This window comes from Silene latifolia, chromosome X, assembly GCF_048544455.1.
Source record: "Silene latifolia isolate original U9 population chromosome X, ASM4854445v1, whole genome shotgun sequence".
Lineage (NCBI taxonomy): Eukaryota > Viridiplantae > Streptophyta > Magnoliopsida > Caryophyllales > Caryophyllaceae > Silene > Silene latifolia.
In genome coordinates, this window is record NC_133537.1 from 101,690,523 (window position 1) to 101,762,611 (window position 72,089).

A 72,089-nucleotide genomic window follows, 5' to 3' on the forward strand; every position below is an offset into this window, starting at 1 on the left:
TCACCTTGGAATAAACGGTAGCCAAGGAGTTATCACACCACAAGGTACTCTTGACTAGGCCTTAATACATGGGTCAAAGGATACTAGCATGACACATCCTAGTGTGTTTTACAAGTATTCTGACAAACAAAGTCTTAAGAAGAAAAAGCATCTACTAAGGCCTATATACACTTGTCAAGTTTCCCAAGTAGACGGTTTCGCAAAATTTTCTAACATGCAACTACATGCCATGATGCAACTAACATATAAACATCCTAATGCAAATGATTCTACCAACTAATATGCCATATAATCTAAATGCAAGTCCTAAATTCACATTGTTATACCGTATCAATCAAAATAAAGCCATATAGTCATTAACATAGAGAGAAAAAAGGAGATTGGAAAGATCATACCATGGGTCTTCAATATCCTCATGTCTCGGATGTGGCGTAGTCGATCAATGTGAACAAGGATAAAACAAACACAATATATACAATAATATATACAAGTCTACACTACAAAGGAAATGAACTTGTTTTTGGATTTTCAAATTTTTTAATTTTTTTGATTTTTCGAAACTTTTTGATTTTTTTTGGGTTTTTGAATAAACGTTAAGTTAGAATTTCCCATCCCCACACTAATATGGGCATTTTCCTCAATGGCCAAAATGATAGGAAATTATGCAAGCATGATGCATGAATTCTATACTAAATGCAGGCTATACTAATCTACACTACATGATGCATGGGTTTTTGTTTATGACGGAGAGCGTAATTTAGATTACCTCCTCTTCTTCTTCATCATCTACATCTTCATCAACACCCTCATCATCATCGACATTCCCATCTTCACCCGGTCTTTCACCCCTAGATGTGCTTGGAAAGAAGACTTCCCTATCCGCCCAACTAGGCAAAGGACATGAAGGATCAAGTAGTCCTTGCCTAGCTAAATGAAAGAGGGGTGGATATTGGGCCAAGTATGCATCTACTCGATCATTGTAAGCTTGTTTATGCATCTCTTGCATAAGTAGAGTCATGTAGTCATTGCCCACTTCAACACCTTCGGATTTGAATTCTTGATATTTAAAAGGATAGGGTGGTGTGACAATGGAGGAGGAGGAGGGCTCTTCAATCTCGCCCCTTTGTTGACGGATGATGTACTCGGCGCCTTTTGAGAGTGAAAGTAGGTAGTTTGTTCTATGAGCACTCAAGCAGCATATCTTGGAAGGCAAAGTGAAAGATCTAGCATCATTGATGAGCCACCCATAGTTGGTGTCAAGAGAGTTGTACTTGACCCACTTGTACTTTTTAATCATGGCATCCATGTCAATGAGATGACCCCCTTTGATCGCCACATAGGTGTTATCCTTGTTGAAATTTGGATCAAAGTACTTGGCCAAGAGAGTAACTAGACCTCCATTTACGATAAAAGCGGTGCCTTCCTTACCACAATCAACATTGAGCCATCTTTCCACCAAAAGCCTTAGAGCATTGTAAGGCTTAGTGAATTCCCTTCCAACATTTAAGGCCGATTTAAGTAGAACAAAATCGAGCTTTGTAAAGTGATTAGTGTCTTTTCTTACAATTATAGTATTCCCGATGACCTTGTGCCACACTCTAATGCCCGGATGGTGGACTAATAGAGCGCGACAAGCATGAAAGCTCACAAATTTCTTCCCGAAAATCGCCCCCCAAAGAGGAGCGGAGTCATATTTTTCGGACATCTTATGATAGTATGGTGTATCACTAAGACCTAATGCTTTATTCAAAACATCAATGGTGATGCGCCTATTCACACTGGCAAGGCGAAACTCGATGTATGTTCTAGTCTCTACCTTAGTCACTTTCAATGAACTCAAGAATTCCAAGGTAAGGGAGAGGTATGTCAATTCTCTTGAAGTAAACAATTTTCCCAACCCCATGGCTTCAAAGAAGGCTTTTGTTTGTTCAAGGACACCCAATTTGTTCAAGGCATCTTCACATATGAATTTGGTGGGTAGAATGGCCTTCTTAGCATACTTGGCAAATGTATCCTTATGGGAGTTAGAAATGAAAATTACCTCCGGATAGTTTGATAATTTAGCAATTTCCGGAGTTGTTGTTGTTGTTGCTTCCACGGGAGGATCTTGTTGTTGTTGAACTTCCAAGTTTAAATTAGCAACCACCATAGCCATTGAAGCTTTCTTTGCTTGAAGGCATTGTTGCCTTTTTTAGAGTGCATTTGCCTTGAGTGCCTTTGTTGACCCTTTTGTTCTTGCCATTGATGATTATACCAAGAAAAGATTGAAGATCTTCAATTTCCAATTATACCCAAATCGATTTTAAGATGAAAGGATTTGCCTTTGTATTTCAAAAATCGACTCAAAGGTTGAAGATTTTGGTGCTTGGATTGATTATTGTTGGAAAAGGAGTGATTAATTGTTGTTGTAAGGAAGTTTGGATTTGATTTTGTTGAATTTGGTTGAGGAAATCTTGTTTTTGGTGATGGAGAGGATAAGGGTTTTGGGGTTTATGGGTAGTGTTTTGAATGTATGAATGAATGAATGATTGTGGGAAGGGGTATTTAAAAACACCCGAAATCTTCAAACTGTAGGGGGAAGACGAGCGGATTCCCTTCGGGATGCTCGAATTCTGCTCAATCTGGGCTCAGGAAATCTCGCCTAAAGACGAGCGTCTTTCAGTGAAGACGGGCGGATTTCTGCAATTCAGGACGAGCGGATTCCCTTAAACACGAGCGGATCCTGTTACAGGAACTTTTCTTATTCTGCACTGGCAAAAAGACGGGCGTCTTTTTGCAAAGACGAGCGGATTCTTTCAGACGAGCGTCTTCTCAGCTGGGACGCTCGGATTCTCTAACAGACCAAAATTTTCAATTTTGTAGCTCATTTGGACGGATGGATTATCCCATAGACGCTCGGATTCCCATAAGACGAGCGGATTCCCCTTAAGGACGCTCGGATTCCTCATAGTCTACCCGGATTTAGTTCCATCCGTGCACTTGCATATCCCGTGTCATTTTCATTCTTTAAATCCCGTGTTCTTCATTGTAGGAGCACTACTAAGGCATGAATAGCCTAGGCAATTGCTATCCCCACACTAAGCTAAAGCACTACACATGAATAAAATCATAAGTCCCTCCCTCACTTCTCTCAAAACTGATAAATATCTTGATCAAGGCATAAAAATCCAAAAATGACAAAAATGCAATGTAAGAATTAAAATGCAAGTTAGGGAGTTAGAAATATTTACAAATGGTGGTTTGGAGAGGACTCCACCAAACTCTCATCCTTAGTGAGATGTCATGGGGGCATGTCCAAGGTGTTGTTGATGTTACTCAACACCTTGAAGAATTAGTCAAAAGCTTGTTCATTATCATGATAAAGATCTTCAATAGATCTTTGCTCTTGTTGTCCTTCATGTTAGTCTTTATCGATAGCATTACCAATGTAGGGATTGAAAATCCCTTCAAACTCATCGTCCCAAAGACCACAAACTTCATCTACTTGGTCACTAAATATCTCTTGAGTTGATAGAGACAACTCTCCCACTTTCTTGTCTTGGCCAATGAGGCCATCTTCTTCATTGCTTGACTTTGGTGAGCTTTTCAAGCTCTCTTTGTTACAATTTCCTTGCTCTTTGAATGGAGCATCATCGACTTTATTTTTTCATTGGAATTCCGACTTCTTCCTATCATTCTTCCGGCTACAATGATCAACCATAAAACATGGTTCATGCAAACGGGGAGCTCTCATGGTCTTGTCAAGATTGAAAGTTATGCTTTCATCTCCCACTTCTAGAGTGAGTTCTCCATGTTTTACATCTATCACCGCAACCGCGATGTGTAAGAAAGGTCTACCTAGAATGATTGGAATGTTGGAGTCTTCTTCCATGTCAACAATGACAAAGTCCACCGGGATGAAAAATTTTCCAACTCTTACGGGAACATCTTCCCATATCCCCAATGGTGTCTTCGTTGATCTATCGGCCATTTGGAGTGTGATATTGGTGCATTTAAGCTCTCCCATCCCTAACCTTTTACTCACCGAGTACGGCATAACACTCACACTAGCCCCTAGATCACATAAGGCTTTGTTGATCGTGGTGTCACCAATGGTACACGGTATTGAGAAGCTTCCCGGATCTTTATGTTTTGGAGGTGAACTCCCTTGAAGTATTGCACTACTCACCTTAGTGAAGGCGATAGTCTCAAGCTTCCGGATCGACTTCTTCTTCGTAAGGATGTCTTTCATGTACTTTGCATAGGCCGGCACGTGATTAATTAATTCCGTAAAAGGAATCGAGACTTCCAAATTCTTCACAATCTCCATAAATTTTCCAAGTTGGTCATCAAATTTGAGCTTGGCTTGACGACTCAAAAAAGGAAGTCTAATCACAATGGGCTCCTTCTCCTTGGCCTTGTCTTCATTTTTCTTTGAAATTTCTTCTTTTGATGGTTCTCCATCCTTGGAGTTTTGCACAACTTCTTCTTTGTCACTAGCTTCCACAACTTTATCCTCAACTTGCTTCTCCGGTGCTTCATACCTCGTACCACTTCTCAAGTGAATGGCACTAACCGTTTCATGTCTCGGGGGATTACTTTGAGGTGGTAATTGCCCCTTTTGTCTTTGTGAGTTTGAAGATGCTAGTTGAGTTAATTGGGTTTCCAACATTTTGGTGTGGGCTAGGATGTTGTTGATGGTGATTTCCTTTGCTTGACTATCCTTTTGCATTTGAGTGAAAAACTCTTGTTGATTCTTTTGCATTTGGAGGACCGCTTTTTGAATATCAAAACCTTGGTCATTTTGTTGATTGTATGGAGTTTGATTTTGGTAACCTTGGTTTTGGTTGTAAAAGGGTCTTTGATTTTGGTTTCTCATGGGAGGTGGGGTGTATGTTGGTTGAGGGTTTTGAACATTTTGGCTTTTGTATGAGAGATTTGGGTGGAATTTGGTGTTTTCATTGTAATAGTTTGAATAAGGGGTACCACTCTTGTATGCTTGAAAAGCATTCACTTGTTCATTTGTTCCCCTACATTCACTTTGGTCATGTCCCAAAGTTCCACAATTCTCACATATCCCACTTGGGATTGATGAAGATGCCATCATGGCATTAACATGTTGCTTTGGTGATTTTGAGGCTTCTTCAAGTCTAGCCATAACTTTTTCGAACTTCAAATTGATGGTATCAATGTGAGCACTAAGTTGAGCACCCAATTGAGTAATAGAGTCCACTTCATGCTTTTCTCCTCTAGTAGCCTTGCGAGGTCTACTATATTGTGAATTATGGACCGTCATTTCCTCAATCTTGTTCCAAGTTTGATTGTCATCAACTTCGGTGAACATTCCATTTGATCCCATGTTGAGAATGTTTCTTGAGTCTACATAAAGACCGTTCCAAAATTGTTGTACCAAGAACCACTCGCTAAGTCCATGATGAGGACATGAGCGACAAATTCCCTTGAATCGCTCCCAAGCTTCATACAAATATTCTTCATCTCTTTGCTTAAAGCTCGTAATTTGAGCTCTTAGCATGTTAGTCTTTTCCGGTGGATAGAACTTTTTGTAGAAAGCTAGAGCTAATTTCTTCCAAGAATCAATTCCGAGAGTAGCCTTATCAAGGCCTTTCAACCATTGTTTTGCGGTGCCAATTAGAGAAAAAGGAAATAAGACCCATAGAATTTGGTTTTGAGTTACACCGGTTTGAGAAATCGCATCACAATAGTCGCAAAAAGTCTCCATGTGAGAGTGAGGATCTTCACTAGGCATCCCCCCAAATTGGCTTCTTTCGACTAATTGGATAAAAGCGGATTTGGCAATGAAATTTCCGGTTAAATGTTGTGGTGTGGGAGTACCATTGGGTAGGTTCTCCTCGGTTGGTACGAAATGTGATGAAAATTTAGGCATTGTGGGTTGATTTTGTGTTGGATTTTGTGTTGGGTTCTCCTCACCTTCTCTTGCAAAAGGGTTGATGAACTCAATAGTGTTTGGTTGAATATCTACAACCTCACCAATACCTCTCAAAGTTCTCCTAGCAAGTCTTCTATTGTTTGTCAAAGTCCTTTCAATTTCGTGATCAAAGGGTAACAAGTTACCTTGTGATCTTCTAGACATGCAAAATATCAAACAACTTGAAAATAATTAGAACAAGCCTTGAGGAGTTTTACTTCCCCAAGGCAAAGAAAGACACAACTAATAACAATATAAGAAAATCTAAATCAAGTTAACACCGTCCCCGGCAACGGCGCCATTTTTGGTCGTGTTCCCTTGTGAGGTTTAGTTTTCGGTACTTGTCGTTAGGAGCACCTAGACCAAAACACAATTTATAACTTCACAAACAACTCTACAATAAGTAAAGAGGCAAGTAAAGGTCGGATCCCAAGGGACGGGAATTGAGATGAGATTTTCAATTGCAACTAGTGGTGTCTAAGGGTGTCACAATTTGGGGTTTGAAGTAGAAGATCACTAAACTAAATAGCAATAAAAGTAAATAAGCAAGATGATTAAAAAGGGGTGTAAACAATTGATAAAAGGTACTAGGGTGTCATGGGGTCATAGGGGATTCATGGGAATTGATCATACAAACATATTCTCAAATTGTAAGCAAGCAATTATTGTTGTGATGGATCGAAAAGGTTTATATCTTACAATCCTAGGAAAGTTTGGGTCCCGGAGCCGAATCGATTAGATTGTACAACACCTACAAGTCAACTTAATCTTCCCTACTCAACTATATGCATGGTCTAATGAGACTCGAGTTGGTTTATGTCTTACAAGTCTCATTGAAAAGATAGGTGATGGATAAAAAATGCAAGGATTCATAGGCTCGCATTTCATCAAACATAACATGTGCATAAGTTGAGATCACAACAAGCAAGCAAATAAACTATGAAAACATATTAATTTAAGCCTGAATCATCCCCCATGTTGGTTTCCCCTAATTACCCATTAACCCTAGCTAAGAAAACTACTCACTCATTATCATGTTGAACATGCTAGCAAGGTTGTCAATCATACCAACAAAGTGAAACATGATGAATAAATGAAGATAATTAACAACAATAATTAAAAAGGGATTAAGAGAATTATACCTACTAATGATTCCAATAATAAAGCAAAGAATAATAGAAGTACTTGATAATTGATTGGAAGGTTGTCAATCTCCCAATAATAACCCAAATAATCTTCAATTACCCAAAATGAAAGATGAACCAAAGAGAGATTATGGAAATGAAATTTGTATTAAAACTTGATTAAATGTTGATTACAAGATTAAAGAGAGATTTGATTGATATAAACTATACTAGAGATTGCTAAGAAGAACATGATCTTCTAATTAGCTTAATGGGGTATTTATAGTGGTGATTAGTTACATAAATTAGGGTTTACTAAGGGCTTAAATGACGATTAAGTCCTTGAGGAATCGCCGGTCGCAAGGGAGACTCCGGTCTCCTTTTTGCCGGTTTTAGAAAAATATGCGCATCCTTCCTTGAAACTTGTAGAAGACGAAATGGCTGACACACAATCCGAGCGTCCAGGGCACGGGACGGGCGGATTGTGGGCTTGTTGGACGAGCGGATTCAAGGGAAGACGGGCAGATTGTGGTGGTTCTGGACGGGCGTCCAGCTGGGGAAGACGCTCGAATTGCACCTCTTGGACGGGCGGATTGTGGACAATCCGCTCGGATTGTGGACAATCCGCTCGGATTGTCTTACAGCTACTTTCTTTCTTCTTTTCTTCCTTTTTCTTCATAAAATCCTTGAGGATTTTCTCGGGGATGCAAGGATCTTTTCTCATCATTGCCCATCTACTATAGTATGTACAAAAGCCTTCTAATCTTGTCTTCTCTTTGATGCTTGGTCATTGAATTCAATCAATTTAGCTCTATTTTGCCATGAAAATGCAAGGTTTCCACTCCTTTCCTACCAAGGAAACAAAACCTCAAAGAATATGCAAAACAAAGAATTAAAGATAATAAATGACCCAAATATGCACTAAAAATCATGGGAACAAGGCTAATTCGGGGACTAAATATGCTCTAATTATGGTCACATCAGTATCCACTGATACTGATTCCTAACAATTCATTCTTATACGACACCCAATGCAGGCTTTTCAATGACAACATCTCAGTCAACTGTCATCATCCACTCGCCTGTTGGAGACAAGGCTGTAGCACTAGCAACCTGGTACTATTCGAATTAGGCTATTTGGATTATCAATTAAGTTTGCTTCTCTAACTGGTTCTGTGAGTGTTTGATGTTTCCGATTTACTAATTGTTTCATCTTGAAGTAACGTTTCATCGTGCCAGCCATTTTCTAATTACTTACCTTCTTTTGTTATTGTTTGATAGCTTAAATTGTATATATTACAGGGAATAATTTAAGTAGTCAGCTTCATCTGACTGGTACTTAGATTTCAAGTCTGTCTTTTTTTGTTAATTAACATTATTAGATGCTTGTATGCCAACCAAAACTTTGAAGGGTCAGTGATTGTAAATTTATAACACTATCAGCATTACAACTGTTTACTTGTGTAGGATGGCTAGCCATCAAATGGCTCTTACAAAACTGCAAAACATGGTCTTTTGTGTCAAGATGCCTCTGCCAGGCCAGAAAGCGGTCAACATTTCCTCACTCCGATCTAAGAAGGTGTGCAACATTTACATTAATTCCTCGGTAAATTAACCAGTACTCACGCACAAGAAACTAATACACCCTAATCAAACATGTTCTTAACCCTACTCTTCATGCAGGCAAAAACGACCTTACAAGAAGAAAAGCACTGGTTAGACGTAACCATTCCAAACGTTGAACTCTATAAAGTCAATGCATACATGGGTTGTTCACATTGTGGAAAGCGTTCCAAAATTCCACCAGAGCAAACATACACATGCACCTCAAGCTCTCAAGCCAACTATACCTCTGCACCAAAGTAAGACAGTCAACTTATATTACTCAGTTGCTCAAGTCAAAATCTTGTATGCAAGCACCATGTGACACATAAACACAACCTCTTACAGGATCACATTCAACTGCGACATATCAGACGGGACTGAAACATTACCAATGACTGCATTACATCCCACTGAGAAGTTATTCAAGATGTCAGCAGCCGATGTATTCCACATGAAGCACTCCGTAAGTTTATCTCAACATCAAACATTAAACTTAAACCCATTAATTTCCAGTTTAACATGTGTAGTATTAATTTGCAGGGGGATGATCAAGCTTTTTTAGCTGTGAAAGTGATGCTCTTTCTTACGCCTTTCAAAGTTCAGGTTTCCCTTGCAACGTCACTCTCAGCAAGCAACATTCTCCAGTGGGCAGTGAAACAAGTGATTATGGATGATACAAGTGACAATGCTTCAGGTAGTGTATCAGCTACACAAGAAAATACTCCAGGGTCACATATTGAAGGTAGCTCCCTAGGAAGCCACGTGCAGTCAAACAAGTCATGTGCACCCTCTCCAAACATCATAAACACTACTCCTATGAACAGTGTATCAGCAGCCACATCCAAGGCTCAAACTGATGCAACAAACAGTGTATCAGAATCAGCTCCTTATGCTCAACCAGAAGCAGCAAAATCTGCAGTGAATAATCCACTAGAGACCACTAATGCGATCTTAATGCAGCAGCAGCCTCTCAAAAAGGACCTTAGGGGAAAAAAGGTGTTTGCAGCATCTGCAGCTCTTCCATCAAAGTAGGAAAAAACAAGGTCAAAACAAGGACATGCATACGAAACGTGACTAATAGTAGTGGCATGTACGCTTAATATTTTGTCGTACTAAGACTAGACCTGAAGTTATTTTGGCTATTATTACCTTCTGAACTACTTAGCTATGTAAGTACTATAACTCTTGGTTTACCAGTTGATCCGCATGTTATCATTTAGACTGGTTATATTGCTACGAATTGTGTATCCCATTGAAGCAGTTCCTACGTGGTGCATATAGAGTTCGGAGCATCCATAAAAATAACAAATGTACAAAAAACAATTACTCGTGCTCAAATATTGTATGCAATTAATGGCGCGCAGAATAGTTTTACGAGAATTTAAATTTCAGCATTAAATCTCCGCGCTCAACGCGCGTGCGGAGGGGCATCTAGTGAAAGCAAAAGATACGAAATAGTCCGTAGTATACAATGAAATCAAATCAATTTTTTTTTTTTTTGATCATAAGTATCCCTTAACGACAGTTGGGACAATCTCATTAGGGATACTAAGGCAATTTAATGGGTAAATTTTGAACCGATCGGACCCAGAGTAAATCTGAACCATTGAAAAGTAATGGACCTCCATTTCTCAAAGAAATGGAGAGGATACTTACTCCTTTTAAAAGAAAAGGATCATCTCCAAAACTTTTTAGTCCATTTTCCCTCACAAGAATTATTTTATTATATATTCCACTCTCACTCATTTACCTTTTCCTTCTCAACTGAATTTACAACCATCCGATCGAGTCTAGTGTAAATCCAAACCATTGAGAAATAATGGTCCTCCATTTCTTTTTGAGAAATGAAGAGAATCCTTACTCATTTTAAAAGTGAAGGTAATAACTTTTTTATTTTCTCTTAGACATGATATCATTTAAATGACAAATGTTGAACGATATGATTAGGCAACTTATACAAATTTTATTGATAAATAAATAATTGGAATCAGATTTAGAATCTGAGTTAAAGTTGTTGTATTAAGATCCATAGTTATCCACAAAGCCTTAGACAATAGTGTTGTATCACGTAGTATAATATAACACAATTATTATCTCATCTGGATCGTGTGTAATCACGTTGAAAATGAAACCAACATATACAACGCGATTCCTTTTTCATACACGAACTACTCAAAAGTTATCATATCCACGCGGATTATGTTTCACACTCACATACACTTATCATCATCATTTATATTGCTGTCAAAAAAAAAATCATTTATATTACACCGGCTAATTTATATTTCACTTGATGTCCCTCAAACGACCACATCAGCCATAAGTATAAAAAGAGTTAAATATTACTCTATCTAAATTAGATGGGATAAACTCACAAAAGTTTGTCACTCGTTACACATTCTGATTTTTACCTCATCCTATATAACTCGCTTCTTGATTAAAATTGATGAGTCCATCTTAAACAAGAATTTGTGTTATATTTATGTTCCAACTTCTTACTTTGGTCGAAGCAGATAGGTGCCTCAAATGTCTGATTTGTATTTTACTTTCAAGTCTTTATTAAGCCAAATAACACAATCATGCACAACCAAAATCTCTCTAAAATATCTGTTCATTTTTTTTGGTGCATTCTAAATTATATGTTTATCAGGTGTAACCCTGAAGCATTGATGCATGTGATAGACCGTGATGTACCGATGTTATGTCGAACCAAGAGGGACTAGATTGTACTGGTTGCTCCATGTCCAGCAGAAAACTAGATATATTGTTAAAGATCAGTCCATTTCTTCTATCGCAAATTTCTCCTTATGAGTGTGTTTGGATAGTAAAAGTGGAGAGAAAGGGAGGGGAGGGGGAAGGAGGGATGAGAAAGGGAGGGAAGGGGAGGGGAGGGGAAATGGGGTGTGGGTGTTTGGATACAATTTCCCTCCAAATCTTGCCTAGTGTGGAGAGATTTTGATTTGCCTTGAAGGAGAGAAAATGGATCCCTCCAAATCCCTCCCCCTCCATTTCTCTCAACCCTTATTTGCTATCCAAACAAGGAATTTTAAATCCCATACTTTCCTTCCCTTTCCTTTCTATCCAAATCTCTCAATCCAAACACATCTTATGAGTTAGACTGAGTCCAATTAAAATATAAGAATCGATACATATACAACAAGAGGGCATGACGGAATAAAAAAACCGACACTTAAACTGAACCACAAAAAGAAGAATGTTATATCGAACCAAGAACCGATATATATACATCATAGACTCTGTTGGAACATATTTGTTGATGATGACATGCCTATTTTAATTGTATTTCAATGTGTTCCATTTCAGGATTAAGTCCACTTCCCCAATTAAGAATTAATCAATGTTCAAGGTCAAGAAGTGTTGATGAAGCTACCCAACAATTGTGTTGTAATAGAGTCACTTTTATAAGGGTAAGAGAGTATGGTAGTGAGACAACAGTAAACAAGACTGTTGTTCAACAACGGTCTGCTTATTGAGGCAACAGTAAGAAAGACTGTTGTTCAACGACGGTCTGCTTATTGAGGCAATAGTAAGCAAGACTGTTGCTTTAGCTCGTGTCACTTAAAGAAAGTCTTTGGTTTCAAAAATAGTCAAACCTTCAATTACAAACTTCTATTTTTGAAATGTTCATTTCTGATAAATGAATTTTATGAAAGGTTTTTTTATTAAAAAAAGAATATTCCAATGGTATCTTTCAAAAGGTTTTTTCTCAATTTAGTAATTCTTTTTATCATAGCTTTTGGAAAGAAGAATTTGTTTCTTTCCAAAATTGTTCTTCTAAAAATGTCTTCACTTGGTTGTCATCCTTGCTTTGACTGATTTACAAAAACCTTTTAAGATAATAACAAAGCTTCTTTTATTCTTTTACCTTTGGAAGAATGCTCCCTTGTATGCAAACTTGGAAACGTCAAAAATATTTGTTTTCTATCAAATGTCTTGACCTCAAAACCCTAGTTTGTTTCTCTATAAAAGGAGCACTCCTCTCCTACATTTCTCAAGACTTTTTCTGAGAATTTCAAAGTATTTTGCAAAATTGTTTTTTTAAAGAACTCAAGGCATTTCTTTCATTTGCAAAATCTTTCTAAGTCTTCAAGTGACAACAGCCTTCACTACCGTTGCCTTAAGTATCATATTCTCTTACCTAGAATCGTTTGATCAATAAGTTATTCTTATCAATTCTTCATGAATTAGTTTGAGAAAACTTGATCGTGTAAACATTCTAAGGTAGAGTGTCGAGTTGTTAGACGGAGTAGTCGTTGAACTCTTGTCGCAACCGGAGTAGGTTGTTGGTCCTTTTTATTGTAAGAGTTTTAAGTAGTCGGAGTAGATCACTTAACTAATCAATAAAAGGAAGATTGGACGTAGGTCCTTAGAGCGTTGGCCGAACCAATTCAAAAACAGTGTGTTGATCTCTCGTTACTTTTAATTCCGCTGCATTTATTTCACTCGTATTTCATTTGCGTTTTCCTTTAACAACGGTCCTGAATAATGTTGCTTTTGGTCTGTAGCCTTAACCTCTTTTGCTAAGACAAACAAGCAACAGTCAGAACAACTGTTGCCTTACATTTCAGCAATCTTCTTCAACAACGCGATTGATAACAGGGTTTGTCGCACTCCCCCAATCAAACAATTAACTCAACTAATGTAGTAGGGTAGTCGAGGTGTCAAACCACAAGGAGCATGGGTGAGTACTAATTGTTTTTATTCTTATGTTTAGCTAAGTCAAGCAATAAGTGAGTTTGAGATTTTAGACTAAACAACTAAACTAATTAAAGTAAAATGTAAATAAACTAAAAAAATGCAAATAGAACAAGTGAAAATAAGAAGTTATAATTCAAGATAAGAAAAGTCTGGGACCCGATTCTCCCACCAACAATTCGGGTTTACTATCATGATTCCATTTGAGTAGCCATTGGGGTGATACAAAGGGGGAGATGCCTCTAATTCGCCTTGTAATACCCCTCATATTTTATGGTTATATGACCCTTTGTGTGTGTCTAAAGTATAAGGTAGACTATGAAAGGTTAATAGGAAGCTTGCACAAATGTGCCAATTACAGAAATATGATCACTTGTTTTAGAGGTAATTTGAAACGGGAATATCTATAGTTTTACAGCTTCTATGAGGGTGATTCAAATTTTAGGTGAAAGCTTATTGTCTTAGCTTTCTAACGCATGGTCACAAGCTTGATTCCGATGAGTAACGAAAAAATGACAGCTGTTTGAAAATCAGTGCGCAAAGCTGAACTCGCTGAGTGATGTTACGCGCTAATTAGTTTCATAATTTCGCACCTTATTATAATATTCCTAATAATATAATATTATATCCCATTATTATTATGATTATGATTATGATTATTATTTTATTTATTTATTAATTTTACCTGCCATAAATATTTTATTATAATATTATTATATCTTACAACTTATAACTTTCCTAAAACGATACTACCTTATTACTATATATACAATAGCAAACCACAAATTTTATTCACTTTCACAAAACACAAAATATATATATAGAGAGAAGGAGACTAGAGAGATAAGGAGCTTGTTCATCTTTTCTTCATCTTAAGATTAAGTAGTTTGAATGCCCGTGCGTTGCAACGGGGTAATTAACTTATTTATAATGCCAAAAAAAACGTTATAATGGTTTTTTGTTTACATTCTATGTCTAATGATTTGTTTACATATTATTAAAATAACTCTTTAAAAAAAAATAAAAGATTTCATATAATCACCCCACCTTATACTAATCTTTCGATGTGGGACAATTCTACTATTTATAAGTAATATATTCACCAAACTTGGATTTTTTTCTGATGTGGGACAATTCTACTATTTATACGTAGTATATATTCATCAAACCTGCATTGTTTTTCATTGTGGACAAATAACATACTCAGAATTACACCATCTTTTTTGCACTTAGTTCGACATCCAACCAGATCCCGAATACCGAATACAGACAATTGTTACTCATTATATCTAATAGTTATATTTAAATTTAATAATATGATCAAGTACTCTCCATTAATATTTGTACGTTGTTTTTCTTCAAAAAAAATTTAACATAATTGAGATACGGAAATTTCCTGTGGTACCCCTTAATTTTGTCAGATTTTCCATGTTACCCCTAGTTTTAAGAATCTGCCTATGGTACCCTTGAGGTTCTATTTTTTTGCCCATGGTACCCCCCTAATGTAAATGCTGTTAAATGGACGTTAAGTTTGATAGCGTGGCAATAAAATAACAATTAAAAAATAATACCCCCTTTATTGGTTTATTGGTACGGGTATCTCTCTCTTTTAAATGAAAATTTAATTAACTATATCATTATAATATTGGAAATTTCTCATGGTAACCTTGAACTTTGATAGATTACACATGCTACCATGGACTTTTGTTTTCTTTTTTTTTTTATCATAAGTAAAATATGTGGAAATGATAGGAACTTATATTCTAATGATAGAATATTTTTTAACACGATTCTAATTATATTATTTAAACGTAGTATATTTACCACACCTACATTATTTTTCAATATGGGACATATAAAATCTATAGGTAGAAAATATAATGATATAAACTTTTAAGAGCTCTCCAAGACAATACTTAAGAGACTCAAAAGATTTTGGGTTGATGCCTAAGTTTCAAGGATGCCTCATATTTATAATCATAGAATCACCCACCTTATGCTATATTTCGATGTGGGAAAATTCTATTTTTTATATGTAGTATATTTATCACATCTATATTATTTTTCAATGTGGGACATATAACATACTATGAAATACACCATCTTTAATATGTGCAAATTATATGAAATCTATATATACTCTAATGATAGCATTTCTTACCATGAATCTAATAATATTATTTTCATAATTTTTTTACCGACATTATTTTGCCAAATAAAATGTAAAAGTTTTTATATAAAAATTAGAAACATCACTTGAATATAAAATAAGAAATACAGAGTATATATTATAATAACTAAAAGATTTTCCAAAGATTAACTTAGGTTAGAAATCATTATTGTAGAGACAGTAATACAAACTCTTTTAAGAGCTCTCTCTGACAATACTTAAGAGAATCAAAAGATTTTGGGTTATGACTTCTATTTATAATCATAAGATCACCCTGCCTTATGGTAATCTTCCGATGTGGGACAATTCTAATATTTATACATAGTATATTCACCACAGTTACATTATTTTTCAATGTAGGACAAATAACATACTAAGTACACCAATTTTTTTTCACCTACTTTGACATCAACCCGATTTAATAATGAGAAAATACAATACAATACAATCTACACTCTAATGATAACATTTTTTTTGTGACAATCTAATTATATAATTTTCATACGATACTTTTTTGTGAAATGAAATATAAAGTTTTTATATCAAAATTATAAACAACACTTTAATATAATATAGAAAATGTATATATATGGGACAGTTCTATTATTTATACATAATATATTCACCACAACTACATTATTTTTCAATGTGGGACATATAACATACTAAAAAGTACATATCTTTTATATCAAAAAATTTTGAGTTAATACCTAAGTTTCAAGGATGCCTCCTATTTATATTTATAGAATCACCCTACCGTATACTATTATTTCAATGTGAGATACATAATTTAATTATTTAGACGTAGTATGTTCATCATGTCTACATTATTTTTCAATTTGAAAGATATAACATACCAAGAAATACATGTCTCTTCTTAAAAAAAAACCACAATTGTATACATATTATTTTTCTTTGAAGGTAAAACCACTTAGTCTCGATCATTAGATAGGGATCTCTACACTGTATATATAACGACTCATTAACGCTCTATTACTGCATTCAGAAGACAACCATTAGTAAAATCTTTAGTTTTGTACTGTGTCAGGAGACTACCATTAGTAAAACCTTTAGTTTTGTATTTTTTGATTTTCTTGTTCATGTTCTTAACTCTTTCCCGGGTAGTTCCCAATGATTTCCACTTTATTTTTTATATCATATCGTAGATAATGATAGAAAATCTTAAGAGCTCTTTAAAACAATATTTATAAGACTCAAAAAATTTTGGGTGGATACATAAGTTCCAAATATGCCTCCTATTTATAATCATAGGATCACATCAACTAAAAATTTTGGGTGGATACATAAGTTCCAAATATGCCTCCTATTTATAATCATAGGATCACATCAACTTATACTAATCTTTCGATGTGGAACAATTCTACTATTTATATGTAGTATATTCACCACACCTACTTATTTTCCAATGTGGGACAAAACATACTAAAAAAGTACACAATTTTACGTATTAAGAAGTACATCATCTTTAATATGTGCAAATAATATGAAATCTATACTCTAATAATAGCATTTTTTTACCACAAAGCTAATTATATTATTTTCATAATTTTTTTTAACGATATTTTGTTGCCAAATGAAATGTAAATGTTTGATATAAAAATTGGAAATATCACTTGAATATAATTTAGGAAATATACATATTATAATAATTAAAAGATTTTCCACTTTATTTTTTACATCAAAAATTATACTTTCCTAAATTGATTTTTGATGATGTGGACGCTCTAGAATCGCTCGAAAAAACTCTCTTTTATATATATACTAGATTGGTGACGCTTTTCTGAGAGGGTTTTGTTGCTTGGATTTGTGTGCTTTGCTATTTGGATTTTGTTGAGTCGCTTTGCTATACAGGTAGGATAGCTACTCAATCACTTTAATGTTTACTTGAATGGTATTATCTAATTTTATTGGTTGAATTATTTGGAATTGTGATGGATGATATATGATTGTTGGTTGGTTGCATTGAGATATATTGTTTAATGACTACCATAGCTCGTGACTGAGATGATTTGATTATTGACTACCTCAGCTCATGTCTGAGATGCTTATATTGATTTGGTTTCCCCAGTCTCGTATTTGGGATGGTAAATATATTGTTTGTATATCATATCATGGGCACTTGCATTGATTTCCCCAGGCTGGTTCTGCAGGACTTGTCTCTAGGATGTTATTGAGATTACCCCGGCTAGGGATTGGCGGGATGAACGGGAGTGTCGGAGGATTGATCATGAGCATGCATTGCATTTGCATTTGATATTGTCTTGTATTCATTTATTGTTGTTGTTTAGGTATTCCTACTCAACCTCGTGGTTGTGTGTATTCGTGAACACTGTGGTGAACCATAATGGGGAGCGATTTGTGGTACTAAAGATTAGCTGACTTGGGAGCTATGGGATGCGTGAGGACTTGGCAAATCTACGTAGAAGTCTAGACCACGTAGATTATGAGATCACTTTATTTATTTCCGCTGCGAGTTGTAATTATTTTACATTAAGTTTTAGTTGATTAATTTGTAATACATATGTATTCATTAAAGTTTTAATTTAAAGTACTTTGGTGAGTTAGACTTTGTTATTCACTATCTCGGGAAACCGAGATGGTAACAGTCTTATTTATTTGGGAATGTCTAGCTAAAGGCTCCTGAATAAATGGGGGTGTTACAAAGTGGTATCAGAGCGAACGATCCTAAGGTCTAAACCAATGAATTTAATGAACTTAGGATGAGTCTAATAAAATGAACCCGGGGGTAGAAACTGTTTAGGAGCCCTCTTCTAGGTTAGGGAGACGTCCTTGACCTGTCCCTTTTCAGTTTTGAGCCGGTCACCTCGAGGAAGGTTAAGGAGAGAGAAGGGTAGTTAGCGTAGATGTTTAAACTTAAGGGTCTAATTGTGCCCTGAAGATGTGAGAAGTACTAATTTTATCGCAATTTGAGAACAAAAAGGTATGAAATTTTGAGACGAATAAAAAGGGAAGGCGTGTGGTCTATGAGACGGCGGTCACATTGAATTGAATTTGTTTTAATTCGTTGCATAATTGCGCATGAAAATTTTCTTGGCATATCATGAGTGACATAAATTGGAGAAACATGAACCATGAATTATTGCATCTTTATATGTATTGGTTGTATATATGTGAATTTCATACTTAGAAATTTCATATCTAGAGATGTACGGAATGTGCTACTCTAAACCGATTTGTGATAGTTATGCTATAGAATTGTTATAAAGTTTAAATTTAATTGTCAAAGATTAAGTATTATGATAGATGTTTAAAAGAAAGGCAGGTAGGCATGAATGGAAAGACACGGAAAAAAAAAACCGAAAATTGTGGCAAATTACAGTAAAATTGTGGTAAGTTATAAGGAAATTGTGACAAATTATAAAGAAATCGTGGCAAACTATAAAGAAATTGTGGCAAAATAATTTGTACGCATTTATTTATTTCTAGTAAGCATGCTCGTACCTTAGAATTGAAATGATTTTGATGTGATAAAATTTGATGTAGAAATATCTTCAGGGGAGTCATTAACTTTTGGGAAGATACATCAGAGTGTGAATATTTTAATCGGAAAAATTCTTTTTCTATGGATTTAATTGAACTTCTTTGAGAGATTTAGAGATCATCTTAGGGATGAATTGATTGGGTAAAAAATAGAGGATTTATTGACTGCTATCAAAATGAAGTGTCTTTGAGGGAACTTAAGGGAATAAATATGTCTTATAAGGGAATTGTAGTGAAATCTAAGGTGAGACTTACGACAACAATTACCTAGAATTTTTTTGTTAGGAGGGTTATCAGATGTGAATGATATCTTTAATATTTTTATGGATCATATAAGAAAGATATATAGTCTGAGATTATTGGGAAACATAGGTGTATAAGAGAAGTGAGATTGATGATTGATGCGATAACAAGGTAAGTAATGTGATTTAAAGGGTGATATTGACAATAAATTTAGTGAAGTATTAGTGTGGTTTTCTGGTTAATTGTGACATGAATAAGGTGTAGGTAAGGATAAGAAATTAAAAAAAAAAGGTTAAATGTTCATGAGAAGGATATATTATAATAGGATAGAAGTGAATTTTATTTAATGAGCTTAAATTGTTTTATGTTAGTGTATGAAATTTTAGATGACTGGGGTGCTTAGAAATTTGGATTACTAAGAGTTAACTTTATGGTGTATGTTAGTTATGAGTTACCAGGATTATGTTAAATTTTAGATTTTGGAAATTATTAATGATGAGTATGATAACTAAAGATGAAATGTCGACGGGTGAATGAATTTAATGGTGGCAATTGAGAATTAGAGTGCGTGAATTTAAATAATGTGTTTGATAAGGGAGCAAATAATTGAAACATGTTTCGGAGAAAAACTATTGTTATGAATTGTTGGATTTAGTTAAAAAGTAAAGATAAAATAGCCGAGCCTTGAGGATTAAATAGTAAGAGTAATGATTTGGGTTGTTAAGTAATTTTAAGATGAGTAAGATGATGAATAAGGATTGATGCGAAGTTAAGGATTGTTGACAATGAGTATGATTTATGCATATGGTGTATTGAGATTGATAAGATAATAATGTTATAACTTGAAAGATTGATATTTATTACACAAGAAATTGTTATGGACTCTTGTTGGCAGAACGATGAGCAGAATGTTAGGACGAATATTTTGTAAATATAAATAAGTTGATAGTCATGGAAAGAAGTCTGGAGGATCTTGGTGAGTGTTGTGTAGTCTTTGAGGTTACGCGGACGTAACCTTAATTTTAAGTAGGGTAAGATGTCATATTTCGTTAGTATCACTTCTTTTTATTTGTTATTTGGTTGTCTTAAGAAATGTTGGTAAGGGTGATGAGATCTGTTGTAGCATTAGAGTGGACTTAAGGATTTAGTTGTTGTAAATGTTGGTGGTGCACCACGTAGCGTGTGAGTATCTGGGGGAGAGAATTGGATAAGATCACGTAGCCTGTTAATATTTGGGATTATAGTGGTGTTAAGATAGAGGTGGAACTTCGGGACGAAGTTATTTTTAAGTGAGGTAGAATGTAATACTACTGAAGTTAATGGTATATATGTTGGGTAATATGTGAAAGTGGCGTCATAATGTGAGTTAGCAGTGATAACATTTTGATTAGCATGCAGGGTCTAGGTGGAATAGGTTTTGAGTGGTTGTTAGAATGCGCGAACTTCGAGGACGAAGTTCATTTTAAGGAAGGAAGACTGTAATACCCCTCATATTTTATGGTTATATGACCCTTTGTGTGTGTCTAAAGTACAAGGTAGACTATGAAAGGTTAATAGGACGCTTGCACAAATGTGCCAATTACAGAAATATGATCACTTGTTTTAGGGGTAATTTGAAACGGGAATATCTAGAGTTTTACAGCTTCTATGAGGGTGATTCAAATTTTAGGTGAAAGCTTATTGTCTTAGCTTTCCAACGCATGGTCACAAGCTTGATTCCAATGAGTAACGAAAAAATGACAGCTGTTTGAAAATCAGTGCGCAAAGCTGAACTCGCTGAGTGATGTTACGCGCTAATTAGTATCATAATTTCGCACCTTATTATAATATTCCTAATAATATAATATTATATCCCATTATTATTATGATTATGATTATTATTATTATTATTATTTTATTTTATTTATTTATTAATTTTACCTGCCATAAATATTTTATTATAATATTATTATATCTTACAACTTATAACTTTCCTAAAACGATACTACCTTATTACTATATATACAATAGCAAACCACAAATTTTATTCACTTTCACAAAACACAAAATATATATAGAGAGAGAAGGAGACTAGAGAGATAAGGAGCTTGTTCATCTTTTCTTCATCTTAAGATTAATTGGTGACGCTTTTCTGAGAGGGTTTTGTTGCTTGGATTTGTGTGCTTTGCTATTTGGATTTTGTTGAGCCGCTTTGCTATACAGGTAGGATAGCTACTCAATCACTTTAATGTTTACTTGAATGGTATTATCTAATTTTATTGGTTGAATTATTTGGAATTGTGATGGATGATATATGATTGTTGGTTGGTTGCATTGAGATATATTGTTTAATGACTATCTCAGCTCGTGACTGAGATGATTTGATTATTGACTACCTCAACTCATGTCTGAGATGCTTATATTGATTTGGTTTCCCCAGCCTCGTATTTGGGATGGTAAATACATTGTTTGCATATCATATCATGGGCACTTGCATTGGTTTCCTCAGGCTGGTTCTGCAGGACTTGTCTCTGGGATGTTATTGAGATTACCCCGGCCAGGGATTGGCGGGATGAACGGGAGCGTCGGAGGATTGATCATGAGCATACATTGCATTTGCATTTGATATTGTCTTGTATTCATTTATTGTTGTTGTTTAGCTATTCCTACTCAACTTCGTGGTTGACAGTGTATTCGTGAACACCTGTGGTGAACCATAATGGGGAGCAGATTTGACAGGTACTAAAAATTAACTGACTTGGGAGCTATGGGATGCGTGAGGACTTGGCCAATCTACCTAGAAGTCTAGACCACGTAGATTATGAGATCACTTTATTTATTTCCGCTGCGAGTTATAATTATTTTACATTAAGTTTTAGTTTATTAATTTGTAATACATATGTATTCATTAAAGTTTTAATTTAAAGTACTTTGGTGAGTTAGACTTTGTTATTCACTACCTCGGGAAACCGAGATAGTAACAGTCTTATTTATTTGGGAATGTCTAGCTAAAGGCTCCTGAATAAATGGGGGTGTTACACGCCTAATACCTCCCTCTCGGGTTCGCATTAGGACACTAGTCCTCCCAACCGCCCTCCCTTTCAGTCTCGGAGGTCGGAATCCTAAGGTAGAAATCCGACTACCCTAGAAATGTGCACTTCTCTAAGGCAACCTAGTTTCTCCCAAGTCCAAAAGCCCTCATGTAATACCCCGTATTTTATATAATCAATTAAACGGATATTATTATATATTAGTTATTATACATTTTATATTACTAATTAAGTCGGGTTATTTGTTGAGTCGATAATTACGTTAAGCTATCGTAAGTTAATTGAGACGGGTTTATAAGGAATACAAAATGTGAGCTAACCCATTTAAGTTGGCCCAATAACATGTTCAACCCATTTAACCCTAAACCCTAACCCTAATTATAACCTAAACACTACCCAAACCCTTCCCTCAACCCGCCTCCCTCACGCCTCCCTCCTTTCAGCAGCTCCAACTTCAACCCTCACACTTAGAGAGAGAGAGAGAGTGGTCGTGTGTGTTGGCGGCGCAGCAGGGATGAGCTAGGGGCTATTGTCGACGACCGTGGGCGGCCCTGGTGGTTGTTGTGGTGGCGGAAAGGTAAGCATTCAACCCCCCCTCCTTTGTTTTTCGCATTGATGTCGGGTTTTTGGGTGTTGTTTCGTGCCTTAGGGAGGGGATGCTGGTGGTTGTTGACGGGGTATATGAGTAGTGTGGTGTGTGGCGAGTAACGTGGTGGTTGTTGGGGTGGTTGTAGGTGGTTAGGGTGGCAGAGGCAGGCAATATCGATTAAGGGGGCAAAACGGGTTTGGTTACGGGTTTTCAGGTGGGTTTAGAATGCTAGGTTTTGGGTGGCGCCACCGTGGACTCGGGGGAGGTCGAACCGGCGGCGCCACGACATCTGGGTACGCTGTTCGATGGCGAGCAAGGTCGTGGTGGTTTGGCAGGGGTAAGGTGAGGGCTGCGGTGGTTGTGAGTCGAGGACAGGGGACGTTTGGTGAGGCTTGGCGGTGAACCAGGCCAAATGGCAGCCCTGGTTCGACTCGCCGGCGGCAGTCGACCAGGCTGGTGGTGGTTGTTGGTGGTGGGGTTGAAGTGGGGAGCTGGCCTGGTGGTTGTCGGGGTGGTTGGGGCGGCGCGTGAGAGTGTGGGGCGAGAGTGAAGGCGTGAGTGGTAAGAGTCGGGTTATTCGAATTGTTTTGAAACGGGTTTTCATAGTTTAATCGTTATAATTCGATAATTGGTCGTATTCTTAATTAATTAATTTAATTCCCGAGTTATTTAAATAATTAAAGACGGGTTTTGAGTCGGGTTGTTGAGTTGTTCAAAGGTTTGATTCGGGTTTTCTTAATCGTATAATTCGTTTAATCTTTTAATTATCATATTGGTTATTCAATTTAATTCCGAGTCAGTTAAATAATTCAAGTCGGGTTTCGAGTCGAGATGGTTAAATGGAAAACTGCTATATCGGGGAAGTTTCCATTTAAGGAAACTTTCCATTTAGGGAGTTCTATTTTTAGTAACTTTCTATTTTGGGAACGGGAATAGTTAAGTGATTGTTTATCATTTAATTATCTTTCAGAGGGCGAATTGTTGTGGAATATTCTTTGGACACCCGACTAATTGATCGCAAAGATCGAGGTAGGGAAATACACTTGACTTATTATCGTTGTTGTTAAATTGTGTTGACTTGATTCATGGTTGTTGATTACGTTATAATTCATATACGGGAAGGTGATTGATTGAATTGATGGTATTGAGTATGATATCACAACATCGGGTAACCGGCATGATTTTATGATTTATCAGTGCATTGATTTATATATATTGTGTTGCATTAATTTCTTTTGAGCATTCATATGCATTGGAGATGGGGGATGTTGTGGTGATGTGGTGTGGTGATGATGATGTAGTGATAAGGCCCAGGCGGGTTTCGCAGACTTGCCCTGGTGTCCTCAACGGAAATGCGGATCGGCTACGGTCGATATATATAGTCTACCGGGGATCGGTATGGCTTTCCGGGTTATGAGCTATGAGACTGGTTATGAGATATGAGTTGAGATGGAGATGGAGGTGACGGAGGAGCATGCATATCATATTATTTGTTGTTTCATTGTTTGCCCTACTCAACCTCGTGGTTGACCCTGTGTATTCGTGAACACCTGTGATGACCCAAATATTGGCGAGCAGACTTGACATGTTTAAGAGATAGAACGGGAGCTTGGTGGGCGTGAGACACTGGATCAGAAGACTTAGTAGCTAGATCATTATTTAGAAGACTTCACTTTTATTTATATTAGTACTTTGTAATTTGATGTAAATGAGGTTTGTAAAAGTTAAGTTAAAAATAATTATATAAATTGCCTTGCAGTTTAATTTGTTATTCACTACCTCGGGAAACCGAGATGGTAACAGTCCGGTTTATTAGGAATGTCTTGCTGGAGGCTCCTTTATAAATCGGGGTGTTACACCTCACCATTTTCCGGGTCATCCAGCTCCTTCTCTCGAAGGTCGAATTCAAACGCTATTCTAGAGGTGCCCTCCCTTGGTTCTCCCTTTCGGTCTCAACCTAGGTTAGCAATAGGTCCAATCATTAGGTACCCGGTTCCCAACCTAACCAACTCTCGTTGGTGGACAAGGGTCACAAACCAATCAATACCCATAATTGACCAATTAATCAAATCAATCCTCTAGCCTACCCTTACTAATCCTCCCCCAACAACTTTTTATAGGAATCAATCAAATAAACCACTCATGTTGGGTTAAATCGAGTCCTAGCTAAAGGACTACTTACTAATCATACTAATCTAACACGAGACACATAACTAACTACTCTAAACATGGTATTACACAAAATAAATTTATAAAGATTGAAACTTTAACTAATCTAATGACTAAATATGAAATAATTAACACTAAACATAGTAAATGCTAGAACTTTAACTAATTTAAGAAAACTAAACTAATTAAAAACATAACAATAAATTAAATATGAATAATAAAAGAAATGAAGCGAAGAAATTATACTAACTTGAATTAAATGGAAATGAGATAATAATCCTCTTACAATTGTTGTAAACCCAAATACTAACTTAAATAAAACCAAGAAATGTAAAGAAATGAGTAATTTTGGATTGTTTGGAAGAACAAAATTGAAAACCCCTAAAACTACTCCTACCATCCATCTTTCATGTTCTCTGCCCAGAACCTAATAACCCCCAAAAATTGAAGGCTTCTGTCTAGCCAAAAGCAAAATGACGGCTCCCCGTTTTCTTCTACTGCTTTCCATTTTGTTTTCCAATAAAAGGGCCAACTTGGAATTCTCTTGCTTTTTATCCATTATCACTTGTAATGTGGCCTATGTAAAAACTAGACTAGCTACAACAAAAATAAAGTAAAGAGGCCCAAGTTGAACAACACACGTGCCTAGCAACTATCATTTGTGACCCGTCTTGACTTGCTACTTTCACTCGGTTTTCTTCGACATGGCGATGGGTGATGTCGTCGGGTCACATCTAATCAAACACATTTATAATACTCAACATACAACTAGTTAGTGGTAAGTCGAGGTCGATCCATGGGACGGTGGTTACTCAAAATATTCAATCTAATTATGGTTGTGCTTGGGGTTGTCACAATTATAATGGGTTGATGATTCTAATCTAATAAAAGCAATAAACAAGCAACAAAAGGAAAGATGTAAACAATTGATTAAAAATGCTAGGATATCATGGGTTCATAAGGGATTCATGGGAGTTGATCATACAAACATGTTTCCTACTAGATGCAAGCCATTATTGTTGTGATGGATCGAGTTGGTTTATATCTTACAATCCTAGGAAGGTTTGGGTCCCGTAGCCGAATCGATTAGATTGTACAACACCTACAAGTCGACTTAATCCTCCCCATCCAACTATATGCATGGTCTAATGAGACTCGAGTTGGTTTATGTCTTACAAGTCTCATTGAAAAGATAAGAGATGGTTGTAAATGCAAGGATTCATAGGCTTAGCATTTCATCAAACATAACATGTGCATAAGTTGAAATCACAACAAGTAAGCAAATTAATTATGGAATCATATTAGATTAAGCATGAATCATTCCCCATGTTTGTTTCCCCTAATTATCCATTAATCCTAGCTAAGTAACTACTCAGTCATGATCAAGTTTCACATGTTAATAAGGTTGTCAATCATACTAACAAAGTCAAACATGATGAACAAGTAAGAAAGATTAACAATAATTAAAACAAGGCTTAAGAGAATTATACTTATGGAGATTCCAAAATAAAAATGCAAAGAATAATAGAAGAACTTGATGATTGATGGAAGGTTGTCAATCTCCCAATAAACCCAATAATCTTCTAATTACCCAATAATAAACTTGAAATACTCAATAATAAACTTGAACAATGATTAAGGAAAGATTAATGTATAATTTGTGGAAAGATTAGAGAGTAATCTACTCAATAATCTAAAGAAGGATTGAATTAACCTAATGAAAACTTGATGGTTTGATTATTACAAATGGGGTATATATAGTAGAGCATCATTAGGTTAAGCAAGGGTAAAATAGTAATTTAACAATGCTAATTGTTGGGTAGGGAATCGCCGGTCTCAAGAGAGACTCCGGTCTCCTTTTCGCCGGTCTTTGAAAAATATGCGCATCCTTCATAGAACAAGAAGAACACGAAAGTTGCTGTAAGGGAATCCCAGCGGATTTGTCTCGGGACGAGCGGATTGGCGGACAGCTTCTTTGTTTGAGCTCGGATTGTAAAACGGACGTCATTTTCTCATCCGGACTCCGGCCTATTGGAGTGATTCAAAAGCCTAGATCACTTGATTTTTCGATGCCGTTCCATCTAGCATACTTTCAGAGCCAAAGGAGCAACTCTTGGTTTGGGTTTCGAGCAATTTCTTCTTGCAATGTCTTCCTTCTTTTCATCCTTACTCTTAACCCTATGATCCTTCTATATACTCTTTATTCCTACATCCTTGGTCATCATTATTGCCTCCTCTTCATATTAGTCCATCTAATATCATCAATAAGCTTCCAAATATGCAAGAAAGACGGGAATTTCCGCCTTATTATCTTCTTTCCTACAAAACATACGAAATGCACTAGAAAAGCAAAATAGAAAGCATTTGACGGATAAAATGGCTATGGAATGTTATAATAGTATGCAAAATAGGTTCAATTAAGGGACTAAATGTGCGCAAATAATGTTCACATCAAATATCCCCAAACCGAACCTTTACTCGTCCCGAGTAAAGAGGTGACAAAAACTAGACCTTTATTTAAACTATCCTAATAATATAGCCGATATGAGACAATTAGCGGGTCTCACTCCGCCCCTTCAACTCACAACAAGACAACCATGAGGTAGGATGCCTTCTTGCAAGGCAAGGTGGGGCTTGCCAAAATGGCGATACATTCAAGCATTAAAGCACACAAAATCAAGTAATGGATGCATCAACAAAAGAATAGCCAATTTCCTCATCTAAGTGGCGGAAATTATCTACAAGGGAAGTAATTCAAGGGTACACACTCCTTCATAGATGCAATTTATTCAAACTACTAAGCCTAGAAGGATACCAATAAATCACCTCCAAGTTGTGTCAAGCTAGGGTACCTTTGTCCTCAATCGTTAAATGCTTTTGTCAAGAATAGACTCCCTATGGTGTTAGAAACACTGGAGGATCGCGGAATTCCCCTTCTTGCCTAGACAAGAAGAAGGGTCGTCCCCTCTATACCATGCACAAAAATGGATACGATGGATAAAGAGATTGATAGAATTTGAGTTTCATTTGGGAGTTTGCTTTTGTTGTTTGTCCCCCCCCCCCCCCCCAATTTCTTGTGGCATTTGACATTTGAGAACACTTTCTTTTTGCCATTTCTTTTGATTTTTGGCATTTCAATACTTGACAACTTTCAACTTTTGCATTTTCTTTTGAACATTTTCAAAGTCACCCCAATTTCTAACGAGGGTGCCTTATATTTGAAGCATAGGAGTTTTCATTTTTGTTCCTCTTTTCTTTTGATGCAATTACAAACTTTTTCTTTTCTTTTCATTTCTTGAACTCAAAGTTTTGAACAATTTTTGTGCCCATTCCCTTTTTGATGACAAAATGTATGGTAGAACATGGATGAATGATGGTTGCATGGTTTCAAGGGTCACCTTGGAATAAACGGTAGCCAAGGAGTTATCACACCACAAGGTACTCTTGACTAGGCCTTAATCCATGGGTCAAAGGATACTAGCATGACACATCCTAGGGTGTTTTATAAGTATTCTAACAAGCAAAGTCTTAAGAAGAAAACGCATCTACTAGGGCCTATATACACTTGTCAAGTTTCCCAAGTAGACGGTTTCGCAAAATTTTTCTAACATGCAAACTACATGCCATGATGCAACTAAAATATATACATCCTAATGCAAATGATTCTACCAACTAGTATGTCATATAAACTAAATGCAACTCCTAACAACACATAGATACACAAACCGCAACAACAAAATAAACCACATCCTCCTTGACATGTAAGCCCATCCTCCTCATATGAATAATGAAAAAGAAATGGAAGGGAAATAGAGATTAGAACGATCATACCAAGCGGTCTTCATTTTCCCTTGCTAATGCCTCAAATGTAGTGTTGTATCTATGTGAGAAGAGAACAAAAGCACAAGTATATACAATTCTACACTACTAAATTAAAGAACATGTTTTTGGTTTTTGAAATTTTCAAATTTTTATAGGTTTTTGTTTTATGAAATTAAAAGACATATTTTTGTGATTTTTCGAAATTTTTCAATTTTTATGCATTTTTGGAATATAAATTCCCATCCCCCACTTTATTTTGGACATTGTCCTCAATGTACATGTAGGAGTAGGAATAAAAAGGAAAACATGTTTTTGGATTTTTGATTTTATGGAAATTGAAGTACAAATGCAATGATATGATATGAATAAATGCATGCTCTAACTAAATGCAATTCTATATGACATATATAACAAATGAATGCAATCTAAACTATATTATATGATGCATGATTTCTAGTAAACTATGGTCACCTATGATCAAACCTCCCCAAACCGATTTAAACACTATTTCTAGTGTAGAAAAGAATAGGTTTGGTCATTAGTGACTATGCATGTATTCTAGTCTATATGCAACTAACTATATGAATCATGTGAGATATATTACAATGCAAACTATACTAAATGCATATATACAAATTAATGGTTATTGAGGAACTCCATTAAACCAAAGATTATTAATTAACAATTTCATGGAAAATCATCACTAGCACTCAAAGCACGTAGAAGTCGGTCAAATTCTTGGGAGTGAGAAATAAATAGGCATGGATAACAACACAAGATTATGCAATGAAATAATGCCCAAGTAAGAGACCGGACAAGCATGTCAAGAACATTATGACAAAAATCATAAGAGAAATGATGGATGGTAGGAACATGAAATGGGTAGTTGGTTGGCAATGCACTCAACTCATCCTCCAAATAGTCAAAATCACCACATTCAATGCAAGTACTCTCATTATCATCCAAGGTGATTTTAAGGGTGTCTATTTGGGGTTCCCAAATGTCCTCATCATATTCCTCATCCCAACAAGGTCCATTATCAAAGGGGTTGTCGTAACAAGGCTCACCAAGTTCAACACAATTGTCTCCCTCAAATATGTCATCCTCAAAGGGTGAGTTTTCACTCAAGCTCACATCCATATCACTCTGACTTTGCCCATTAACATCAAATTCCATGGAGGTTGATTTCATTGAAACACAAGAAGAGTGGGATGACGGCATCCAAGCATTAGTTTCACAATCAAGAATGTACTCCTCCTCATCATCACTCTCCTCATCTAGCGCTCCATCTTCCCAAGGTGGGGAAATTTTGTGGGCATAGTAGGTTGACTCAAGGTTATAGGAAGGTTTCTCATCCTCACAAATCTCATTTTCATCATAGTTTTCCTCAATGAATTTTTGAAATGTGGTTTTTATTGCTTCTATACCTTCCTTGACACTCTCAAATATGTCATCTATAGTTTGCTTAAGACAATGAATGGTCATGAACTCAACAAATTCCCAAAATTCCTCACAACTCATCTCACATATCCTACCACCACTCAAGTGAAATGCCAAGTTGCGGGTCTCAAAGTTCATACCATCATAAACAACACAACATGCTTCATAATTTGAAAGAGTAAAACCATGATGCTAAGCATGATGCTAAGCATGAGTCATATAACCTTCAAATCTTGCAATGTACTTATCAAAAGACTCATTTTCATATTGCCAAAAAGTGAATGTAGACATGATAAACATATGAAATAGAACAAGTACAATAAAACTCAAGAAAAAATAAGCACAACTAAAACTACACAAAAGAACAATTCAAATAAACAACACCGTCCCCGGCAATGGCGCCATTTTGATGTGGGTGATGTCGTCGGGTCACATCCAATCAAACACATTTATAATACTCAACATACTACTAGTTAGTGGTAAATCGAGGTCGATCCATGGGACGGTGGTTACTCAAAATATTCAATCTAATTATGGTTGTGGTTGGGGTTGTCACAATTATAATGGGTTGATGATTCTAATCTAATAAAAGCAATAAACAAGCAACAAAAGGAAAGATGTAAACAATTGATTAAAAATGCTAGGATATCATGGGTTCATAAGGGATTCATGGGAGTTGATCATACAAACATGTTTCCTACTAGATGCAAGCAATTATTATTGTGATTGATCGAGTTGGTTTATATCTTACAATCCTAGGAAGGTTTGGGTCCCGGAGCCGAATCGATTAGATTGTACAACATCTACAAGTCGACTTAATCCTCCCCATCCAACTATATGCATGGTCTAATGAGACTCGAGTTGATTTATGTCTTACAAGTCTCATTGAAAAGATAAGAGATGGTTGTAAATGCAAGGATTCATAGGCTTAACATTTCATCAAACATAACATGTGCATAAGTTGAAATCACAACAAGCAAGCAAATTAATTATGGAATCATATTAGATTAAGCATGAATCATTCCTCATGTTTGTTTTCCCTAATTACCCATTAATCCTAGCTAAGTAACTACTCACTCATGATCAAGTTTAACATGTTAATAAGGTTGTCAATCATACTAACAAAGTCAAACATGATGAACAAGTAAGAAAGATTAACAATAATTAAAACAAGGATTAAGAGAATTATACCTATGGAGATTCCAAAATAAAAATGCAAAGAATAATAGAAGAACTTGATGATTGATGGAAGGTTGTCAATCTCCCAATAAACCCAATAATCTTCTAATTACCCAATAATAAACTTAAATTACTCAATAATAAACTTGAACAATGATTAAGGAAAGATTAATGTATAATTTGTGGAAAGATTAGAGAGTAATCTATTCTAATCTACTCCTAATCTAATCTAAAGAAGGATTGAATTAACCTAATGAAAACTTGATGGTTTGATTATTACAAATGGGGTATATATAGTAGAGAATCATTAGGTTAAGCAAGGGTAAAATAGTAATTTAACAATGCTAATTGTTGGGCAGGGAATCGCCGGTCTCAAGAGAGACTCCGGTCTCCTTTTCGCTGGTCTTTGAAAAATATGCGCATCCTTCATAGAACAAGAAGAACGCGAAAGTTGCTGTAAGGGAATCCCAGCGGATTTGTCTCGGGACGAGCGGATTGGCGGACAGCTTCTTTGTTTGAGCTCGGATTGTAAAACGGACGTCATTGATAGTATCAAATAAGTCATGTCTAGTATGATAATTTTAGGTTGTTTATTCAAATGTTGGAGCCAAGTTATGCGTTAATCTCGGAAATACCGGCTTACTCTATTTCTTTGTAGTTTGGGTCACAAAGGACTTAGTCTTGAATTGATCACCTTTTGAGGCAAAGGAAGCAACCGTATCAAAGAGTCAAGATGAAGATTTCATGTTGTTTCAACCAAGACAAGAAGTCTGTCTCAAGCAAGCAATGACGAGTGAAGTTTGGAAAGTAAAGAAGTAAGCAAAACTTGGAAGTTTATAGGAGAATCCCGAACTGGGGCGCAGCCTGCGCCACCATCAGAGGATCCTGCGCAAGTCTGTTTTAAACACGGGCTTAGTTAAGCAAACCGTGTTTTGGGCTTGTTTTTGGAGGGTTTAACCTAGAAAGGAGTGCACCCCTATATATACTCCTCATTTTGAAGACCTAGTTATCATCTAATTATTGAATAATCTCTAGAAACTTGTAGTAGGAAGAACACTTTATTTTGGGTAAAAGTTGTAATCTTTTAGCTTTGGATGTTAATCTTTTTTCATTTCTTGGGTTTTTCTAAGAAGTTGGAAGGCTAATCTTTCCTTTGCTTGATGTAATTTGATCAAAGTATCCAACTTTGGTATTGTAAGACTCTTAAACCTCTCTTAATTTATCTAATGCTCTTTTCTTGTGCTTAATTTCTTATGTTGAGTAATTGAATGTTTGGGTTGGCCATCCTTGCATGTTATTTACTTGACTAGTGCAAATCCTAAGGAAATGGTTTAATTTAGTTGGGATTGTTGAAGCAAGTTTGTTGTTTGTTGATTTGGTTTAAAGGATTCATACAACAAATAGGAAAGTCCATGTCTTTTGCTCATTTGTATGGTTTAATCTTATGAGGAATTGATCCTAGCTTCATCTTTTGGTAAATTCTTAATGCTCATGCTTAGTCTATTTTCATGGTTTAATGACTTGTTGTCTAAGTTTGAAGGATATATGTAGATGGTTTAATTTTCATGTATCAACATCTTGAGGTGATAGTATTGGGTAGATTTTTGTAAGAGAGTAAAAAAAAGAGTCAAGCTTTACCATTGATGGGTTACTAAGAGAGAATTACATCAAGTTTCCCCTTTATATTGAATCTTGCATACTAGTTGTTTGTGGAATTGTCTCAATAGGAAGATCTCCAATCTTTACTCATTTTTCCATGTTTGTTTCCCAAAACCAATCCTTTTTCATCTATGTTTCCTACTAGTTGATCATTGTTAATACCCATTGTTTGTGATTAGTGCCTTTTGTTAAGTTTAAATTATCATTAGGATCTTAATTAGTAGTAGAGACCTACTTAGTAGTCAATAGTTTACAATTCAAGTTTTTAGTCTTAAATCCCTTCTCTTGGGTCGACCCTTACTTCCCTTTACTACTATCCTTAATAGCATAGTGTAGAGTTGAGTTTGGTTTATAAATTGTTAATTTGATAGGTTAATTCTAGTATTTTACGACACCTAGTTTTACGTTATCAAATTTTGGCGCCGTTGCCGGGGAAGGGGCAACATAGCTAAATGCTTGATTGTTAATTGCATGTTAGTTATTTTTCTTCTCTTTGTTTTTGAAAGTAAGTGGAAGTTCTAACTTGTGTGTGTAGTGTAAAGGTTTATGTATAGTTCTCCACACAACGGTGAATCAACGCCCGTTGAAGAGGACTCTTTTGGTGCATATTCGTGGTTATTTACCAATCCTTGGTACCAAAGAGCACAAAGGGAACATTGAGTAGAAGAAGCAATTTCGGAAGACCCTATTGAAGTAAATCCGATTGAAGTAGAGTATCCCGCTATGGCGAATGACACGAGAACCATCCGGGAAATACGAGCAAGGAATTATGATGAGAAACCCTTGTGTATCACCTATCCCCCTTTTGTAGCCAATGCAAATTTCGAACTCAAAGGCTTCTTTATTCATAACTTGCCTAAGTTCCATGGCCATGTGGGGAATGACCCAAACTGTCACCTTTCGGAATTTCACATGATGTATGAAGGTGCCATTCCGAATGGGGTGACGGAGGATCAATTCAAACTACGAGCCTTCCCATTTTCTTTGTTGGATTCGGCCAAAGATTGGCTCTTTTATCTTGCTCCGGGATCTATAAGAACTTGGAAGGAAATGAAGGCGGCTTTCCTTGAGAAGTACTACCCCGATTCACGCCACAACCGTGCTAAGAAGGCCATTAACACCATAGAATAAGACCTCAATGGTGAAACCATGTATGAGTATTGGGAGAGGTTCAAGAAGTTGGTAGCCCAATGCCCATACCATGGGTTAAGTGATGATGATCTCCTTGTGAACTTTTATGAAGGGTTGGGGCAAGATGATCAAAGAATGGTCAATTCCGCTACCGGAGGAGGATTGGAGAATTTCTCCATAGTGGATACCAAGGAAATCATAGAGAGACTTTCCTCAACTACGAGGAACTATGGAAGAACTCAAAGAGGAACAAGGAATACATCTTCAATGGGAACCTCTTCCTCCTCTACTCAAAACCTTGAGCAAAGTGTGAATGATTTGACTCACTTAGTGAAGAATATGTTGGTGAACAATCCAAACAAAGATGGGGGTAAAGGGAATCAAGTGGAATGAAACTATTGCCAAGGTCCTCATTTGGAGGAAGCTTGCCCCATTATGATTGAAGAAGGAATTGGTGTGGATAATGTAAGTGCAATGGGCTATGGGAATTACAATGCTAGGAATCCTTCCGGGGGAGGATATTACAATTATGACCCTAGTGGAAATACTTACAATGTTGGGAGTAGAGACAACCCTCGACTTGGTTGGGGTGGTGACACCTCAAAGAGTTTTGTGAATGGTCAATTCAACCACTTGAGGGACCAAAATTCCCGACAAGGTCAAGGTTCAAATTCTCAAGGAAATAGGAATGGGAATTTCAACAACCAAGGTAGAAACTAAAACCAAGGTCAATCATCCCAATTTGGCAATCAAGGTAACAACAACAATTCTCAAAAGGAACCAAGTGTTCAAGACTTGCTCAAGAACATTTTGCAAGAGCAAGTCAAAACGAACAAGAGGTTTGATAAGATTGATGCCGACAAGAGTGTTAGTGATGCCAAGGTTGCCAACCTTGAAGTCCAACTTAGCCAAATTGCCCAAGAACTTGCCAAGAAAAATCAAAGGAACTCAACTTCTATTCCCTCCACTACATTTCCTCCTAGAGAGAATGCTAGTGCTATGACATTGAGGAAGGGGAGAACTTTAGAATCCCCTCCCAAGAAGAAGAGAAGGGGCAAGTCACAAGAAAGGGTTATTGAGATTGAGGAGCAAATTGAAGAAGAGCTTGTGGTTGAACAAGAGAAAGGATCATCTTCAAAAGCTAATGAGGAAAAAGAAAAGAGTCCTTTGAGCATTGACAAAGGAAAGGAAGGAAGCACCAACACAAAGGATCAACTCGAAGAGATTGAAAAAGAATATGAACCAAAGGTACCATTTCCTAGTGCTCTCACAAGTCCCAAGAAGTTTGATAAAGACTCCGATCTTTATGAGACTTTTAGGAAATGTGAGGTCAACATCCCTCTTTTTACTATCATTAACACCGTTCCTAGGTATGCAAATTTCCTCAAAGAACTTTGCACCCCTAAACGGAAGCCAAGGAAAGGAGTTGAAAGAGTCACGGTTAGTAGGCATGTCTCGGCAATTTTCAAACAAAATCTTCCCAAAAAGTGCGATGATTCGGGCATGCTAACTATACCGTGCTCAATTGGAGGCAAAGCTTTTGCTAGAGCTATGCTAGACTCAGGGTCCTCTATTAATGTCATGCCTTATTCCATTTATGAGACCTTAGAATTGCCTCCCTTGTCTAAGACCAATGTTGTGATCCAATTGGCGGATCGCTCTACGATTCACCCAAAAGGTCTTGTAGAAGATGTGTTGGTAGAGGTTGATAAATTCATTTTCCCGGCCGACTTTTATGTTTTGGACATGGAACCGGACTCCAAGGCTACACCCCTTTTACTAGGGAGGCCTTTCATGAGAACCTCCAAAACCAAACTTGACATGTATGATGGAAATTTGACCATGGAATTTGAAGGAAAAACCTTGAAGCATAATGTGTATGCGACAATGAAGAAGAACGATGATTTGAGCTTTTGCTACTTTCTTGATAAAATTGAACCTTTGGCAAATCGAGTTTACCAATTGCATCATAGGGACCCACTTGAAGTGGCCCTCACTAACAATGTCGAGAAAGAAGGGTTGTGGTTTTTGTTGTCTCATGATGTGCAGGAAAGTATAGAGGAATTGGAGAAGGAAGAACCCTTAGAAGAATCTAAGGGGGGGGGGGGGAGAAATGAGGGAAATTGAGGAGGAAATCCCGAGCTGGGGCGCAGCCTGCGCCAAGACTGCGCAGCCTGCGCAACCTGCATAGCCTGCGCCACCATCAGAGGATCCTGCGCAAGTCTGTTTTAAACACGGGCTCACCAGCGCAGCCTGCGCAGTTCCCAGCTCCACCAAAGATTGTTTTTCTTCTTCCTCTTATGATTATCAAGCTAAATTTCTTCCTCTAGAGGCCTCTCTTGAAAGACCACTTCCATCCATCATTAAGCCACCCACCCCCCAATCTAAAACCACTCCTCGACCACTTGAAGTACGTGTTTCTTGGGGGAAACAACACTCTACCCCTCATAATTTCAAACCAACTTGAGGGTGATCAAGAAAGGAGATTGGTGGAGGTTTTGCACAAGTACAAGGAAGCTTTTGGGTGGAGCATTGCGGATCTAAAAGGGATAAGCCTAAGCGTTTGCATGCACAAGATCCGGTTGGAAGGGGAAGCAAAGCCGGTTCGGCAACCACAAAGAAGATTGAACCCACCAATGATGGAAGTGGTGAAGGAAGAGATCATCAAACTACTCCAAATGGGAATCATCTACCCCATTAGCGATTCTCAATGGGTAAGTCCCACTCAATGTGTGCCTAAAAAGGGTGGTGTGACGGTAATCGAGGGCAAAGAAGGAGCTTTAATCCCCACTCGGATTCAAACCGGGTGGCGAGTTTGCATCGATTATCGCCGCCTAAATGCCGTGACTTTCAAAGATCATTTCCCTCTACCCTTTCTAGACCAAATGCTAGAGAGATTAGGGGGGAAAGAATTCTATTGTTTCTTGGACGGATATTCCGGATACTTTCAAATTCCCATACGTCCGGAGGATCAATCCAAGACAACATTCACATGCCCTTTCGGAACATACGCATACCGAAGGATGCCCTTCGGTTTATGTAATGCTCCGGGTACATTTCAACGTTGCATGGTGAGTCTTTTCTCGGATCTTGTAGAAAGAGTCTTAGAGGTCTTCATGGACGACTTCACCGTCCATGGAGATAGTTTTGAAGCTTGCTTGGACCACCTAACTATGGTCCTATCACGATGCACGGAGTCACACCTTGTGTTGAATTCCGAAAAATGTCACTTTATGGTTAAAAGCGGCATCGTGTTAGGCCACATAGTCTCAAAGAGAGGGATTGAGGTGGATGTGGCTAAGGTTGAAGTGATAAAAACCTTGCCATATCCTACTAATACTCGAGAGATAAGGTCGTTCCTAGGACACGCGGGCTTCTACCGTCGATTTATTAAAGACTTTTCCAAGATTGCTTACCCCTTGTGCAAGCTTTTGCACAAGGATGTGGAGTTTGTTTTTGATGATGCTTGTAGGTTGGCATTCGATTCTTTAAAGGAAAAGCTTGTGACGGCCCCGATAATTCAAGCTCCCAAATGGGACCTCCCATTTGAAATCATGACCGATGCTAGTGATTATGCCCTTGGCGCGGTTTTAGGCCAAAGGGACGGGAAGATTGTTCATGTGATACAGTATGCTTCTTCACTCTTGAATGATGCTCCACGGAACTACACCGTCACGGAAAAGGAATTCTTAGCGGTGGTGTATGCCATTGAAAAGTTCCGGGCTTATCTCTTGGGTGCCAAGGTCATCATCTATACCGATCACAAGTCTATAAGACAACTTGTAGACAAGAAAGACACCAAGGCAAGGCTAATGAGATGGGTGCTTTTGTTGAGCGAGTTTGACATCGAGATCAAAGACAAGCAAGGGAGTGCTAATTTGGTAGCCGACCATTTGACTAGGCTTCACATCAATGAGGATCTCGTGAAGACCATGGGAGTAGTGGACGGTAGCTTACCACATGAATCTCTATATTCCATAAAGGCCGTTGAGCCTTGGTATGCTAACCTTGTCAACTACATAGTAACCAAGAAGTTTCCCACCTCACTCTCATCAAGTCAAAGAAATAAGATCAAGTCCGATTCTAGATTCTATATATGGGATGACCCATATCTATGGAAAATGTGTCAAGATCAAGTCATCCGACGTTGTGTACCGGATGTAGAAATCCCATCCATCCTCAAACATTGCCATGAGTACGCTTGTGGAGGTCACTTTGGGCCTCATAGAACGGCACGTAAGATCCTTGAGTGCGGGTTCTATTGGCCCAAGTTGTTCAAAGATGCCCACGTTTTCGCCAATACTTGTGACAAATGCCAACGGGTTGGCAACATCTCACGACGAAACGAAATGCCCCAACAACCGATGCTTTATTTGGAGGTTTTTTATGTGTGGGGGATAGATTTCATGGGTCCATTTCCCAAGTCGGATGGGTATCACTATATCCTTTTGTCGGTGGACTATGTTTCAAAAATGGGTCGAGGCTATACCAACTAGGAATGATGACGCAAGGACGGTCTCAAGCTTTGTTCACAACAATATCTTCTCAAGGTTTGGCTATCCTAGGGCGTTGATAAGTGACCGGGGGACTCATTTTTGTAATCGGATTTTGGAAGGGTTGTTGAAGAAGTATGGGGTCGTGCACAAAGTCTCCACCGCCTACCACCCACAAACCAATGGGCAAGCGGAAGTATCCAATCGGGAGATCAAGAACATCTTACAAAAAACAGTGAACCCCGATAGGAAAGATTGGAGTCAAAGGTTAAATAACGCTCTTTGGGCGTACCGCACCGCTTACAAGACACCAATTGGTATGTCCCCGTACCGACTCATTTATGGGAAGGCATGTCATCTTCCTTTGGAAGTGGAGCATAGAGCCTATTGGGCCATCAAATCCTTCAACCAAAGCATAGATGATGCGGGCCTCCATCGGAAGCTTCAACTTCAAGAAATTGAAGAAATCCGTCTTGACTCTTATGACAATGCCGCCATATACAAAGAGAAAGCTAGAATATGGCATGATCGAATGATAAGTCGGCGGGCTTTCAAGGAAGGCACCAAGGTTCTTGTTTTTCAAAACCGGTTAAAGTTGTTCTCCGGGAAGCTAAGATCAAGATGGGTTGGACCGTTCATTTTGAGAAACGTCCACTCTCATGGAGCGGTCGAAGTTGAGAACCCAAGCATGGGAAAGACAATTAAGGTGAATGGACAACGACTTAAAGAGTATCATGAAGGCATGGAAGCACAAATCGTTGAACAAGTCAATTTGGAAGACCCCATTTACCAAGCATGATCTTGAGAAGCACTAAGTCGAGCCATCGACGTTAAACATACGGCAACCTTTGTAAATATTATCTCTTTGTAGCATAGACTTTACCGCTTTCTTGTCAATTTATTTACTTTTAACATGTTTTAGAAGCATACATTATGTACTCTTTTGATAGTTTGTTGAAGTGTTTGAAGGAAGTAGGATGAAGTTCCTTGGGAAGCGTGCCACAAGTCGTAAGGGGAGGTGAAATGACTCGGGACACCATCTACACGAGTCAAATGAAGGAAAAGCACCAAAGGAAGGCCAAAAATCCCAACAAGAAAGAAGTTGATAGCAAGCATTTCACTCGACAACCCGCCAGGAAGCGCAGCCTGCGCCAAAAAGCGCAGCTTGCGCAATTTGGCGCAGCCTGCGCAGTTTCAGTGCGCAGCCTGCGCAGTTAGCAGCTACGGGATTGCAAAAAAGCATATTTACAAAGAAAGCTTCATTTAACCTTATATTTTTTCGACATATTCAACCTTCAACCCCCAATCACCCATCTCAAACTCCATCAAACTTCATCAAATACTCCTTCAAAACCTTCAACAAATTCCTTTCTTTCATCAAAATCATCTCTCAACCCAACACAACAACTCAAATACTCACCTTACCCTTCAAAAATCTGATTTTCCCCAATTTCATCCCAAACCCTAACTTTCCAAGCTTTGGATTCAAGTTCATTTCAAAAGATTTCTGGGCCATTGGAGCATTCTTGGAGGGGTTTTAGCATTATACTTCGATCACCTAGCATTTTAAGTGGATTCGGGGAGGTATAACAACTTTTCCAATCTTTCTCTTTACTTACTTTGCTTTAATCCGAAATTTGGTGGTTAAACATTGAATTTTTGGATATTTTTGATTGATTGTAGTCTATAATTGCTGGGATAAGCTTATTTTCTGAGAAAGGGGAAAGGTATTCAACAAACATCACTCAATTCTATCTTCTTGAGTTTGTGCCTAGAAGGTGTTTGTTGAATTGCCTCAAAGAGAGCAAAACTGTTTTGAGTGTTTTTGTTGGTCTATTTGTACTCTTGCTTGTTAGGTACCATGGTTTTTGGTAAGAGGAAAACTCAACAAGGGGAGGGAAGTAAACCCAAAGTGTTTAATGGGAACGAGGGACTTAATGCCGAACAAAAGAAATTTTTTGCGAAACTTGAAAAAGAAAACCCCGTCCCCATCACAAAAGTCCTCCACCGTGACACCCTTCAAGAACTAGGAATAGAGGAACTCACCTTTCAACTCTTGAGTCGGGTAGGGTTAGAGCAATACATAGACCTCCATGATGACACCTACCGATCTTTCACTTATGAATTCTTGTCCACCATCTCAAAAACGGGGGAGGGGCAAATGAGAGAGTGAATTTCCGTCTTCATAAAGTGTGGCACTCTATTTCTTTTGATGAGGTGAGAGAGATCTTGCAAATCACAAAATTGCCTTCCCCGGTCAACCCACCCAAGGGTAAGCTAAATGAGGTGTGGTGTCATCTCACGGGGAGACGAGCACAAGATCATAATGACAAGCTTTCCGCCATCACTAATCCCGCAATCCGGCTTTTGACAAGATGTTTGGCTTGTTGGTTCTTCTCCATGGGAGAGCCAACAAAAGTTAGCGATGCGGTGAGGGAGTGCATTTGGGCTATGCTCCCGGAAGGGAGTGGTGTGCCGGATTGGGCAAGGCTATTTGTTGATTCTTGTTTGAAGCATAAGAAGAGGAGGGGAGGCAACATCAATAGTGGGGGTTTAATCACCCTTTTTGTGGAAACGTTTGTGGGCTCGACTTCGGATGACCAACTCCCCGTTTGGGGAAATCATTTTTATAACGAGCAAGGACTTGAGGAGACTCACATGATCAAAGTCCTAGATAAAGTGAATTTTCGATGCAATTGGTTGGGAGTGGGGAAAGATCCTTACATGATTCTACCAAAGGATGGCCCGATTCCTCATGGTACCCATGCCATTCATTTCTTTTGCCCGGCCGACACGCCGGAGCAAAGAGGGGTACAAAGGAGAAGGCTAGAAACACCCTCGGTTGTCCATCTTGATAGTGAAGAGGAGAGGGAGATAGGGAACATAGAGCGCGACCCACCCATCCATGACACACCGATGTTTGAGGCGGGGGGAAGCTCTAATCCACCAGTCGCCCCATGGCAACAACAAATGTTTGATTACTTCACGGAGACCCGATGAACTTTGGAGGCAATTAGTGGGAGGGTTGATAGCTCTCATGCTTGGCAACAACAACAAATGCCAAGGCTTGAGAGTTTAGATCAATGGAGGGTAGCTAGCATGGAGCACCAAAGGTTGAGTGCGGAGGCCGAAAGGGCCCAAATGAAGATGCTTCAAGAGATGGCTAAAAGGCAAGATGAGGCCTATGCTTGGCAACAACAACAAGACAAGTACATGGAAGAACAATAAGCCATGTGGAGGGCCCAAAATACATGGCGAGAGCAAGCAACTCAACAATTCGGGGTGCAAAATAAGAGGCACCACCAATATGTTGAAGATTCCTTTGAAGATGCTCAAGCTCAAGAGGATTCTTTTGGGCTCATCAGTGGCCTTTTCGGCATGACCCTCCACCAAAATGACCCCCAATACGAACCAACCATCACCGAGCCACAAGTTGAGGAGGCCTATGAGAGGGCCAAGAGAGTGAGGCAAGCAAGAGAAAGGAGAAGGAGAAATCAAGGGACATATGAGCAAGGGGAAGGCTCGGGTCCCTCCAACTACCAACCATGAGAGGATGAGAGTACTCCTCCACATTGAGGACAATGTGGAATCTAAGTGTGGGGGAGTAAGATGATTGAAGTTATAATATATGTACATTTCTTTACGTTTCCATTGAATGTGTGCTAAAAAAAAAAAAAAAAAGGAAATCTCGGCTAGGTGAAATCCCACAAGGGTGGGCGCCTAGGCAAGATTGGGAAAGGTGGCAGAGGACGGAATGAAAACCCGAAAGGGCATTCCGGGCAAAATGAAGAATCGAGTTGCGAGCCACCGATGAGAGGAAAGGAAAAGCTAAGGTGAAAACCCGAAAGGGCACCTTAGGCAAAATGAAGGATTTTCACCAAAAAAAAAAATGAAAAATTGAAAAAATGCACCACCAAAAAGATGGGAGGGATAAGAAGGGAGCGATAAGGAGGATTTAGGAAGGAGGCTAGATTTAGGATTTAATTTCTTTTTGAGTCAAAGAAAAGTGTTTCAAATTGGTGGTTTTCGTGTTGGCTACTAAGTTGTTGATCTTTATTGGTGTTTGGCCAACTTAGTAGCATAACTTGCATTGCTTGGAGTGATAAGGGGATGATATAAGGGGAGCGTGAATGATTTGGAGGATTGTGTAGGTCACCTTGCTTTTGCCTTGGGATAAGGCAAGGGTGACCATTGCTATTTCGGAGAGACAAGAAGGGTGGTGAGGTTGATAAGTCGGAGTTGGAGTTGGAGTCGTGTCGTGTCTTGTTTTGAGGGATGATATAAGGAGGGGGTGTGAGAGAAGAGAGAGTGTGTCAACTTTGAGTCTTTGTTTTTCTTTTCATAGGTGGTTGTCAATGAGGGAGACATAAGAAGGTCGTAGTGAGGGAAGATCGGTCATGTACCCTCGTGCTTACCTTTGGGCTTGTGCAATTGCTTGTTCCGGGTTTTGCTCGGGACGAGCAAAAGTCTAAGTGTGGGGGTATTTGATAGTATCAAATAAGTCGTGTCTAGTATGATAATTTTAGGTTGTTTATTCAAATGTTGGAGCCAAGTTATGCGTTAATCTCGGAAATACCGGCTTACTCTATTTCTTTGTAGTTTGGGTCACAAAGGACTTAGTCTTGAATTGATCACCTTTTGAGGCAAAGGAAGCAACTGTATCAAAGAGTCAAGATGAAGATTTCATGTTGTTTCAACCAAGACAAGAAGTCCGTCTCAAGCAAGCAATGACGACTGAAGTTTGGAAAGTAAAGAAGCAAGCAAAACTTGGAAGTTTATAGTATAATCCCGAACTAGGGCGCAGCCTGCGCCAAGACTGCGCAACCTGCACAGCCTGCGCCACCATCAGAGGATCCTGCGCAAGTCTGTTTTAAACACGGGCTTAGTTAAGCAAACCGTGTTTTGGGCTTGTTTTTGGAGGGTTTAACCTAGAAAGGAGTGCACCCCTATATATACTCCTCATTTTGAAGACCTAGTTATCATCTAATTATTGAATAATCTTTAGAAACTTGTAGTAGAAAGAACACTTTATTTTGGGTAAAAGTTGTAATCTTTTAGCTTTGGATGTTAATCTTTTTTCATTTCTTGGGTTTTTCTAAGAAGATGGAAGGCTAATCTTTCCTTTGCTTGATGTAATTTGATCAAAGTATCCAACTTTGGTATTGCAAGACTCTTAAACCTCTCTTAATTTATCTAATGCTCTTTTCTTGTGCTTAATTTCTTATGTTGAGTAATTGAATGTTTGGGTTGGCCATCCTTGCATGTTATTTAATTGACTAGTGCAAATCCTAAGGAAATGGTTTAATTTAGTTGGGATTGTTGAAGCAAGTTTGTTGTTTGTTGATTTGATTTAAAGGATTCATACAACAAATAGGAAAGTCCATGTCTTTTGCTCATTTGTATGGTTTAATCTTATGAGGAATTGATCCTAGCTTCATCTTTTGGTAAATTATTAATGCTCATGCTTAGTCTCTTTTCATGGTTTAATGACTTGTTGTCTAAGTTTGAAGGATATGTGTAGATGGTTTAATTTGCATGTATCAACATCTTGAGGTGATAGTATTGGGTAGATTTTTGTAAGAGAGTAAAAAAAAGAGTCAAGCTTTACCATTGTTGGGTTACTAAGAGAGAATTACATCAAGTTTCCCCTTTATATTGAATCTTGCATACTAGTTGTTTGTGGAATTGTCTCAATAGGAAGATCTCCAATCTTTACTCATTTTTCCATGTTTGTTTCCCAAAACAAATCCTTTTTCATCTATGTTTCCTACTAGTTGATCATTGTTAATACCCATTGTTTGTGATTAGTGCCTTTTGTTAAGTTTAAATTGTCATTAGGATCTTAATTAGTAGTAGAGACCTACTTAGTAGTCAATAGTTTACAATTCAAGTTTTTAGTCTTAAATCCCTTCTCTTGGGTTCGACCCTTACTTCCCTTTACTACTATCCTTAATAGCATAGTGTAGAGTTGAGTTTGGTTTATAAATTGTTAATTTGATAGGTTAATTCTAGTATTTTACGACACCTAGTTTTACATTATCAGTCATTTTCTCATCCGGACTCCTTTTGGAGTGATTTAAAAGCCTAGATCACTTGATTTTTCGATGTCGTTCCATCTAGCATACTTTCAGAGCCAAAGGAGCAACTCTTGGTTTGGGTTTCGAGCAATTTTTTCTTGCAATGTCTTCCTTCTCTTCATCCTTACTCTTAACCCTATGATCCTTCTATGTACTCTTTATTCCTACATCCTTGGTCATCATTATTGCCTCCTCTTCATACTAGTCCATCTAATATCATCAATAAGCTTCCAAATATGCAAGAAAGACGGGAATTTCCGCCTTATTATCTTCTTTCCTACAAAACATACGAAATGCACTAGGAAAGCAAAATAGAAAGCATTTGACGAATAAAATGGCTATGGAATGTTATAATAGTATGCAAAATAGGTTCAATTAAGGGACTAAATGTGCGCAAATAATGTTCACATCACATGGTACCTACAAGACAAAATGGACAAAAGAAGTACTACATTTCGAGAAACGATATATATTGACACTAACTAATATAAAAAGATTACAATTTTATTTTATTTCAAAAATGAGTGAATAATGCTATAGTCGGGTCACTAATTTGACAAAATAAGAGATAAAATGTGAGGTAAAAAGCGAGTAAAATTGGGTGTTATCAAATCTCCCCACACTTATCTCTTACTCGTCCTCGAGTAAGTCTTACTCGTCCTCGAGTAAGCTCAAGTAGGATCAAAAAGCAACACAAGTGGTGACTCTAATCTTAAAGCGAATGCACAATATAAGCACCACTTAATTATTCTACTACATAATCCGATTGAGTATTAGCGCACTCTACGCCCTTTCAACTCACGTAGTTGTGCTTATGAGGTAAAGCACAACTCGTAAGGCAAGTAAGGTCTTGCAAGAAAAATGCAATGCATCCAACATGTAAGCACATAAGCAAGTAATAGAATGCATCTAACAAAAATGGTCCACTTTCGTCGTCTAAGCGGCCGAGTTTTTATCTCAAAAGCATGGTCTTGGTCGGAAAATACCGTCTCAGAATTCCAACGGAGGTGCCAACTCCCTAAGGGTGGCCCAAGCAACCCAAATGTGACTACCAAAGCTCAAGAAACAGATTCAAGAGCGGGAAAGGGGAAATGGAGTTAGTCCTCTAAGATTTATAAGACCCACACAAGATTCAACCGAAGACTCATGAGTAAAAGGACCCAAGTCAACGACATCCTCACGGTTTTCACTCGTCATTCATTTTAAGAACATGTGTTTTTGTGTACAAAAAGTAGCCAAAACACTCTCCTACTACGACTCGTGAGAACGTGTCCGCAATCTAATGTGTAAGACCGCCCTATGACCAAATGAGATGCAAAAATAGAGCAATGCACACAATATGAAACAAGGGTTGTAACGGGGCTAGGGAGAAGGACGAAACAGGATTGTTGCAAGCAACATTTGAATATGTGAGGCTCAAATCAAGAATAGTCAACATACCACTCTTCCCACTTCTTATTGCAACACATGAGACACGTCTATGCCGTAACATAGAATTGATTACCAAAACTATGCAAAAAATGCATAAACCCAACTCAAATTGGAAAAACTTGAAAATACTCCCCTTATTTCAACAAATGAGTAAGTACACCCTAACAAGTGTTCCGTTTCCCAAAATCAAGCAAAAATTGTGTAAACCCGACTCACTTGGAAAAACATCATAAGATCAATTATTTTGTAACGGCTTTTTCTTCCCCAAAATGATGAATAGGGGAGTTGCATGCTCTTTCTTTATTTCTAAAAACAAACATTTACAATCACAAGCTAATTCTTTTTGAATTTTCTTCAAGACTTTTCAAATTTTCTATTTTGTTTTTCATTTCTTCATTTCTTTTTCCCAAAACCTCTTATTTATTTACAATTGCCAAAATACCAACTCTCCGACCCAAGAAGGACTCAAGACATCACCTAGCTCACTAACTACAAACAACGACCCGTTCTTGATTAAGGAAGGCCGTTTATGGGATGTAGTTTATTTTGGGGTTATGCTAAATGGAAATAGGCTAAGGCTCGAAAGGGGTGCATGCAAAAAGGGAACTAATATAAAGGGTCAAAATAAGGCTTATTTAGGATATGTGAGGTTCAAGTATGTGTGCAAACAAGTTTGTTTCATAAAATGTGCATAAAAAGGAAGCAACTCACGGTCTAAGGACGGAATGACACACTTATGCTTCTAAACATAACACGTCTCGCGAGGAGACCTACTCAAAATCCTAAACGGGGGTTAGGTATGAATGCACCGACCCTAGGAGGCTCTAATCCTCACATATGAGTATCTAGGTCGAGACCTAGGTCTAGCCTACGGTCTTTGGTCTCACAAGGCGGTCTAGACTCTTTGGACAAACTCCTCTTCCCATGAATAACCAAGTAGCCACGGGTGCAAGCCACGGGGAGGGGCAAGGCACAATTGGAATATACTCATCCTTGGGGTATTCACTTCCCTCCCTGACCACATTTCAAGCGAAATATTTATGTACAAACTTATGCAAGACTATATGTAAAAATAACACATATATATATATTTAAAAAATGCATGCGAAAATTAAACAAACATGAAATGAAACGTGAAACAAGTTGGCTAATCCTAGCAACACATCAACACCAACAATCCAAAGTTCCCCAAAGGAACATCCAAGGCACAAAAATCCCATCCTCCTCCATATAATACAACAATATAAAAAGAGAAAGAATGGAAAAAGGAGAAAGAGATAAGAACGTCTATACCAAGCGGTCTTCTAGTCTCCTTTTTGCCTTGGATAGTCGATGTACCTATGTCACTTTGTTAGCCAAACAAATGTATATACAATGCATTATTTTTGAATTTTTGAAATTTTTCGATTTTTAGTCATTTTAATTTTTTTTTTTATTTTCGAATATATACAAGTGGATATATACAAATATTAAAAATATACACAAAGTGGATATTTCCCTCCCCACACTTAATATTTACATTGTTCTCAATGGAACAAAGTATAGGGGGAGAATAGGAAAAATAAATAACATATTTTTGAATTTTTTTTTTTTGAATTTATGGAATTTCCTCCCCACACTTATTTATTTACATAGTGTGTGGAGGAGATTCGGGAAAGAAATTGCATATTTTATGGATTTTAAATTTAGTTTTGAAAAAGGGATACATGTTTTTAGTATTTTTAATATTTGAAAGATAAGAACATGTTTTTGTTGTTTTGACTTTTTGAAAAAGTAAAGGACTTGTTTTTGTGTGTTTTTTTTTTGGCCTCCTCCCTACACTTATTATGTACAACACCCACTGACGGATGAAGTGTGGTTAAGCAGCAATTTTATTCAAAATAAAAGGACATATTTTGGGCTTTTTAATTTTTCAAATTTTTTTGTGTTTTTTTATATGATATGCAACTACATGTGATAATATATTACAAAATTTAAATTCTAATGCAACCTACGTGAATGCAAACTAAATGATGATTAATACTAAATATACTACAAATAATCTAGATGCGAAAATTAATATGCTACATGGATGTAAGTGATTATTTAATTAATCGTATGCCGATACGAGTTAATTAAATTGCTTAAAATTAACGGATGATTTTATGAGTAAAGTTAACGTGTCTTATTGTAATTTGATTAAATGAGATACGGTCTAAGTAATCATATTGTTTTATTACTTAAATAAAATTATTGTTTACGAAACAATTGAAATTGTATGAATAATGTATTATAAATACAAGACGTTGTAATTTATAATTTGATAAACCGTTTTGGTACATGTAATTGAGAATTACTAGTTAATTTTGTATATGACATATTTTATTAATATGTTGATTTTTAATATGTTAAAAATACATTACAAATTCACATGTCAAGTAACATGTCACATATGTCACAATTGACAAATGACAAAATAAAATGGACCTCCCATTTTATTTAAGTGTGCCAAAAATGGAGGGAGTATTGGGTTGATATTGTGTTTTTATCTTAGTGGAAAACATAATGATAAAAGACTACCATCTACCCATGCATGCCTAGTCTTGCCTTGAGAAGAACAAGACCATGCATTGGCTCCCCCCCCCCCCCCCCCCCCCAAAACCGGTTTTCCATAGAGAGCAACCATATGGATTTCTCAATTCATTCATTCACTTTTTCACCTAATATTTTCTAGTGAAAGAAAATCAATTCTCTACATTTTTGTGAAACATTTTAGAGATAGATAACTCACATAATCATTTCCTCTTGACCGAAATATTCAAGAGTGATACAAATTATTTTGTATCAATTTTTAAGTAAGACTTTTATTATTTTTAGTACAAAATAATATTAGTTATTAAGAGGTTTCCTTGGGTATATGCTTTTGGGAAGGATTCTATTTTGGATCCTTTGTTCATCCATTATAAGGAAGCTTAAGAACAAGTAAGAAGGAGATCTTACTTGTGCCCTTTAATCCGAAACATTATAGTAAGGATTGATGATTTCTTCTTTACATTTATTTATGTTTGCATGCATAAGATTTGTAATTATTTTATGACTAAATAATTTCTCACATATATGAATATGTTAATTAATAAGATTAATAATTTCTAACAAGCGGTATCAGAGCCTTAGGTTGTTTGCATGAAAATCGGTTATTGTTTTTCCGAGTTATAAGATTAACAAACAAAACTTATAAATTTGTGTTTATTATGAAATATAACAAAATTTATTTGCATGTTAAATTTTCTGGTCCTAAAATGTATTTAGGATATTGTGGTTTATTTATGGATTTTATTGTTCATTTTATAAAATAATGGCATTAAAATGTGATTTTTATGACAAAAATGTCATTTTTGGACTAAAAATAGATAAACTTTGATTTTTTCAGTGGTTTTTTAATATGTTTTCACATATATTATCTACTGATGGCCTGTAAATTTTCATAATAAAATGAGTTGTTATGCTCGAAATATGGATTTTTCAAGTTAAAATCGTATTTGAATTGGAAAATAGGTTAATATGAGTTATATTTCGAATCTGGTCATGGAAATTTAGTATGTTGTCACATGCAATTTTAAAAGATGTGTTTAAAATATTTGGTTATAATGAAGCCTTTATGCATGATTTATGAATTTTTGTTGAAAAATCACATAAATAGTGACTTTAATTAGTAAAAATGCTAAAACATACTTCATGACTAAGTAAAAACGTCATATGTTGCATTTTATCATATATTTTAGATCTAAAAGTGAAAAGTTAATAAAAATAATATTTCTCTTTTTTTTTATGGTGATAATTGTTAAAATCGATAAACCGCAACATTGTTTTTCTCGATAAATTTTCAAAATTTTTAACCTAAGTTTTGAACATTATGAGTGTCATGGTATTTTTCCAGAATGTTCATGAGTTTAAATTTCAAATTTTGAATTTATTTGAAATTTTTATGATTTAATTTGAAGTTTATGACATAATTTTGTATTTTAGGTCCATTCATGAACAATATTAAGAAATCTAGGTTAATTATTGTCAATTGTTAGTGGAGACTAATTTTGAGTCCTAAGATGGTTAGGGTAATTAAATTGTACATAAATATGATTTTATGTAATTATTGTGATTTTAAAAGGTTAAATCACGCAAATTCGTAAAAACCGATTAATATACGATATTGGCTCTTAAAAGGCGATTTAGCATAAAATCTAGCATGTTCATACATATTATAATGATGCATTTTATTTATGATTGTCATATTTTAATTTTATGTAATTTTGAATTATGTAATTTTACTTAGTATGCCCTTAGTTTTAATTGGTATTACCCGAAATGTATGGGAATATCGATTCGGTTGTAATTTTGACACTGTTTTGTAATTTAATAGATTTATTTTATTTTAATTACAAATGTATAATAGGAAATTATGTAATTCATTTTGTAATTTATTTATTCCGGAGTACCTTGAAGACGGTGCCACTCGAGAAGGCGATCCATCAAAGAAAGTGTTGCCTTGAAATGCGTGCCAAGACTGAAGTTCAAAGGACCAAAGGAGTTGGTTTCCGAATTTGTAATAGTTTATTAGATTTACTATTTTAGGAAGGCCATACTAGGATTTTATTTTTATGCTTTGCATTTTATTTATATGTTGCATGCATCGCTAAATCGCCATAACTAAACATGCATTTTAAATCGAGTTTATCGACCGTGTCAATTACAATTATCGTAGTTCACCGCTTTAGTTCACTTAAAATGTGATAGATAATAAACAATTGAGACTTAGCCTTACCAAAAAGTAGAAACCATGAAAACCTATTTCGTGACGGAGTGCGCTTGGCCACACCGGGGTACAAACCTTGTTACGTAGGGGAAGTGGGTGATAAATGTCTATCCACCGAATTCACGTTGATAAGGGATGAATCGGCTACCCCGTGCCCAAGTTAATGTGAATTTGAATCATGGACACATCTATTTGAAATTTGGATTGAGCTCAACGGAAGTATTCGTGACCGTAGTCGCATGTATTCCGGGCTATAGATAAATATTAGAGTAATTTTATCGACCGAGAGTTCTAAAAGTAGAATCGATTAAAGAGTTAATCCACCGAGTTATATTGATAAGGGATGCATCGGCTACCCCGTGCCCAAGTTAATATGAATTTGGGTCTCGGAATCATTTATCATAGTTGGGTAGAGGTCACTATGTAAATGCTTTACTTGTTATTTACAAGTATTAATAAAACGATAAATGTTAAATTTTCCACTATTCCGTTATCATATTGTTCTATTTCTTTACCTCAATTTATATACGATATCATTTCGATTTTAGTTCAAATCTCCATTAAAACATCGTAACTAAAGACAAAATTTGAATGTTCTTCTAAAAACCTCGTATTATCCATTGTAAGGATCTCTTGTGAAGAATATAGATAAAAGTTATTCATGAGCAAACGGGTTTTTGATTCTTGACTAACATATCTACTTACAATGAATTATTTCTCATATGCTTAATTGAGTTAAGTACTTTGAAACGTTAAATCATTTTGGTAACTAGATTTGTAGGAAACCAAAATTGACCAAAATACCGCAACCACTTCAATGAAAGTTTGAAGACTAAACAAACGAATGAAGAGTAGTCTTCATGAATTTCAATTTTGCTTCTCTTAGCAAAGACTCATTGAAATGAGTGGGAGCATTCTCTTAAACCGTTAAGAAAAAGGTGAGGTTCAAAGAAGTGAAATTAGAATGGATTTGATACAAGGTAATGTTAAAGGTAAAGTTATTGAGAATAACGATACTAAACCTATCAATCCCGACCGATAAAGTTTCCATTATCTTAATTGTTGGACGCTAGAAAGGAAACTACCCCGAATTATTGAAGAATCAACAAGTTAGTTGCGGGACATCTAATGGGACCTTCTTCTTTAATTGTTTATTTGATTAACATAAATTTTGCTAGTACTACTTCGTCAATATTAGAAACCAGTGGAGGTTTTCATCATTGTATTCGATACATAAGATGATTATAATATGACGACTAGCATCAAATAATGTCGAGAGATAGAGTCATTGTGTAATCAATCTAGTTTAGGGTTTATAGTTGTACTTAATTATGACTATTAAGTGCATAAACTCTAAATAAGAATATAAACTTGCTAAGATATAAAAAGAGGTTTCACTTTTGTGACCATTTACACCATGATTTGATGTATGGCTAGCCCATTATCAAAGTGATTATATTCTAAACCAAACTAGAATGATACATCATGTAGATGATGCAAGACTCAAATTGGTAACCAAAGATTAAACCTTAAATTCTGGAATGATGAACGCAAAGAGTTATCGAGTACTCTTGGAACCATTAGATTGTTAATCTTATGGTATATGCGTATCTTGTATTCAAAGCAAGATGTCTCGTGCCTTTTGGTTGAAAAGGAGATCGAGGTTGTAAATCATTGATCCAAAATAGGTTGATCATTTTCTTTTACCAACGATTTAAGTTGACGCTAATGTGTTCACTTAATAAGGTAAATAGAGAAATCTTTGAAGAAGTTCAAAGAATCACGATTTAGTCGTGATGTGATTATCAAAGTGAAGACTTTGATATAAGCCAAAGGAAATGTGATATGGTATCACAAATTAATCTCTCTTAGCACGCATTATGGGATAATGTGTGGTTAGATAAAGAATCCAAACGCTATTCGATATGGTTTGGACTTCAATCAAGTTACTTTGAGTTACTTGATCTTATTTTGGGGATATTATCATTTTGTCTAAGGTGTTTTTCTACCAAATCTAAACGAATCATATGAGATATGAAATGGTAGGGTACCATGTTTGTAAGTTTTCAAAAGAAACAAATGCTCATTTTTCCTTACTATAATCATGAGTACAACGGGTTTGTAGCTCGTGAAGCTGTCTTTCTAGAATACAAGTTTATTTCCAGAAGACAGAGTGGGAGAAATTTTTCAAGAGCCACAAAGAATGTTATGTCGCAAGAAACTGGTCTTTCTTAGCTACATGAGACGTTTTGTGTAAGACGTTGTTTCTTCAAAACCTAGGAGGTCAAAGTCATCACTTGTTGAAGATGATGAATTAGTGTTACTTTTAGAAAGTAAAGAGCTTGCAACTTACAAAGAAATTGTTTGATTCAAGTTGATTACTTCTGGAAAGTAATGAACATATGACCTATATGAGAGTGTTTAAGTCACAACTCAATACAAGGCTTAGAGCCATGAAAATCCGAAATAAATTCCAAGTGAATTGTTAGATATCAAAGCTTGATTGGTGGCAAAGGGTTTTGCACTAGTTGAAATGCTTAAGTCTATTTGGATCTTCTTAGGGATTGTGTTTTATTATGATGATATACATATAGCAAGTGAATCTAAAACCCACTTCTTCAATTAGAAGGAATGTATTCAATACATGTCTTGAGTTTTGTAGATTTTTGCAATCCTAAGATAATGTGCAACTTAAGAGATGGTCTTGACTAGGACATCAATGAGTTAGAATCAATGTTTTAATCATATTATAAAACTTTTCTCAATAGGTTGAGAAGTTGTGTTTATACATGGAGTTTAGTGGGAGTTACGGAAATTTTAATTAGTCTTATATGTGGATGACATATTGATCATTGGGAATGATTTAATACTTTAGAGAAATACAGTACATCTTTAATATCCGGATTTATGGAGATAAATCTAGATGATATTAATGTCAAATAAGAAGTCTTATGTTGATAAGATTCATGATTAGTTCAATCGAGTTGAACATATTTGATTGATTCCATTTGTTTCCGCTGCCGGATCAATTAAATGAGTAATGATGTACAACATTTCATATACTTTGAGTATGATGAATTGTTTCAAATCGAATTTAAGTAATAGTTACCAAGTAAGCCATAAAGATTACCCTTAAGTGCTTGCATAAGCATTAAGGATGTAAAGCAAAGTGTTTTTTTTTTGATGCAATTTTCTGTAAGGGTTTTACACAAATGACAATTGACAATTGAGATTACGCACAGTTTCTGACAAAACCATAATCAAAACACATTAGGATGGTTAAGATACAATTGTGGCTATGTCATTTAAGAAATAGATTTGCTAGAATCGTTCTAGGCTATAAAGAACAATGAGAGATATTTACAACGGAAATTGAGTACACTTGCAATCATGAGATGAGCAAGAGGATGGATCCCACACACTGTGAAAACAGTGGGAGCTATTCTAAGGCTAGAGAGCTTATGTCTAGATTGGATCTAGACACGTACTCAGAAAGTTTTGTAATGCAAATATATACATTACAAAGGAAAACGAGAATGTAGTAAGGTTGAGTAAGGTACAAGAAGTTGATAAAACCTACTAACCAAAGACTTCTCATGGGCTTAACATGATGAGTCGTGTCTTATGTCATTTCTATTGCATTGAGATGAACAACTACATATAAGATGAAAATGGATTATAAAAATATGAAGTAGTAATCAGGTATTGACTATTCATATGTAATCACATTTGTCGTTCGAGTTTTTAAATCTGAAAAACTCCTTTTATACTTTGTTACATCCAAACGGGTTGTAGAGACAATATTGAACCCCGTTAAAGTGAACTCGGATTAACATGGTATTTTCCCATAGTCACTTGTATGAGGTGACGTCTCGAAGTGACTAGAGTGTGATGCGATTGATGGCAAGTTCAAGTGCCATAGAGTCATGTGAGATGACTAGTCGATCACATAGGCAGACTGTTTGGAACACTTTGTCGGGCCTTATGACCGCTTATAGAGTTCTGGCAAATTTATATAGCCTGGTCGTGGCGAGAGCTACTATAGTATTCTAATGAGTCGATTCTTTTGACTAAAGACAGTTCTCCTAAGGTGGCACAGTTTCAGATTAACTTTGATTTGTGTTACTACGACCTTCGTAAATGGGGTCAAATGGGCATATTTTGGGTTATGATGGATGTGGCTAGTCGAAGGGAATAGTGCGATAGGAATTGTCCACCCCCTTGTCAAGGTTAAAACAATATATCAGGGCCACTCGAGGAGTAATGAACTGGAAATACGTGGCCACGCTCGGAAGGTATCTATGGTAGATAACTCCGGTCAATCAGTTATTCTCCAGATCGAGGAAACCACTCTCGATATGATCACTTGCAAGTACGACCTGAAAGACACCTTGAATTGAGTGGGAGATAGTAATAGGACAAGAGAATTGGTGACGCTCACTTGTCGAGGACAAGTGGGAGATTGTTGGAATATGTGTCCTCCGACAATAATGCGATCACAACTGTCGATCATAATGATCACATGTTTAAATCTTATTTTAAGAATACATGTGGGATGTAATATTTTACAGTCAACTGGTCCACATATATCGGTAATGATTGGCTGACTAGAGTTTGACATTACCGTCGTGCGACGGTGGTGATCAGTTGATCCCCTTAGGTCATACCTATAGGGAAAAACTCGTAATTGATTATTTAATTAATCGTATGCCGATACGAGTTAATTAAATTGCTTAAAATTGACGGATGATTTTGTGAGTAAAGTTAACGTGTCTTATTGTAATTTGATTAAATAAGATACGGTCTAAGTAATCAAATTGTTTTATTACTTAAATAAAATTATTGTTTACGAAACAATTGAAATTGTATGAATAATTTATTATAAATACAAGACGTTGTAATTTATAATTTGATAAACCGTTTTGGTACATGTAATTGAGAATTACTAGTTAATTTTGTATATGACATATTTTATTAATATGTTGATTTTTAATATGTTAAAAATACATTACAAATTCACATGTCAAGTAACATGTCACATATGCCACAATTGGCAAATGACAAATTAAAATGGACCCTCCCATTTTATTTAAGTGTGCCGAAAATGGAGGGAGTATTGGGTTGATATTGTGTTTTTATCTTAGTGGAAAACATAATTATAAAAGACTACCATCTAGCCATGCATGCCTAGTCTTGCCTTGAGAAGAACAAGACCATGCATTGGCTCCCCATATAGACCCCCCCCCCCCCAACCGGTTTTCCATAGAGAGCAACCATATGGATTTCTCAATTCATTCATTCACTTTTTCACCTAATATTTTCTAATGTAAGAAAATCAATTCTCTACATTTTTGTGAAACATTTTAGAGATAGATAACTCACATAATCATTTCCTCTTGACCAAAATATTCAAGAGTGATACAAATTATTTTGTATCAATTTTTAAGTAAGACTTTTATTATTTCTAGTACAAAATAATATTAGTTATTAAGAGGTTCCCTTGGGTATATGCTTTTGGGATGGATTCTATTTTGGATCCTTTGTTCATCCATTATAAGGAAGCTCAAGAACAAGTAAGAAGGAGATCTTACTTGTGCCCTTTAATCCGAAACATTATAGTAAGGATTGATGATTTCTTCTTTACATTTATTTATGTTTGCATGCATAAGATTTGTAATTATTTTATGACTAAATAATTTCTCACATATATGAATATGTTAATTAATGAGATTAATAATTTCTAACAGAAAGTGGGAGCAAGGCAAACGGCAAAAGCAACAAAGACTTATTCTAAACTAGAACAAAACAACTAATATCAATCCATTGCTCCACGGCAACGGCGCCATTTTTATGATTAAGATGGTTATAGAGTCGACTTTCTTATCACCAACAATATTTATAACCCAATTTAGTAGTATAAATCGGGGTCGAACCACAAGGATGGAGGGGTTTCTACTTAGTTTAATTGGGAGTCTAGTTTAGTCGGAAGATGAAAATAGTTGATTTAAACTACTAGATTTAACTAAAGCAAACGATTGAGATGAAATGTATACGATTGATTAAAAGACTAGGGCTTTCGGGTTCATCTAAATGGTTTAAGGGCAAACACGATAATTTAAGGGGTCAATGGCAAGGGTTTATCCTAAGTAGAACAATCAATGTCTTGACTTACCTAAAGGTGACCCCTAACTTTCTTTAAGCATCACACTTCTCTTAAACATACAACAAGACCACCACAAACTTTCATTCAATGGAGGAATTAAGCAATAATGACGAAAGGCATAAGCTTTTACTCACACAATTCATCAAACACCTTGTGTGCAAGGATAAGAAAGATAAACAATTCACCAAAGACCCAAATAATAATCATACAATCATGCCCATTAATTCCATTTAGACTCCCCCTAAACCCTAGAAGGATTTCTACTCACACATATTCAAATTGTTCATGCAAACAAATGGGTAAAAACAAGTAATCAAAAGAGATGACATGGTATGAATTCAAACAATTATAAAAGGCAACTTGAAATGTAAACAATTTATAACAAAGTAATTAAGAAGATAAATGTACCAACAATGAGTAAAGATGGTTGCTTTGATTGAATTAATGAAGAAAATCCTTCAATATCTCCCAAATACAACCCAATAACCAAATGTAAACAATTGATAACAACTACTACTAAGCTAATTTTACTAAATAATTGATGTTGATTAAGGAAAGATTAGTGCTTTGATTAAGGAAAGATTGCATAAATTAAGGAAAGTTTTTAGATCTAGGGTTGTGTGTACAATTGATTATGGGAGGGGGTATTTATAGTCTTTCATTGGATTAGAGAAGAAGAGGAAATAAAGCCCATAATCCACAGCAGCTGCTCTGTGCCGGTAGACCGGCTACCAGTGTGCCTACCGGTAACGCGCCCATTGCAAATTGGACTTGAAATCTGGAAATTTAGCTGTAGTGTGCGTTCTGCCGGTGGACCGGCTGTCGGCCTGCCGGCAGAACACACTCCTCCATGCTCCAATTTCTTCCTTGGTGCGTACTCTGCCGGTTGGCCGGCTACCGGTAGCGAGACCAACAATTCTTCCTCTTCAGTCCATAATTCAATATGGATGTTGTGCTCTGCCGGTGGACCGGTCGTAGTAGATGCGGTCCAACTTCCGCCCCAACACATCTCTCTCACTCACGGCCTTGGCCGTGGAAATGTCCATCCTCTCCATCCACTCAGTAAGGGCGGGTGGTAAGGAAGGGTAGGAAGGTTGACCCGAGGAAAACCCCTCACCGGGTTGGAATTGCCATGGTGGGGGTTGGTGGGTCTGTGGCATAGTGTATTGGAGTGTGGAAGCGGTCGCCGCTCGACTATCCCTCGAATACACACGAGGAGGGTTAGAGGGAGGTTGGTCGGTGGATACCTCCGCTTCAAGCGGGAGGAGGTAATCACTCTTGTCTTGCTCAATTCTTATCGCAGAAGCATTGGGGAGCGGGATTGAATTACGGTGATTGATTTGCCAATATTCGCGCCCGTCAAGAGGATTAAACTTAAGCCATTCAAGCTTGGTGGTCATGTATTGTTTCGTCAAAAAAGTCCCCCCGGGCACCCATTTCATAGTGGAAAGATCCACAAGACGGTCCATTGATCGAGAAATGCGGGTGATGATGCCACCCACATGAATTGGGACTTCTTATCCCGAAGAATTGGCAATTTTGGATAAGTGAATTGCAAGATGGTGAGCCAAATTTATCTTGTAGGCGGTGGGTTTAGTACACAAGTAGGACCCCAAAATTTCAAGTTCATTAGTCCTAAAGACCCATGGCTCATCCACCGCAAGAAGAATACACCCCATGAACCTATGCCAAACCCGAATGACGGGGTTGTGGCAAGAAGTTGCGGCCCGTTTGACCCCAACGGCATCATCAAGACCGGATATAGCTTTCCAAACCCGGGAGTAGTAAATTGTAGTAGGCGGGTTGTGGGATGTGACATTTTCCAACCCAAAAATAGTAGCTAACCGGCCCAAGGAAATGGAGTGATCCCGGTTCATAAGGCAAAAACTAATCGTAGCCACCATACCCGTCTGACTATGTTTTTCGATACGCAAACTACTAAGAAATTCCCATGTAAGCCTAGGGTAAGTGTATTCATGCATATGAAACATCCCCCGCATCCCGACACCGGTAAATAAAGCCTCCGTCTCCCGAGCTAACCCAAGTGAGATAAAGACGGATGGTGCAAAAATTTGGTTGAGGTAAGGGGACGTCTCTTGAAAAGAATGAACTTACCTTTTTGTGTTTGGGTGGCAAATTCCACTGAGGGAAAGTCCAGGTCCGGGTTTGTGTCGGTGGCGGCGCGTGCAATGAGTTCCACTTGTGCCCTTGTAACATCACTCTGAGTTCTCCTTCCCGCCATTAGTGAAGATTGGTGAAGGTAGGTTGATTTTTGATTGATTTGGGCTGAAGATTGGATGAGTTTTGATGGGGTTAGGGTGAGATTTGAGGGGGGATGAGGGAGAAATGAAGGAGAAAGAGGTGAAGATGTGACGAAATAAGGAAAAATTGTGGTTATCTTATGTTTTAATTCGGGGTCTGAAGGTGTGTTTTGCCGGTCTGCAGACCGGCAGTCGGTCTGCCGGCTGAGCACACGCCCTTTTTCTAATTTCTCGAAATTTTCCCTCAAGTTCCAAATGTTCCCGCTACCGGTGGACGGACCGGCTGCCGGTCCACCGGTAGAACACATCTCCGAGCTTAATTCTATAAATTTTGACCATTGACCTGTGTGTCATGCGGGTGAGCCGGCTGCCGGCCTACCGGCAGAACACACTCCTTGTTCTGCGTTCTCCACATTTGCAAGTTAAAATCTCATATAGTGTGCTTCCTGCCGGTGGGCCGGCTGCCGGCCAACCGGCAGAACACACTCCAAGGTTCATTTTCCCAGTTTTGCTTCAAAATTAATTTGTGCTCGGTACCGGTAGGGGCACCGGCTTCCTGCCTACCGGCAGAGCACACCACTCAGCTCAATTTCATCAATTTTCCAACTTGTTCAAGTTTTCACTAACTTGAAAATCGAACTTTTCATTTGGCCTCGAGAATCTTGTTTTTCACTATCAAGCCAACGCATCATGTCGGGATTTCGGGCCGAATGAAAATTAGACTTGTTTTCCTCAATAGTGAGCTCCGTCACCAATCCAAAATTGACAAAAGATGTTCCCCAAGTCTCTCATTAACTACCTAAAATGCATGATATTTATAAATGGTGGTTGTTGAGGGACTCCACCAAACCAAATCATTGTTCAGAAATTTCAATTTGTCTCCCCCTCGGAAAGGGGTTCCCCGAGGTAGAGCACCTCAATCGGTCCTTTGTTGTCACCCTCATAATAACGCTTGACGCGTTGACCATTGACCCTAAAGGTTCCTCTTTCCTCACTTCAAAGCTCAAAGGCACCATAAGGAAATATTTGCATCACCTTGAAGGGTCCCGACCACCTCGATTTAAGCTTGCCCGGGAACACCTTAACTTTGGAGTTGAAAAGGAGAACAAGGTATCCCACACTAATATCTTTCTTCATGATCTTGCCATCTTGCCATTTCTTTGTTTGGTCCTTATAGATTTTGGAACTCTCATAAGCTTCCAACTTCTATTCTTCAAGCTTATTCATTTGGAGAAATCGGATCTCTCCGGCGGCATCAAAGTCAAAATTCATTTCTTTGAGAGCCCACCAAGCCTTGTATTCTAGCTCAACGGGCAAGTGACATGCCATGCCATACAGAAGCTTGTAGGGCGTTGTGCCAAGAGGTGTCTTGTATGCGGTTCTCAATTCCCATAACACATCCGGAAGCTTTTGTGACCAATCCTTCCGGCTCTTGTTTGTCACTTTCTCCAATATGGCCTTGATTTGGCGGTTAGAAATCTCCACTTGCCCACTAGTTTGAGGGTGGTAGGCAAGGGCGGTTTTATGCCGCACTCCATGTGATTCAAGTAGAGCTTTGAAAGTACTTTTGCTGAAATGGGATCCACCAACACTTATAACCACTCTTGGTGTCTCAAACCTTGGAAAGATTGTTCCTTTGAAAAGTTTCATCACAACTTTGCTATCATTGGCGGGAGAGGCCACTACTTCAATCCATTTGGACACGTAGTCCATCGCTACCAAGATGTATTCATTCCCACAAGAGTTGGGAAACGGTCCCATGAAGTCTATCCCCCAACAATCAAAGAGCTCAATTTCCAATATGTTGGTTAGGGGCATCTCATTCCTTTTTCCAATATTCCCAACCCTTTGGCATGCATCACACAATTTCACCAAATAATGGTTGTATTTAAACATGGAGGGCCAATAGAATCCCCCTTGGATGATCTTGGCAATAGTTCTTGAGGTTGCCAAATGTCCCCCATAAGCGGAATTGTGAACTCGGTCAACGATCTCCAAGCCCTCCTCTCTAGAAACACATCTTCGGAATATTCCATCCCCACACTTGCGAAACAAGTGGGGGTCATTCCAAAAGTACCTCCTTGCATCATGTCTCAACTTTCTCCTTTCCCTTGGTTCGAAGTCATCCGGAATGAAACCATTCACAAGGTAATTTGCAAGATCCGCAAACCAAGGGGTCTTGGTGCTAACTTCGATGAGGCCATCATCCCTTAGCCACTCATTGATAGGTCCACCCTTGTCTTGTATCCCATGATCCTCAATGGTCAATCTTGATAAGTGGTCGACCACAACATTTTCCGACCCGGCCTTATCCTTAATCTCCAAATCGAATTCTTGAATTAGTAACAACCACCTCAAGAGTCGGGGCTTTGCATCTTTCTTCACCATTAATTGTCTCAAGGCGGTGTGATCGGAGTAAACCACCACCTTAGACTTAACTAGATATTGTCGAAACTTTTCAACGGCATGGACAATTGCCAACATCTCCTTTTCGGTCGTAGAATAGCCACATTGTGTTTGGTCAAGGGTCTTGCTTGTGTAATATATGACATGATGCTTCTTGTCAACCACTTGTCCAAGGACCGCACCAACCGCAAAGTCCGATGCATCGCACATGATCTCGAAAGGGAGGTTCCAATCCGGGGCCCTGATTATTGGAGCCGTGACCAATGCTTCCTTCAACCTATTGAAAGACTCAAGACAAGGTGCATCAAATACAAAAGGGGCATCTTTGAGGAGTAATGAAGTCAATGGCTTTGCTATCTTTGAAAAATCCTTTATGAAACGCCTATAGAATCCGGCATAGCCTAGAAAAGTCCTCACTCCCTTCACATTTGAAGGCGGTGACAAGTTTTCTATCACGGCAACCTTAGCACCATCAACCTCAATACCCCTTCTAGAGATAATGTGACCGAGTACAACCCCCTCCTCTACCATAAAATGGCAGTTTTACCAATTTAGGACAAGGTTGTGCTCTTCACATCTCTTCAACACATTCGTCAAATTGTCAAGATCATGATCAAAGGAGTCTCCATGGACACTAAAGTCATCCATGAAAACTTCCATGCTTTTCTCAAGATAGTCCGAAAAGATGGCCATCATGCACCTTTGAAGGGTGTCGGGTGCATTACACAACCCGAATGGCATTCTACGATATGCATAGACTCCTATGGGACATGTGAAGGTTGTTTTTTCTTGGTCCTCCGGGTGAATGGGGATTTGAAAGATCCCGGAGTAACCATCTACATGAAGGAAATGTAGATTCATATACATACTAACATACTCATATATGTCTAAATTAATTTGTCATAAAATTAAAACGGATTTTATGCATGCAAACAAATAATATAAAAGAGGAGAAATCATATTCTTACATTGTAGATTTCGGTTAAATGGGCACAAGAGAGATCACCTTTCTCTCTTGTTCTTGAGCTTTCCCTTATGGATGAACCAAGATCCAAGTGGAGGATCTCTCCCTAAGCTTTATACCCAAGGCTTTAACTCTTAATCTAATTAATATTATAAGTACTAGTATAATATTAATCTAGTAGAAAATAGACCCAAAAATATTATAGACACTCAATATTTTCGGTTTTCATGGAGGAAGAAGAAGAGAGGTTTTTATCTCTCTAGAATTCTAAATTTTGGATGAGTACAAAAGTGAATGAACAATACAATTACATTATTGTATATGAGGTAAAAATTAAGAGAAAAACCAAATGTTTTTCTCTTCTTAAAAACCGGACAAGGGTAGTGGGAGGAGAGCCAATGCATGGAAAAATTGTTCTTTACAATAAACCATAGGGTTGCATGGCTAGTTACTAGGGTAATCATCATGCCCTCCACTAATTATAATCAACATATAATTAGCTTAAAACTCCTCTAATTTTCGGCCCACTTGAGTTAATATGGATTCCATATTATTTTTGTCAATTGTCAATATGTCACATGTCACATGTCACATAAATTTGTTATGTATTTTTAACATATTAAAAATCAACGTATCATCAAAAATACGTCACATACAAAAATCGACTTAGTAATTTCATAATTACTTGTGCCAAAAATTTTACCATTTATAAATCTGTGATTGTATTTATAATAATTCATTCAATTTTTTTGATTGTTTCTTTAAACATTAATTTCATCCGAGTAATGATACAATTCAATTACTCGGACCGTATCTCATTTAATCACATTTCAAAATGATACGTAAATTATACTTCCAAAATCGTCCGTCAATTTTCAAGTAATTTAATTAACTCGTAACATTATACGATTAATTAAATAATCAATTAAGAGTGTTGCCCTATAGGTATGACCTAGGGGTCAATCGATCACCACCGTCACACACGAAAGTAATGTCAAACTCTAGTCACCAATCATTACCGATATATGTTGACCAGTTGACAAGAATAATATTACTTCCCAATTGTATTCTCGTATAATGAGATTTAAACATGTGATCATCATGATCAATAGTCGTGATCGCATTATTGTCGGAGGACACATATTCCAACAATCTCCCACTTGTCCTCGACAAGTGTGCGTCACCAATTCTCTTGTCCTATTACTATCTCCCACTCAATGCAAGGTGTCTTTCAGGTCGTACTTGCAAGTGATCATATCGAGAGTGGTTTCCTCGATCTGGAGAATAACTGTTTGACCGGATTTATCCACTCTGGATACCTTCCGAGCGTGGCCACGCATTTCCAGTTCATTACTCCTCGAGTGGCCCTGAGATATTGTTTTAACCCTGACAAGGGGGTGGACAATTCCTATCGCACTCATTCCCTTCGACTAGCCACAGCCATCATAACCCAAAATATGCCCATTTGACCCCATTTACGAAGGTCGTAGTAACACAAATCAAAGTTAATCTGAAACTGAGCCATCTTAGGTGAATAGTCTTTAGTCAAAAGAATCGACTCATACAAGTGACTATGGGCGAATACCATGCTAATCCGTGTTCACTTTAACGGGGTTCAATTGTCTCTACAACCCGTTTGGATGTAACAAGGTAGAATAAAAGAGTTTTAAAGTAAAACTCAAACTCGAACGACAAATGCGATTATCACATATGAATAGTCAATGCTTGATTACTATTTCATGTTCTATAATCTAATTTGATCTTGTATGTAGTTGTTCATTTCAATTCAATTGAAATGACATGACTCATCATGTTTAGCCTTTGAGAAGGCTTTGGTTAGTAGGTTTTATCAACTTCTTGTACCTTACTCAACCTTACTACATACTCGTTTTCCTTTGTAATGTATACATTTTCATTACAAAACTTTCTGAGTACGTGTCGAGATCCAATCAAGACATAGGCCCTCTAGCCTAAGAATAGCTCCCACTGTTTTCACAGTGTGCGGGACTCATCCTTCTGCACATCTCATGATTGCAAGTGTACTCAATTTTCGTTATAAATATCTCTTATTGTTCTTTATTGCCTAGAACGATTCTAGAAAATCTACTTCTTAATTAACATTGCCACAATGGTATCTTAACCATCCTAATGTGTTTTGACTATGGTTTTGTCGGAAACCATGCGCAATCTCAATTGTCAATTGTCACTTGTGTAACACTCTTACACAATATTGCATCATAAACACTTTGCTTTACTTCCTTAATGCTTCTGCAAGCACTTAAGGGTAATCTTTATAGCTTACTTGGTAAAGATTACTTAAATTCGATTTTGAAAACAGTTCATCATACTCAAAGCATATGAAGTGTTATACATCATTTCTTTTTAATTGATTCGGCAGCGGAAGCAAATGGAATCAATCAAATATGTTCAATTTAATTGAACTAGTCATGAATCTTATCAACATAAGACTTCTTATTGACGCTAATATCACGTGGATTTATCTTCATAAATCTGGATATTAAAGATGTATTGTAATACTCCAAAAGTCTTAAATCATTCCTAATGATCAATATGTCATCCACATATCGGACTAATTAAAATTCCGTAACTCCCACTAAACTCCATGTATAAACACAACTTCTCGACTTATCGAGAAATGTTTTATAACATGATCAAAACATTGATTTCAACTTATTGATGTCCTACTTAAGATTCTCTCTTAAGTTTCACACTATCTTAGGATTGCAAGAATCTACTAAACTCATGATATGTATTGAATACATTCCTTCTATTGAAGAAGTGGGTTTTAGATTTACTTGCTATGTATTTCATAACCTCATAATGAAACACAATCCCTAAGAAGATCCTAATAGACTTAAGCATTTCAACTAGTGCAAAACCCTTTGCAACCAATCTTACTTTGAAATATCTCTTTATTAGTGCAAAACCCTTTGTCACTAATCAAGCCTTTTATTTCGGATTTTCATGGCTCTAAGCCTTGTATTGAGTTGTGACTTAAACACTCTTATGTAAGTCATATGTTCATTACTTTCCAGAAGTAATCAACTTGAATCAAACAATTTCTTTGTAAGTTATAAGCTCTTTACTTTCTTAAAAGTAGCATGAATTCATCATTTTTGACAAGTGACGAATTTAACCTCCTAGGTTTTAAAGAAACAATGTCTTACACAAAACGTCTCATGTAGCCAAGAAAGACCGGTTTCTTGCGACATAACATTCTCTGTGGCATTCTTTGTGGCTCTTGAATAATTTCTCCCACTCTGTCTTCTAAAAATAAACTTGTATTTTAGAAAGATGACTTCACGAGCCGCAAAACCCGTCATTACTCGTGATAATTTAAGAGGGAAAAATGAGCATTTGTTTCTTGTGAAAACTTACAAACATGGTACCCTTACCATTTCATATCACATATGATTCGATTTAGTGGAAAAATAATCTAGACAAAATGATAAAATCCCCAAAAGGATCAAGTAACTCAAAGTAACTTGATCAAAGTCCAAACCTTATCGAATAGCGTTTGAATTCTTATCCAATCATACATTATCCCATAATGCGTGTTAAGAGAGATTAATTTGTGATACTATATCACAATTCATTTGGCTTATATCAAAGTCTTCACTTTGATAATCCCATCACGACTAAATCGTGATTACTTGAACTCTTTGAAATTCTTCAAAGATTTCTCTATTTCCCTTATTAAGTGAACATATTAGTGTCAACTTAAATCGTTGGTAAAAGATAATGATCAACCTATTTTGGATCGTTGATTTACAACCTCGATCTCCTTTTCAACCAAAAGGCACGAGACATCTTGCTTTGAATACAAGATACGCATAAACCATTAACAATCTAATGGCTTCAAGAGTACTCGATAACTCTTTGCGTTCATCATTCCAGAATTTAAGGTTTAATCTTGGGTTACCAATTTGAGTCTTACATCATCTACATGATATATCATTCTAGTTTGGTTTAGAATATATTCACCTTGATAATGGGCCAGCCATACATCAAATCGTGGTGTATAGGGTCACAAAAGTGAAACCTCTTTTGTATCTTAACAAGTTTATATTCTTATTTAGAGTTAATGCACTTAATAGTCATAATTAAGTACAACTTTAAATCCAAAAACTAGATTGAGTACACAATTACTCTATCTCTCGACATTATTGTTGCTAGTCGTCATATTCTAAGCATCCTATGTATCAAGTACAATGATGAAAACCTCCATTGGTTTCTAATATTGACGAAGTAGTACTAGCAAAATTTTATGTTTAATCAAATAAACATTTTGAAGAAGAAGGTCCCATTAGATGTCCCACAACTAACTTGTTGATTCTTCAATAATTTGGGGTAGTTTCCTTTCTCGTGTCCAACATTTAAGACAATGGAAACTATATCGGTCGGGATTGATAAGTTTAGTATCGTCATTCTCAACAACTTTACCTTTAACATTACCTAGTATCAATTCCATTATAATCTTTACTTCTTGAACCTCGTCCTCATCTTAACGGTTTAAGAGAATGCTCCCACTCATTTCAATGAGTCTTTGCTTTGAGAAGCAAAATTGAATTCATGAAGATTACTCTTCATTTGTTCGTTTTAGTCTTAAAACTTTCATCGAAGTGGTTGCGTTATTTTGGTCAATTACGAATTCTGAAAATCTAATCACCAAAACAATATCATCTTTTCAAGGTACTTAATTCATTTAAGTATATGAAAAACAATCCATTGTAAGTAGATGTGTTAGTCAAGAATCAAAAACCTGTTTGATAATGAATAACTTTTATCTATACTCTTTACAAGAGATCCTTAGCAATGGTTCATTTGAGGTTTTAGATGCAAATTCATATTTGTCTTTAGTTACGATATTTTAATGGAGATTTGAATCAAAAACGAAATGATATCGTATATGAATAGTGGTAAAGAAATAGAACAATATTATAACGGAATAATGGAAAACTTAACATTCATCGTTTTATTAATACTTGTAAATAACAAGTAAGGCATTTACATAGTGACCTCTACCCAACTATGATAAATGATTCCAAGACCCAAATTCATATTAACTTGGGCACGGTGGGGCCGATACATCCCTTATCAATATAACTCGGTGGATTAACTCTTTAATCGATTCTACTTTTAGAACTCTTGGTCGATAAAATTACATTAACATTTATCTTTAGCCCAAAACACATCGACAAGGGCACGGTGGGGCCGATACATCCCTTATCAAATACTTTTGTTGAGTTCAATCCAAATTTCGAATAAATGTGTCCATGATCCAAACCCACATTAACTTGGGCACGGTGGGGCCGATACATCCCTCATTAACATGAATTCGGTGGATTAACATTCATCACCCACTTCCCCTACGTAACAAGGTTTGTACCCCGGTGTGGCCGAGCGCACTCCCTCGCGAAATAGGTTTTCATGGTTTCTACTATTTGGTAAGGCTATGTCTCAATTGATAGTTTTAGCGAGAGGTCATGTCAATTCATTATCTATCACGTTTTAAGTGAACTAAAGCGGTGAACTACGATAATTTTAATTGACACGGTCGATAAACTCGATAAAAGACAATGCATGTTTAGTTATGGCGATTTAGCGATGCATGTGACATAAAATAAAATGCAAGCATAAAATAAATAAATCCTAGTATGGCCTTTCCTAAAATAGAAAAACTATTTAACTATTACATATTCGGAAACCAACTCCATTGGTCCCTTGAACTTCGGTTGTGGCACGTATTCTCGAGGTAACACCGTCTTTATGTATCGCCATTCTTGAAGAAATCCGTCTTTGGGAACTCCGGAATGAATAAAATTACATAATAAATTACATAATTTCCTATTATACATTTGTAACTAAAATAAAATAAATCTATTAAATTACAAAACGGTGATACGAGATCACAATAAAAATTACAACCGAATCGATATTCCCATACATTTCGGGAAATACCAATTAAAAACTAAGGCCATACTAAGTAAAATTACATAATTCAAAAATTACATAAATTAAAATTATGACAATCATAAAGAAAATGCAGCATTATAATATGTATGAACATGCTCAAATTTTTATGCTAAATCGCCTTTAATTAGCCAATATCGTATATTACTCGGTTTTTACGGATTTGCGTGATTTCAACATTTTATAATCACAAAAATTACATAAATTCATATTTATGCATAAGTTAATTACCCTAACCTCTTAGGACTCAAAATATAGTCTTCACTAATAATTTGACCATAATTAACTTTTATTTACAAAATTGTTCATAAATGGACCAAAAATTACAAAAATAAGCTATTAGACTTCAAATAAATCCAAAAATTTCAAATAAATTCAAAATTTGAAATTTAAATTCATGAACATTCTGGAAAAATTCCATGACACTCATAATGTTCAAAATCTTAGGTTAAAAATTTCGAACTTTTTCCGGAAAAACAATGTTGCGGTTTATCGATTTATAATAAAATAATCATAAAAACATGGAAAAATTATTTTCATTAACTTTTCAATTTTAGATCTGAAAAATATGATAATATGCAACATTAGACGTTTTTCCTAAGTCATAGATTATGTTTTATTAATTTTCCAATAATAATGTCACTATTTATGCTATTTTTCTTCAAAAATTCTTAAATCATGCTAAAAGACTTCTTTATAGCCAATTATTTTACACACATCTTGTAAAATTGCATGTGACAACATATTAATTTTCTATGACCAGATTCGAAATTTAACTCATATTAACCTATTTTTCACTTAAATCCGAATTTAATAATGAAAAATTCATTTTTCGAGCATAACTAGTCCAAAAATTATGAAAATTTACAGGTTATCTCAAAATAATATATGTGACAACATATCCAAAAACCAAGTGAAAATTCGAAGTATAGCTATTTTTAGACCAAAAATGACATTTTTACTCATAAAATCACATTTAAATGCCATTATTGTAAATTATGAACAATAAAAATCCGAAAAATTAACCAAAATATCCTAAAACACTTTAGGACCAGAAATATTAACATGCATGTAATAATTTCGTGATATATCATAATAACACAAATTTTACAAGTTTTATTTTGTTATTCATATAACTCGGAAAAACTTTTAACCAATTTGCATGCAAACAACCGTGGCTCTTGATACTGATTGAAGGAAATGTAGATTCATATACATACTAACATACTCATATATGTCTAAATTAATTTGTCATAAAATTAAAACGGATTTTATGCATGCAAACAAATAATATAAAAGAGGAGAAATCATATTCTTACATTGTAGATTTCGGTTAAATGGGCACAAGAGAGATCACCTTTCTCTCTTGTTCTTGAGCTTTCCCTTATGGATGAACCAAGATCCAAGTGGAGGATCTCTCCCTAAGCTTTATACCCAAGGCTTTAACTCTTAATCTAATTAATATTATAAGTACTAGTATAATATTAATCTAGTAGAAAATAGACCCAAAAATATTATAGACACTCAATATTTTCGGTTTTCATGGAGGAAGAAGAAGAGAGGTTTTTATCTCTCTAGAATTCTAAATTTTGGATGAGTAAAAAAGTGAATGAACAATACAATTACATTATTGTATATGAGGTAAAAATTAAGAGAAAAACCAAATGTTTTTCTCTTCTTAAAAACCGGACAAGGGTAGTGGGAGGAGAGCCAATGCATGGAAAAATTGTTCTTTACAATAAACCATAGGGTTGCATGACTAGTTACTAGGGTAATCATCATGCCCTCCACTAATTATAATCAACATATAATTAGCTTAAAACTCCTCTAATTTTCGGCCCACTTGAGTTAATATGGATTCCATATTATTTTTGTCAATTGTCAATATGTCACATGTCACATGTCACATAAATTTGTTATGTATTTTTAACATATTAAAAATCAACGTATCATCAAAAATACGTCACATACAAAAATCGACTTAGTAATTTCATAATTACTTGTGCCAAAAATTTTACCATTTATAAATCACAACAGATTGTATTTATAATAATTCATTCAATTTTTTTGATTGTTTCTTTAAACATTAATTTCATCCGAGTAATGATACAATTCAATTACTCAGACCGTATCTCATTTAATCACATTTCAAAATGATACGTAAATTATACTTCCAAAATCGTCCGTCAATTTTCAAGTAATTTAATTAACTCGTAACATTATACGATTAATTAAATAATCAATTAAGAGTGTTGCCCTATAGGTATGACCTAGGGGTCAATCGATCACCACCGTCACACGACAAGAATGTCAAACTCTAGTCAACCAATCATTACCGATATATATGTTGACGATTTGACTGAATAACAATATTACTTCCCAATTGTATTCTGTATAATGAGATTTAAACATGTGATCATCATGATCAATAGTCGTGATCGCATTATTGTCGGAGGACACATATTCCAACACTACAAAGCAATAATATGCATGACCCGCAAGTCTCTCGAGCATTTGGTCTATAAAGGGGATTGGGAAATGGTCTTTAAGGATGGCGGCATTGAGTTTCCTATAGTCGATACACATTCGCCATCCCATCACCGGTCTAGTGGGTAGGGTGGTCTCGTCTTCTTGCTCAACCATGGTCACCCCTCCCTTCTTTGGTACCACGTGAACCAGACTTACCCATTTGCTATCCGTTATTTGATAGATAATCCCGGCCTCAAGTAATTTTAAAACTTCATTTTTAACTACCTCGGCCATTTTAGGGTTTATCCTCCTACGACCATCTACCTTGGGTTGACTCCCCTCTTCTAAGACAATTCTATGCATGCACAAACTCGGGCTTAAGCCCTTGATGTCATCGATGCTATACCCAAGTGAGCCTTTGTGAGTTCTCAAAATTTTCAAGAGTTTCATTTCTGGTGACTTACTTAGGTTAGCATTTATGATCACGGGGTATGCCTCCCCATCACCAAGGAAAGCATACTTGAGTGAGGGAGGTAAAGGTTTGAGTTGTACCTTTGGAGGGAGGAAGCCCTCCACTTTCTTCAAAAGCTCTTCATCCACATCATGATCATCTTTCATTGCTTCATCATGTAATGATATTTGGAAGACCTCTTCCATTTCTACCTCTTCTCGGGCCACTTCATGAACTACCTCATCAATCACTTCAATAGTGCTTAAC

General features: G+C 36.7%; 2 protein-coding genes and 1 non-coding gene across 3 annotated transcripts; all 3 read left to right on the plus strand.

Annotated features, from left to right (window-relative positions):
- Positions 1 to 5,405: 5,405 nt before the first annotated feature.
- On the plus strand, positions 5,406 to 5,512 carry LOC141625841 (small nucleolar RNA R71). The gene has a single exon (XR_012535591.1). It is a non-coding gene; the product is annotated as a small nucleolar RNA R71 (small nucleolar RNA).
- Positions 5,513 to 7,919: 2,407 nt separating this feature from the next.
- Positions 7,920 to 9,891, plus strand: LOC141621520 (uncharacterized). The gene is made up of 5 exons (XM_074437970.1): positions 7,920 to 8,166; positions 8,518 to 8,629; positions 8,734 to 8,912; positions 9,001 to 9,118; positions 9,196 to 9,891. The coding sequence occupies exons 1-5, from the start codon at positions 8,096 to 8,098 to the stop codon at positions 9,685 to 9,687; spliced, it is 972 nt and encodes a 323-aa protein (XP_074294071.1). The 5' UTR covers positions 7,920 to 8,095; the 3' UTR covers positions 9,688 to 9,891.
- A 24,025-nt stretch (positions 9,892 to 33,916) lies between these two features.
- LOC141617973 (uncharacterized) lies at positions 33,917 to 34,324 on the plus strand. Its single transcript, XM_074435101.1, has one exon. It carries the CDS (start codon positions 33,917 to 33,919, stop codon positions 34,322 to 34,324), a length of 408 nt encoding a protein of 135 aa, XP_074291202.1.
- Positions 34,325 to 72,089: the final 37,765 nt, after the last annotated feature.

What these genes read in the sequence shown, in the direction of transcription:
- LOC141621520 (XM_074437970.1), top strand. Translation starts at nt 8,096, where the DNA reads ATGACAACATCTCAGTCAACTGTCATCATCCACTCGCCTGTTGGAGAC. An exon ending in CCTCACTCCGATCTAAGAAG is followed by an intron (nt 8,630 to 8,733) that starts GTGTGCAACATT and finishes CTCTTCATGCAG; the next exon opens with GCAAAAACGACCTTACAAGA. An exon ending in AACTATACCTCTGCACCAAA is followed by an intron (nt 8,913 to 9,000) that starts GTAAGACAGTCA and finishes AACCTCTTACAG; the next exon opens with GATCACATTCAACTGCGACA.
- LOC141617973 (XM_074435101.1), top strand. Translation starts at nt 33,917, where the DNA reads ATGGCGAATGACACGAGAACCATCCGGGAAATACGAGCAAGGAATTAT.